At 37.0% G+C, this 72089-nt stretch overlaps 3 protein-coding genes across 7 annotated transcripts; 2 read left to right on the plus strand and 1 right to left on the minus strand.

The window, feature by feature from the left end:
• The first annotated feature begins 22837 nt into the window (after positions 1–22837).
• Positions 22838–36638, plus strand: LOC121414393. 2 transcript variants are annotated; one of them, XR_005969855.1, is made up of 3 exons: positions 22838–22986; positions 33190–33403; positions 34540–36638. XR_005969855.1 is itself a non-coding variant. In XM_041607556.1 (3 exons), the coding sequence occupies exons 1-3, from the start codon at positions 25396–25398 to the stop codon at positions 34721–34723; spliced, it is 405 nt and encodes a 134-aa protein (XP_041463490.1). In that variant the 5' UTR covers positions 25299–25395; the 3' UTR covers positions 34724–36638. The 2 variants fall into 2 exon arrangements, 1 of the variants encoding a protein (XP_041463490.1); XM_041607556.1 differs by lacking the exon at positions 22838–22986 and adding an exon at positions 25299–25402.
• A 403-nt stretch (positions 36639–37041) lies between these two features.
• Positions 37042–51697, minus strand: LOC121414404 (THAP domain-containing protein 5-like). Of its 4 annotated transcripts, none has more exons than XM_041607580.1 (6): positions 51493–51697; positions 44451–44656; positions 41555–41695; positions 40901–41235; positions 37935–38050; positions 37042–37254 (listed from the first exon to the last, which is right to left on the minus strand). In XM_041607580.1, the coding sequence occupies exons 2-5, from the start codon at positions 44607–44609 to the stop codon at positions 38047–38049; spliced, it is 639 nt and encodes a 212-aa protein (XP_041463514.1). In that variant the 5' UTR covers positions 44610–44656; positions 51493–51697; the 3' UTR covers positions 37042–37254; positions 37935–38046. The 4 variants fall into 4 exon arrangements, with proteins under 4 accessions (XP_041463514.1, XP_041463506.1, XP_041463523.1 ...); XM_041607572.1 differs by lacking the exon at positions 51493–51697 and adding an exon at positions 50090–50340; XM_041607589.1 differs by lacking the exon at positions 51493–51697 and adding an exon at positions 48207–48562.
• A 4767-nt stretch (positions 51698–56464) lies between these two features.
• Positions 56465–58879, plus strand: LOC121414430. Its single transcript, XM_041607609.1, has one exon. It carries the CDS (start codon positions 56625–56627, stop codon positions 57408–57410), a length of 786 nt encoding a protein of 261 aa, XP_041463543.1. The 5' UTR covers positions 56465–56624; the 3' UTR covers positions 57411–58879.
• The last annotated feature ends 13210 nt before the right edge of the window (positions 58880–72089 follow it).

The following is a 72089-nucleotide window of genomic DNA, read 5'->3' on the forward strand; positions in this document are numbered from 1 at the left end:
CCCCTGACACTGAAAATGATTTCAACAGATAGAGAAAAATCAGAAAAACAAAATACTGAAAATATGACATTTTAAAGATTTGCATCATTTCCGTGAAACAGTTCAGTTACGCATGTCTTCATGGATATTCAATGAGCAAACCTATGTATCATATCCCCTGTTGTTCTTTTGTATTATATAACATGGAATTATGTTTATTCAAAATTTTCCTTCGAGAATTAAACAGTTGGAATAGATATTCATCGATGCAACTCATTTAGTTTTTAATAAGGGACACGTTTCATTCACACATGAAATGATTATAATTTCATGTAATAAAAGAAAAGGAAAAGTGGGGATGTGACATCATTAGCCACCTCATGAATATTCATAACGACGTCCATATAACTGTTTTCACAATATTGCTAAACTTTAAAATTCAATATCTTTGATATTCCTAAATTGGATTTTGATAACAATTTCCAGCATTTTGCTTAGTTAGGTTAACTCTATTCATTTTGAAATATATATTCGGGCAGGAATAACCATTTAAGTAATTCTTTTCACAAAACACGGTTCAATGTAATTGTTCATTTTCTGTAGTAAGGGAGTGAAAAGATTATAAAAGTTGTGAGAATAGAATAGCGATATATTTCACCTCGTTGGCGATAGGAACGATTCGACTTTCCTATTTAGTGGAGTACTAATTCCATGAGTTCTGCCAAAATATTTTTTTTCAGCTTGATATAATATTTAATATGTGGTAACAATAGGGTTGCAAAGGGCTGGAAACTTCCTGGAAATTTTGGAAAATTTCCATGGAAAGTTTCCATCGCGAAAATTCACGGGAATTATGCAACCCTAGGTTACAATGACTAAAACTTTATCAAGGATTTTATCATTCAGAGAGAATTGGATTAAAGCATTTTTCGGAACAGCAGTCAAGCAAAGAAGGAAAAGAATTTTACTAGTTGGTTTTAATCCGTAGCGGCATGATTAAAGTGAATACACTAAACCTTAATCACTGTTATATTGGATTTAGCTAAACCCCTCTCCCAAACAAAAAAAAAATAAATTTATATGATTAAAATAAAGATTTCAATGAAGTGACTCGCTATTTTGATGTGCAATATTTACATCACATCATTCTTCGTATCTTTATGCATGACCGTACGCAGAATTTGTTTTCGGGGGGGGGGGGTAGGGGAGGGGGCAAGCAGCGTTATTTTTTTTAAGAAACTCAAAATCGAGGGAGCGAAGTGATAGATCTTGCAATGGGGCACTTTTGCATTTTCTGAAGTTATATTGAAGAATTTTGTGCACAAATTTGGTACATTTTTGCGAAAACTCAGTAAAATATGTAAATTTTTAAAATGTCAGGGGGGGCTGCTCCCTGCCTCTGCTGTGTAAAAATGACGATATTTATATCACTGAGACGTGGTGTCTTAATCAACTGATAAATTATCGAATACTCCATGGTGCTGAGGGAAAGGTGGGGGGGTTATAATTCACCCTGTAGTTCTACATCTACTGATGATGGGGGTGTGCACCCATTCTATACACCACCCCCCCCCCCCCTGTTCAGCGACCTTTGGCATATCAAACCAATCCTGTGTTTTATATTATTTCCGTCTACACCAGATGGGCTGTTCTAATTTCAAGCCTGAATATATCCCCCCCCTCACTCGGCCACCTTCCACATCTGGTTCCGTGCATTCTATATAGTGACAACGGGGTGAGAAGGGTGTAATTTGATGATTCGTGCGTTGTAAACGGGGGGGGGGTCAATATTTTTATCAACTCATTTCATCACCCTGTTCATTCCATAACTTCACTTGATCATAAACATGTATCTGTAGATGGGATAGGCGTGTAAACATTTCGGGAGGGGGGATTGGTTTCCTAACATCGAACACACCTTACCCCTATTCAATGCCCTTCTTTACGGTGGCATACGATGGGTCGGGTGATGTAAACTTGTGGGGGGGTACGTAAGTTAGCTACAAAAATACCGAACTCATATCATACCCATTCATTCACATCTAAATGTAAACTTGAGGCGGGAGGGAGGGGGGAGGGTCATAATTAGCTACCCCACCAAACCCATATTCCACCCATTTACCCATTCAGTCCCCATACTCACGGTAGCATATAGTTAAGGGATGGGCGATTTAAACGTGCGATTATTGAGAACATGACGCCTTGTAATACCAGAGGACATCGAATCATTGCACCATTAACCAAGCATGACTAAATACCCGGCGTATCAATCACAGCTTCAAAACACCAATATAACATCAAGACTGGTAGGAAGGTTGACTATGTCTCATCATGGACCCTACAATGGTCTCATATACCTCAGCCCAGTGGCGGATCCAGAGGGGGGGGGGCACGGACCGGATGTGCCCCCCCCCCTTGAGAGCCATTTTCAATTTTCGATGTAATTATGCCGTTCTTACAAAAGTGTGCCACCCCTTGAAAGGAGGTACAGCATAGTTTTGACTGGCAGAGATTGCAATTGACTTTGTTTATTTTACTATTACTATATTTTGTTATACATACATATATATATATATATAAATATATATTAATTACTGATAGGGCTACTCTGTTGAAACAAAACTAAATCAATAAATAATGAATAAATATATCAATGAATAAATATCTCTAAATGGAAATATGTCGTACATACAGAAATGAGGACTATTTTTTGCTTGTTAAATTTTTCTCGGTAAAATGTGCCCCCCCTTGGAAAATCCTTGATCTGCCCCTGCCTTTTCCAAGTGATATGAGAAACATCCCTCAGTCCCAAATTTTAGGAAATCATAGAATAATGATGCTGCTATGAATTATGATTAATCTGGTCAGTGGTAAAATGAGCCCGAAAATTTCGAGGGGCCCAGCATGGTGAATTGGGCAATTTTTTTAAAAAAGCCGTGAGCGAGCAAAGTTTTCGACATTTTAAATATGAAAATCAAATTTCAGTGATAGATTATGATATTAATTTCAAAATTATATATTTCCCCGTTTCCTTTTTTCTCGAACGTGGAACTTTTTTGGGGGGGGTTATGGACCCCAAGTACCCCCATCTATATACGCCAGTGAATAAGATGCATGTATATATTGCCAAAAAAACTAATTCATATATATGATTAAGTGAATAACGAAGATATGTATTTTATCCATACGTTTGTTAAAGATGACTGCAATTATCTAAGTCAGTCATGAGTAGAATTGATATGTATAAATTCAATGTATAAATAATGTAACTGATGTTAACTTATTGTTCCAATTACGAAAATGACTTTCTTTTGGGGGTGGCTTATTTCTATTAGCATGTGGATATTTTGTTACCTCCAATTATTATGTGATGTACTTTTTGTAGAGTGTACTTGAAGGTGAGAGTTTGTGATAAATTTGATTAAATTCAATATCCAATACCCACATGCATCATAATGATACCGCTGGAGTCTCTGTTATTTATTTATTATTGAATACTAAATGCAAAATCAGAAATTCTTCTATTTCCAGCTCTTTTTATGTTGCCACGGCTGTTAAAGGGGGAATGGCAAATATGATGGGAATAAAATGTTTACTCCCGTAAGCAACCACATGAGGTGAATATTGTATCTGGCAGGATTAATTCCTTGAACATGTTGAATGCATGACATGCATGACCGCTAAAGGCGACAGCTCGAACTAAAACCGGGGTTACAATGATAATAATTTATATTTTTTTATTCAAATGCTGTCAGTTTTACTTTCAAGTGATATTATTTCTATTACCACACTTATATTCTTTTAAGAATATGAAAGATGGGTTTTCCTTTTTACACTGTGCATTTTTTTTGGTCATACATTGAGTGAATTGTTCCTCCCTTAATTGGCGACGTGTGATCTTTAATTTTTTTATCATGTTTCTTACGTGTAATTAAACTTGTGCAAACTGTCGCCTTTTTTCAAGAAAGTTTTCTGCAGCCTGTTGCATAAAACTTTTTTTACCTGAGAAAAATCCGGTAAAAACTGAAAACTAAGGTTAGTCTGATTTCTGCCATTGACTTCAACACATGCAGGGCAAAAACTCGCGTAACAAATACCTGAGTTTTCTCAGGTAAAAAGTTTTATGCATCAGGACCCTGATGATTTTTTCAAATGAAAGTCTGCATCAGAAATCACAATCAAATATAAATTTCAGACCTAGATCAAGGCTGTCATAGATGCATTTCAATATCTTATGAGCTTTCACGATCTCTCATTATTATACCCCCCATAACTTGTTTGAAATTTGATGAATCAGAAACAATAGAAGAAGTGCGATATGAATCAAAGACATCTAAAGAATAAACCATAAAACTTTCGAACCAGCCGCCTCCAATATCTAAATCTTGTCTTTTTACGTGATTTTGCGTTAAGAAAAATCACAAAAGGTGTAACACCACCTGAAATGTTTTTTTCATTCTTATTTTCACCCATCCCTTTTCTTTATAATTCACACTACACTTGAATGCATGAATAAAGACAGTATTTGCAAATAATGGTCTTATTTGATTATATTCCAGCATGACGTCTTTATCTTACAGAATCATATTCCATGTCTTCCCAATCGAAAAACCACACGAGTGTTATTTTAGCATTGTCTGACAACTTACCGTTTGGTTTATACACAATGTCTCTATCCCATTGTTCTCACTTCGATCATGCCCAAATTGTTTTAAAATCAATGTTATTGCCTTGGCAACGGGCGAAAACATTATGATTATGATGACTATATTTACATAAAAGATTTGCGTCAAATGTTTCTTTACCTTTCAACGAATTGTCAATTAATATGTTTCGTTTTATTGTGCGATTTTGCCGAGAATGTGATACGCATGGCCGTGCGCAGCGGCGGGAGTTAGGAACAAAACTCAGTGAAATGTGAACCAGTAGCGCCTGTTCATAAAAAGTTATAATTATTGTTATTTTGAAATTATGGCAACGGGGCTCAAGAGCCAATCAAAATGAAGTTTTCCATGGCAGTTATAATAATGACAAAGTTACACTAGGTTTATTTTTTTATGAAAGGGGGCACCAGATCCTTTGGATTCAAATTGAAAATTGAAAATTTAAAACAAACACTCTAGTGATCTACTCGGTCGCTTCGCCCACTCGCTAATGTTTACAAACGTTTTACGTTTGGTACCCCCCCCCCTGCTGAAGAAAACTCGCGTATGACCATGAATATTATTCAAGATGGCAATTACTCAACCCAAGCTGTAAGGGTTTGAATCGAAACGTTCTTTCCAGGGGCTGATCCAGGATGGGGGGGCACATCAATTCAACAAGCAAAAAAAAGTTTCTCGCTTGTGTATGAACGACATATTCCTACCGAAAAATTTTGCTGCCACTCTCAATGGGGGGGGGGCACCCGTGTGTAAAAATGACATATTTACATTGGAAAATATACTATGACTCTCAAAAGGGGGGCACCAGCCGTATGTGCCCCCCCCCCCCCTTGGATGCGCCACTGGTTCTATTCTAAACAAACGGAAATAACGTTGCTTTACAATGATAAGAAATTAGTATTTTTTATGATAAGCGATCAAGATTGTCGACATTCTATTTTACTCTCTAGGTACAATGAACCTTCCCATTCATAGATGTTATCATGAGGACAAGTTCGCTCTTACCATTCGCCGTGAATGCAGGCTGTGGGTATATAGGGTGTGTATGATGGGGGGGGGGCGTGTTAAGATTTCTCTGAATTAAAATTAAAGTCTTATTCATTCATTCATTTCCAATAGAAATACAAAATTCACTAATATATTTACGTTTGAAAGTATACCAGAGAATTATCAGATAAAGAAACAGAAAAATAGATAAAGAAAGTGTTTAAACAAAGATTATTTTTTCCTGGACTCCTGCAATAATAGCGAAGATTTCTTTTAATCGACCTTTATAATAATGGCAGATTTAATTTCAAAATCTATTGCAAGATATTTGCAATAATATCGAAGTTTTAATGCTCTTTCCTATATTCACAGACAATTATCATATCTACGTGTTATCTGTATTGAATAACTTTCCTTCTATTTATTCCATTAAATATATATATATATATATATATATATATATATATGACTTTTTTGGGTAAGTGCCCCCATAACCAATGCCGCTACTCCATAGTGTATGCAGTGAGTCCACCAGCCCCGCACCCTCTATGACGTATGCCTGACTCAAAGTCACGTGTTTAAAGATGATGTCTATCTTATCTCTCCATCAAATAAATATAAATTCTCATCGACGAGTGTATCAAATTGACACCTGCCTCTGTCGTCATAGTCTCGTTTTTTGTTTTGTAGAAAAGGAGGGGAAAAATAAATGGCGAGGGGGGGGTCTAATGTACGAAATGCGAATATTTGTTTCTGAAGGGGGTTATTTGTAAGATGGACGACATTTCATATAGCAAAAACTTTTATAGAATCTCAACTGACTTTTAATTACTCATTTACTTATCGGAGTTTGAAAGGTGTATTCCCTAACTAAAAGGACGTAGATAAAATGATGATGGGAAATCCCCAATTCGATATTTTTTGTTTCATATTAACTCACAGTTGCAGAATTTTATTTAATTCATTCGTTTCATATCACAATTACTCCTGCAGTGTATGTTACCACTGTTGCGTATATTTGAGGAAAGGCAATGAGTCCAACTAGTGTCCCACGTTTTTCTTTATGATAATTTCTGTAAAATAATCATGAAAGGATATTGCTGAATAAGAAAATACAAAATTGCTATTTTGATATGCACTCTAAATTCCAAGGATTTAGAATAAATCCAGATCGGCTGTGAATAATGACCAGCCGAATATTAGATTAAGATTCAAACCATCAGAATTCAAACTTAAACTTTAAAGCTAAAAGATTTTAATTTAAATCATCTGAGATTTAAAAGTTAATACTAAAAATAAACATAACATTTGGCTGGTCACCCATTCAAAGCCGATCTGGGTTTATTTTAAATCTTTGGAATTTAGATTGTAAGAAACACAGTGTTTGTAATGCGCCATTTATTCTAAGCTGAGACGCAGAGGGTTACAAATTTAAAAGGGTAAAGAATTATAACAACATCACCAACAACAAAAACATTGAAAGGCATCCTATTAATTTTTAAATAAATAATACTAATCTTCTTATCTACGTATTTGTGTTAAGTAGACATTGGAAATCGACAAAACTGATCTAAATAATGATAAATACGGCTCTCTGGTTCTTCTCGACTGAGCATTCATCTACCGAAGACCGTGTGAATTTCAAGCTCTTTTGACCTTGTCTCAACAATGGTTTGGTTTCTAATTGCTTAGTCCCACTCGTATGTGTTTCGACTGGAGACCCGTCCGTGAAAACACAATGCGGTCAACGGCACCTTAACAGATCTTCACGCATGGCAATCGAATCGGCTCCTCACAAGCAAAGCAAATACTCGCGCCGATCGCAGACGATTTGAGTTTGCTTAATTACTTTTGGAAAATTATCTCGCTATTTAAATCGCATTTGGTTGGATTACGGTAGATTATTCTGGTAAGTGATTAAATTGTGTTATTTTACGACAGTGTATATTCTTTCATAATTCTCTTTCATAGATTGTCTGATATGAAATAATGTTAAGAACTGAATATAGCATGGATCGATGGGTTATGCAACTTGTAAATGTTTTAAATAAATTTTTATGCTGCACTCTTGATATTCTTTTGATTTATCTAAATGCATGTAACATCACTGCGTAAAATGTCAAGATAGTAAACATATGAATTAATATTTATTTTGGGGGGTCAGTATGGGTATTAAGCGATATTCGCTCAATACTATTTTCAGAGAGTCTTTAATTTCGTCTTGAAGCAAGTCACCTGTCTTAGCCCCGTGCATTTGTATTTTATGCAGGTTTGTGAGATAGTTCTGGCTCCAAATTGGGAGTCAAGTTCATGTAAATTATGGTGAGGGAGAAGGGGTGGGATACCCTCTTGAATATTGTACATAGAATAGCAATTATTATAGTAATTAATTATGTAGCTTATTTGTTCTGATATCTACAGATATCTCATTTTGTTGGGAGACGGGAGGGGCGGGGATGGGGTGGATGATGGCCAGATGGTAGCCAAGGAGGTTGCAATAACATATGCCATGGAACCACTCGTACAGAGCTAAAGAATGAAAAAGTGCACTTCGGGGATACCATTATATCAAGTACAGTCACACCTATGAGACAGACTCCCAAACGATCAATACTATTTTTTTATTTTCAATTACATGCAATCGGTCGGTTTGGAGTCGGTTTCGTTGGTGTGACTACATGTATTGCATGACCGGGCTTATCAGGCCATTTCCGAGGGTGCCTTGTCCTTTACCAGTGCTTACAAAGTTATTTAGTTCAATTGTGATAAAAATGCCATTGCTGATGAATTATCTTTTAAATGATGTTAAAAACCCAATCCAAAGCGGTATAGTGTATCGATTAATGGTATCAAATGGTATCAAATTTGATGGTATCAAATCCGGAGTTCGATCCCCGGCCGCGGCTCCTATGCCCGTGAGCGAGGCATTTAATCTACAATACTCTTTTATCCTGCTTTCAAATAAATGGAAATGCTATTTGCATTATTGGTAACTAGGTGTCCACTTGTTTAAAAAAAAATAGGCCTAATTGTGACCGTGCGAAAAGGTGTTGAAATATATCTTGATCAGAATCTTATTTATTTTCATTTATCCAACGAATCGCTATACTGATTAGGAATACATAGACAAAATTGACTGTATTGACCTTATAACAGATGATAGTGATCTTGACTTGAATATTTTATGCATTTGCATTTATGTAGGAAAGTAACTATATGGAACGATTTATAGATTTGTTTCTTGTTTCTACACATATCGTTGGCGCCAATTTAAATTTTGGCATTTGCTATAATTATATGGTGTGTTATATCATGTGGAGGAGATGGTAGTTTTGTATACTGCCATCTCGTCCATTCATTACATGGTCTAACTTCATTTAGGCCTAATCTATCATAATTTCGTCTAACTATCATTGACTCTAATAATCATTTCACCCAATACCCATTTTATCTGATCACCCGTTCGTCGAAAGCCATTTTGTCTATAACTATAGGCCTATATATAATCAGATGTCAAAATCCATAATCATGTAAACAAAGTAAGTGTACAATACCAAGTGTCATGGGTTTTATCAATCAAGGGCGGCGACCAAGTGTGGGGCGGTGGCAGGGGGACTTGTCCCCTCGAATTTCAAATTTTGTACAGGAGCCTATGTCACATAGTTGTTTGCCCCCCCCCCCCCCCCGTCCTCCCCACTGGAGGGACCAACCTCACCAAATCGAGGCGCATGCATCCAATCATGTTATTCAGTTCTGCTTTAATTCTCTACGTTTAGCTTATGATATCAGTGTGTTTTCACACTGCGACGCAGAATCAACCCTAGCAAGCAGCAAGTGCATTAATTAACAATGCGAGTCAAATCACTATGAAAACCTGGAAGGTCTTTTGTCGAAAATTGGTGAATCGGAAGGGCACTTTCGTCCGATGTTTCAGAGTAGCTTACGAAAAATTGCAAAAATGTCGTTTGTCCAGAGTCACGGACGAAACGGCTGTATCGGTTCGCCGAACCTCGGCAAGGACTTCATTGTCACGAAGGGCTTTTGATAATAGATTCTTAACGTTCCATTAAGCGTCTGCGTAGCTATTGCAAGAACTTCGTTTTACACTTATTACCTAGCTCTAGAATGGTGTGAATATCACCTAGCTCTACAATGGTGTGAATATCACCTAGCTCTACAATTGTGTGAATATCACCTAGCTCTACAATGGTGTCAATATCACCTAGCTCTACAATGGTGTGAATATCACCTAGCTCTACAATGGTGTGAATATCACCTAGCTCTACAATGGTGTGAATATCACCTAGCTCTACAATGGTGTGAATATCACCTAGCTCTACAATGGTGTCAATATCACCTAGCTCTACAATGGTGTGAATATCACCTAGCTCTACAATGGTGTGAATATCACCTAGCTCTACAATGGTGTGAATATCACCTAGCTCTACAATGGTGTGAATATCACCTAGCTCTACAATGGTGTGAATATCACCTAGCTCTAGAATGGTGTGAATATCACCTAGCTCTACAATGGTGTGAATACTGCATTTTGCTCTGATTTAATCAGCCATTTTTATCTCATACCGGACATCCAGGGTACAGAGTAAAGCTCGTTGGCCTTTTTTTATGTTTCCTCGATTTTATCTTAGCCTACATAATTATAATGCTTGACTGGTCTACAATAAATTAAGGCACCGTGATGATTTATGTTCAAATTATGAATAGAATAATGAAAAACTCAATGTAAAAATGATACAAAGTCAATATTATTTTGATAATAAGGACATCCTGAGCGGAATGGGACTTTTCACTCACCGTTGCCAAGTTTATATTCTCCGTCTGGGTCTAGTCTGAGATCAAAATATTAAAGGACAAGTCCACCCCAACAAAAACTTGATTCGAATAAAAACAGAAAAATTTAACAAGCATAACACTGAAAATTTCATCAAAATCGGATGTAAAATAAGAAAGTTATGGCATTTTAAAGTTTCGCTTATTTTTAACAAAATAGTTATATGAACGAGCCAGTTACATCCAAATGAGAGAGTTGATGACATCATTCTCATTATGGTCATGTGAAATGAAGTTTCATTCCTCCCTGAACACGTGGAATTCCATTATTTTAACATTTTTTGCTTCAGGCAAGGAGGTCCTAATCGTCGAATTCGTAAAAATTGAAATATTGTATAATTCAAACAATAAAAAACAAAAGAAATAGTGAGTGAGTGACATCATCGACACTCTCTCATTTGGATGTAACTGGCTCGTTCATATAACTATTTTGTTGAAAATAAGCAAAACTTTGAAATGTCATAACTTTCTTATTTTACATCCGATTTTGATGAAATTTTCAGCATTGTGCTTGTCTGATTTTTCTCTATTGATTCAAATCAAAATTTTTCTGAGTTTGACTTGACCTTTAAGGGATAAATTTTCCCTAAAACGCTTATTTATATGACTTCATGCATACTTCATGGAAATAATGAATACATTCCCATCTTCATATAGTGGTTTGTATCATTGTATCAATCATTTGGGATGGGTGGAGCACATAGGCGAGGGGGACGGAGAAGACAGGTCCCCCCCCAAAAAATGAGTTTCTTCTCGGCTCCCCCCTAAATTTTAGGTGATAACCTTTTTTTTTTGGCTTGTAATTTTTTTCCTGCGTCCCCCCCCCCCTGAATTCTGGTGGACCCCCCTTAAAATATCTCTTGTCCCCCCCTAAAATTTTGGTTGATGAACTTTTTTTTTTTGCTTGTCAATTTTTTTTTACATGTGTCCATCACAAAATTTCAGGTAGACCCCCTCCCCTATTTTTTTTTTTGGCTTCCGCCGCCAATGGTGGGGCATAAACCCCGTTACATTAACGATTCTACTGTCAACCACTGTCGTACAGATGGAGTAGGTCCTTAGGGGATATGGGCCAAAAAATATTTCCACGATCAAAAAAATAAAAAAATAAGGAGAAATGGAATGAAACTGAAAAGGATGAAATATCATTCTATTTTCTGAATATTATGTAAAACTCTGTCAAAAACTTAGATTTTGTATTTGTATATGATAACCTCTTAATTCGGGTTTAACTACTTGGAATTTGATTTATTTAGTCAAGAGTTATTTCACCTTTGTTATTTAATTGATTTAGTTCCATTATAAATACAAAAAGTTTACCTATTAATGTCAGTTCCTGATGATGATCTGAAATAAAAGGTAGAAAATTTGAAACTCACGAATTTTGACTCTACTCGGAGTTTTCTTCCTGTCATTTTATTCAGTGATATGTGGCAACGATGGATGATAAACTAAAGGTCAAAATGTGTTTGCTCAGTCGCTTCGCTCGCTCGCAGCTTTTTAGAACATTTGTCCTATACACCATGTCTGACCACTCAATATTTGTTTGTTTATTGCGATAATGCTGTCAAGATATGGTAGTTAAGGTTCGGTATGGTTTTATTTAGCGTATAAAATTCAAAACAATACAAAATCCTTCAATTCCATTACTATTTTATGAAACCTAACTCTTGCATTTGTTTAGGCCAATCGTTGTCCAACTTACTTCAAACTTTCCTACTAAGAATGTGTTCTTGACTTTCTAGGGTGTGGAATAATAAAGATCTCTAATTTCAAACCCCCCCCCCATTTCCACCCTGTTTCATCATGCATTCACTGTTTGTTTTTTTAAGGCATCGTTTTTCAGACATTGGTGATGATCAGCGACAAGGTATTTTGGGGGAAAGTCCCATGTATCTGATGATCTGACCAACCGCCTGGTTTAACAATCAGAAGAAAATAATCTTTAATCTAAAACCAAACCCGCCCTTTTCGAAGATCCTCCTGTTTGCACTCACCTCTTTTCCCTACATATAGGCCTAACTATTTTCTTACTACTTCTTCCCCTTTTCGTGTTTGTTCAAGTACATCTCAGTTATTGAATTTCAAAGAGGCTTATATTGGATATATTTGATGAAGGTACCTTTGTTTTCTTTCAGTTGCAATTTGAACTCATTGTAAAACTAAGATTATGGTTCTTGGTGATTAAGGATGTTTCTTCTGAAAGAAAATTTTGGGAAAACACAGTCAAGTCTGCTGTGATGATTCACGTGAGTTTACATAAGGATACAACATGATCTATATCTACAGTATGATGCTGGATAGACCAATTTCTTATAGGTGCCTATCTTTTAATGTATTCTTAAGTACATTTAACAATGCTTTTAAATACTTAACTGTGTGATCTCATTTTGATTTTGATTTTAACATGTTGTCTACACTGTAAAACTGTGGTGTTGATTCGGTGTACAGAGAAGACCACATTTTATTCAGGTGTGAAGTGTGATACTACACTGTAAAAAATATTGGGTAAAGTTTTAACCAGCACGAGGGTAATTATGTGTCCAACCTATTTTGGGCAGTATTTTACCCATTGCGGGAAGCATATTGTCCAATAAGGTTAAAAAAATAAGCAGCAATTGCCTTAGAATGGGTACAAATTTTCAGCACACTGGATAAATATAAATGCCCCAAAGAAATGCCCAATGTTGGTTGGACACATAATTACCCTCATAGAGCATATCAAATATTTTTAAAGTGTAGTTCAACACCTATAGTTGTTATTACAATACCTTTGGTGTAAATCTGACCATCATTTGTGTTATTTACAACACCTCAGGATGTAGTCCTCTAGGAACACTAACAGGTGTAAGTTTTAACACTCCAAATTTAAGGTGTACATGATTCGATAATCTTATACTGGAGTATATGAGCAATTATCATAATGCCATCGATGATCTAAGAAAGTTTGAATATTTGGGGTGTCTCTCTGCTTTTACACAGTCAAATATTTAGTTTCTTATACCATGTATACAGAAATTCGCGAAGACTTTTCAACTTTTGCACCCTTTTATTCATTGTCTATGCGCGTGACTTGACAAAAAATATATGATTCATTATAAAAGCACTTCTTCTTTTTAGATGAAAATGTATTGGTTTTTCGTGTTTAAGTGGGCATTTTCTGTGTTGAAACTGAATCAGAAATGCCTTTGAAATGCGATCCATTATAGTCGGCAGTCTACTTGAATTTGAAGTTCACGTCAGGATCTTGCATTTGATGGTCGGCCTTATTTGGGTAATTGTAAAAGAATTATTTTAGTTCCCTTTCAGATCTGTTCACTTTGGGGGATTCGTGATTTGTTTGGGGTCCTACTGGGAAATGGCACTTGACCACTGTGAATATAGCAGTTTTGAAGGACTTGTGAACGCCATGAAAGTCTGTTTGGAAACGTTTCATTTGTAATATCTTTCATTGAAAGGTCAGTCGATTAAAGGGGGAGACCACTCAGACTTCATGCATGTTGGTCTTGAAAATACAGGAATGATAAAGATGTTGGTTTAACGGAAATCCAGTCACATGCGAGCAGCCCCCTCCCTGTATGGATGATGTTCTATTCCCACTTCTTTTCCATTTTTGCTGTGCAGCTGTTAAAATTGAATTGATACACCCTATACGACACATGTCTGTAATATCACCAGTTCACGTTCCTACAGAGGTGTTATAAGAACAAACTTATCTCCGAGATTGCCCTATTTTTTGTGATTATTCATTTTTCATGTTTGACTCTCCGTCACAGAATATTGCATTCGATTAGTTATGAAATCAACAAGGTGTTTAAATCAAATATGAACAGGATGGAGAATAAGTGTGGTAGTTATTTCCCCCAATGAATACCAACAATAAAAAATGATATTATATTTTCAGATATCGTATAAACTTTCGTAAAGAGGATCGCACATTTGGGAGGTGTCGTGACCAAGTGGTCTAAAGCGCCTGACTATACATTGGAAGTCCGGGGTTCGATTCCAGGCCGCGCTACCTATGCCCGTGAGGTAAGGCATTTAATCGTCAATGCTCTTTTATCCTGCATTAATGATTAAAATAAATAGAAATGCTCTACTGTCTACGTATTCTTGGGAGGAGCAGTAGAGGGCGAACTTTAGATATGATCCGTCATTCTCCACATGTGTGTGTGTATTAAAGTTTTGTCAGACGTGTATCAATCAGATATGATTATTTACGTCTGGACCGACCTTTAACGTCACCATCCGAAAGACGTGACCAGCGCTCGAACCTCGAACCTCTGCATCAATTTGTAACTTCCCCACAGCTTGGATTACAGGCGCACGCCACAACGCCCACATGTATATAGTCATGATAGTCTTGCACTTTTCGTCCTATTAGTCCAGGATAGAAGAGGCGTAACCTTGTTTTTTTATATATACAATATTTTTTGATGGTTTCTTGTCAATTCGAGGGTGCTGATTACGAATCTGAATGATGCCACTCGTGTAACCTTGAGCATTTTCCGCAAATTGGCAAAATCCAATATGGCCGCCAAAATATGCAAATTACCCATTAAAATCCTAAAATTGTCCGCACATTAGCTACGAAATGCATGAAATTGTGTGGCAGGAGTGAGATACTCCCTGAAAAAAACAATTTTTGACAAAATATTTATTTTCCTTATATTTAAAATGGCCGCCATAGTCCATTGTATACTATATTATGTACGATATGAATATGGAAAACTAGCTTTCACAAAAGTGAGCACTAAACCGCAAAGAAATCGCAATGTATGAACGAAGTGATATGTGCAAATCATTATTACTAAAGAGATATACCATTTATTATATCATAAATGGGAATATTTCTGTATTTTGATATCTAAAATGGCCGCCACTGGCCCAAACAGTATTACGTACAATGGCAATGGGGGCCAAAAAATTCACAAGAGTGATCACTAAAATGCATATTATTAAGATTAAACGAGTGGAATACTGACTAAAAACCTAATTGTTAACGAAATATATTATCAATATGCCATGTATGTGATGAATGTTGTATTTAGATATTCAAAATGGCTGCCAAAGGCCCTAAAAGCATTATGCACAATGAGAAAGAGGGGCAAAAAATCACAAGAGTGATCACTAAAATGCATATATATGTGATAAATTCATGGGATACTGTTTAAAAACGTATTTTCTAACGAAATACATCATTCAGGTTTAAAGTTTGTGTTAAATACTGTATTTTTACTTTCAAAATGGCCGCCAGAGACATTAACAGTCTTATGCACAATGCAAAGTGGGAAACCAACATTCACAAGAGTGAGCACCATAAATGCAGATATTAGTGATCTATGAGTAAAATATTGTCTGAAAGCATGATTTCTATTAAGAGATATCATTTATTCTGCCAGTTAGGTGATAAATACTGTTATTGGAAAATCAAAATGGCCGCTACAGGCCCTTAAGATATTATGCACAATGTGAATGGGAACAAATTATTTCATCAGAATTTGGCTTTGCTTGGCCAAATGGTGATGTATGAGTGAAATATCGTCTGAAAACATGATTTATGACAAAATATATCATCTCTTATGTAATATATGTGATAAATACTGTATTTCAACATACAAAATGGCTGCCATATGCCCTTTTTGTGAACATTATTTTTCTACACTAAAATTGTATATTATACGATAAGGGCTTATGTTGGCCATTTTCAATTTAAAAATGCAGTGTTTATCACCTTAAATATACAACATTATGATATAACTCGTTAGAAACCATGGTGTTAGACAATATTTCACCCTTGCATCAGAATTCACAATAATAGGCAATATTTAGAGTCAAACAAAGCCAAATTCTGTCAAAATTATATGTCTAATGTTACAATGTACATAATACTTTTAGGACCTATTGCAGCCATTTTGGATTTCAAAGTACAGCATTCATAACCTCCACATTTTATTTTATTTAGTTAGAAATCATGTTTAAGACAATATTTTTGCTCGTATATCACAGTCATATGCATTTTCATGATTCTCACTCTTGTGAAAATTAATTTCTCCATTCGCATTGTACATGATAAATATAGGGATTATGGCGGCCATTTTGAATGTCAAAATACAACATTCATCACATAAATTACATAAGATATCACATATTTTGTCATAAATCATGTTTTCAGACAATATTTCACTCATACATCCCCAATTGGCCAAGCAAAGCCAAATTATGCTGAAATAATTTGTTCCCATTCACATTGTGTATAATATCGTAGGGCCTGTAGCGGCCATTTTGACTTTCCAATAACAGTATTTATCACCTATCTGGCATAATAAATGATATCTCTTAATAGAAATTATGCTTTCAGACAATATTTTACTCATAGATCACTAATATCTGCATTTATGGTGCTCACTCTTGTGAATATTGGTTTCCCACTTTGCATTGTGCATAAGACTGTTAATGTCTCTGGCGGCCATTTTGAAAGTAAAAATACAGTATTTAACACAAACTTTAAACCTGAATGATGTATTTCGTTAGAAAATACGTTTTTAAACAGTATCCAATGAATTTATCACATATAACATGCATTTTAGTGATCACTCTTGTGATTTCTTTGCCCCACTTTCTCATTGTGGATAATGCTTTTAGGGCCTTTGGCAGCCATTTTGAATATCTAAATACAACATTCATCACATACATGGCATATTAATAATATATTTCGTTAACAATTATGTTTGAGTCACTATTCCACTCGTTTAATCTTAATAATATGCATTTTAGTGATCACTCTTGTGAATTTTTTGGCCCCCATTGCCATTGTACGCAATACTGTTTGGGCCAGTGGCGGCCATTTTAGACATCAAAATGCAGAAATGTTCCCATTTATGACATAATAAATGATATATCTCGTTGGTAATGATGATTTGCATAATATTACTTCGTTCATATATCGCGATTTTTTGCGGTTTAGTGCTCATTTTTTGTAAAAATTAGTTTTCCCTATTCATATTGTACATAATAGAGTATACAATGGACTATGGCGGCCATTTTGAATATCAGGAAAATAAATATTTTGTCAAAAATTATTTTTTCAGAGTGTATTTTACTCCTGCCACACGCTTCCATGCATTTCATAGCCAATGTGCGGACAATTTTAGGATTTTTATGGGTAATTTGCATACTTTGGCGGCCATATTGGATTTTGCCAATATGCGGAAAATGCTCAAGGTTACACGAGTGGCATCATCCAGATTCGTAATCAGCACCCTCGAATTGACAAGAAACCATAAAAAAATATTGTATATATAAAAAAACAAGGTTTGGTCAAGTTTCTATGGGGCCTATCCTGGACTATATCATCCCTTTACATAGATCGAAAGCATGCGTGTTAACAATGGTGGTTTTAAGAAAGTGCCGTGGTGTAGCGGTTCTGACTATCACCTTGTATGTGTTCAAATTCCACCACAGCCTCGCGTCCTTTTCAAGGCGTCAATCTACACTTTGCCACTGTCCACCCAGGTAGGGTACCCAATAGGATACGAAAGCCTACTAGACGATAGTATGTCTATCGATTGAGTTTGACAATTCATGTTGGAATGCTTTATTACCATTATTTTTATTCTTTATTTGTAGTTTGTGGGGGTAGGGGGTTAAGTGTAGCTAAGGGTCTGGCTTTAAGTTGTGTGTATGTTTTTTTATTAATATAACTTCCTCATTAATCAGTTTGATTGAAGAGTTTTATATACAGATTATAAGTTTATTTCCGTAATTTAGATTTTTGCTGTTGTACCGGACTCTGTTCAGTATTTATCCCTTCGTGATTATAAGTTGTTAAAGAAATGTGAGCAGATTAATTCTAAGTTTACATTTGAAATTCATATATATTCCTTTTCTCACAATGTTAAAATGTTTATGTGTAAACTTGAAACAATTAAGTTTTAATGATGTCATGTTATATATATATATATATATTTTTTACACGTGATATTAGGAAGAAATAAATATGATTTAAAACACAAAAAATGTTGGAATGCTTCCTAGGGAGTGGAGACAATGCATACATTAATTTTTATGCGGTTCAGCCAGGATCGATCCAACGACCGGAGTATGAAATCTAATATGCGTATTTTTGTTATTACCATTAACACATAAACCGTCCATGTTTAGATATGAATATAGGCCTACGCATCAAACCATGGAGCTACTACGGATCACATTGAATAATTTCAAAACTATCGAAGCGACCTTTGAAGTATTAACTGTCTTATCTGAAACCAAAAACGTGTCGGCCCTCGCTCGCAAGATCTTCTGAAGATAACATCATCCATCGACGTACAGAGTATGAGTATCATTCGCAGTTAGTGGCATATCGTGTTCCCCCGTGTTTTGTAGGTGTAGGGGTTGAGGTGTGCACATACATTCCATATCACACATACACACACACACACTAACACGGTCTTGTAATTTGACAACTGGGGACACATTCATGACATGTGCGTCCGGTCTCATACACCCAAAGTTTTTTAATATTGAACCCGATCACCGGACTCATTTTTGGACACATCGTGAGCATAGTCCGCTAACCGAGGACGTTTTTTTATATACCCCCGGTATAATACACAAAATATCAGTTTAATTGACTGAGTGGGATCGTTTGATGAAATCATGCGTTTACTGTAATTATGTAACGGTTTGAAGAGACGAGAAATTATTGATCAGCATGGTTTAATCGAGACCGGGGACGTCCCCGGTTGATCGGTAAAAAGGAAGACAGTGTCTCCCAAATAAGACCATTGGAATACACAAACACACACACCCAGGGAATGGATTTTTCCACGTGTGTTCTTATGTGACTATGCTTAATGCTAAAGGCCTTCTCTGTCTTATACGTCACGACAGATGTGACGTAATCGATTCCAAGAGGGGTGTGACGAAAATTCATCACTCCTTTTTTGCATTAAGATAGAGAGTTTGGTTGGCCAAAATCTGCCCAAACGCAAGTTTTTCACACTGCTAAGATTTTGGTCAGTCAGAGCTTCCCATAAAAACTTTGGTCGGCAAAGCACCTGTCGCAACCTCGAACGAACGCGTGATCTTGCCTTGAATTCGGGCCGGCCGGCATTCTCTTCAAAGTCGGGCTAGTTTTGGGGTGAAAATGAACCACCTCAGTCTTTTGCTATGTTGGCGGGCCCAAAAGATCTCTCTTTGTTGACCAAAACTTTTTAACTAGCCAAAAGGATCTTGGTGGAGAAAGGGATATCTGTCTTTTCTCAGTCTTTGACTATGTAGATGAGAATGAACTGCATCTGCAAATCATCCTTTGGTATACACACTGTCGTATGTTACACCTCTTTGCCGCACCGTGTACATGGTGTACCTAATATTCTGATACTTATCTCAATTCATTGGCAATTGTCAGGACAAACAGAGGCGTTATCGGAAATCACCAATCCGGCAATCGGCAAACAGATTTCCCCTCATTTTCATGACGCAGCCTATATTGGATAAGAGCCGATGAAGGAAGAAAAGACCTACCAACTCCAAATTAACCCACGAAAAGTGCACATAGTAAAAAAAACTTTTTTTAAGTATATATCATCACTTTTCTTTTGCCAACAAGTGCAGTGTGTCTTTACGGATAGTTGACGCATCTTTAAAGTAGAATTGTTTAATTCCAAGAATGTAATGTGATACAAAAGCGCATCGTCGTTTACCGAGTATGAATAGCGCATAATACCTCCGTCACATTTGCTCTACGGCTACCGTACGGCGAGTCGAAAACAGCCGTTTTATTGTCTCACCTGCAAAGCAGAGTGAGACTATAGGCGCCGCTTTTCCGGCGTCGGCGGCGGCGGCGGCGGCGGCGGCGGCGGCGGCGTCAACATCAAATCTTAACCTGAGGTTAAGTTTTTGAAATGACATCATAACTTAGATAGTATATGGACCTAGTTCATGAAACTTGGCCATAAGGTTAATCAAGTATTACTGAACATCCTATTAGAGTTTCATGTCACATGACCAAGGTCAAAGGTCATTTAGGGTCAATGGACTTAGACCATGTTGGAGGAATCAACATCAAAATCTTAACCTGAGGTTAAGTTTTTGAAATGTCATCATAACTTAGAAAATATATGGACCTAGTTCATGAAACTTGGACATAAGGTTAATCAAGTATCACTGAACATCCTGCATTAGTTTCACGTCACATGACCAAGGTCAAAGGTCATTTAGGGTCAATGAACTTTGCCGAATTGGGGGTATCTGTTGAATTCCCATCATAACTTTGAAAGTTTATGGATCTGATTCATGAAACTTGGACATAATAGTAATCAAGCATCACTGAACATTTTGTGCAAGTTTCAGGTCTCATGATTAAGGTCAAAGGTCATTTAGGGTCAATGAACTTTGGCCGAATCGGGGGTATCTGTTGAATTACCATCATAACTTTGAAAGTTTATGGATCTGATTCATGAAACTTGTACATAAGAGTTATCAAGTACCACTGAACATCCTGTGCGAGTTTCAGGTCACATGATCAAAGTCAAAGGTCATGTAAGGTCAATGAACTTTGGCCATGTTGGGGTTTTTTGTTGAATAACCATCATATCTCTGTAAGTTTATTGGTCTAGTTCATAAAAAGTGGACATAAGAGTAACCATGTATCACTGAAGATCTTGTGCGAGTTAGAGTAGTTTTCAAAGTCAGCACTGCTGCTATATTGAACCGCGTGATGCAGGTGAGACGGCCAGAGGCATTCCACTTGTTTATTTTTTGGTGCCAGCTACATGTAGTGGGGTCTGAATAAAAATGAATAAAACGGCTGTTTTCGACTCGATGCACGGTCGCCGTAGAGCAAATGTGACCGAGGTATAAGCAATGCAATCATGGCGATGTCACATGTAAATCAAGTTGGAGAATCTCAATCTGCGCAGAATAGATTGCAGAAATAATCCAATGGCGTGGCATCATGTTTGGTGCCGGTAATTCATAATATGATTATGCCCAACGACCAAGATTGATTGCTTTGATGACAAGGTAATTTGAAAGACGGATTCACTTGGTCCCTGAGACATTATGCTCCTACCAATATTATTAAGCTCGAACTTCAAATCTGTGCCACAACCCTAATCCTAATCTTCATATCATTCTGAACCAAAAGTACAGTCAAGCCTACATGTAGCCCCCACCTAAAAGAGATATTGGTGTAGGGGCAGTCATTAGTTGTCGCAGGAGTTAATTGTCGGTTCTGCACTCTTGTTAAGCTAACGCAATTGAAACGATCGAATTGACGCATTGCCTAAGTTGTCTTTAGACTACTCATACAAACCTTAACAACGATTGTCAAGGTCAATTGCTTTCCTCTTGAACCTGTTACCCTCTCCGCCTTCCCAAGCACACATTGCCTCGTCATGTTTAAGGTGACGACTTCGCGTGTGAATTCATGAGGTTCAATCAACATACCATACGCCAATCTAAACACCACAGGATAATGGTAGCTCCAGAATCCCTCTAAAAGAAAAAAAAAATGGTATGAAAACTATGGGGCGCCAAGTGTCCGCCAGTATATTCTGTGCAATTCAAGCAATTCCGTACACAAAATGTGTTTTTATTCAGACGAAAATCTTTTCGTCATGACGCTGTTTTATTTCGTACACGAAATTTATTTTGTGTCACACAAAATTAATTTTGTCTCAACGAAAAAAATTTCGTCTAGACGAAATGTAATTGCGTCCACAAACTTTTTTTGGCGTGCCATACTCCGTCCAATTCACGCCATTCCGTACACAAAAGTTCTTTTGTTCATATGAAAATGATTTCGTCATGATGCAATTTTATTTCGTATACGAAATTATTCTTGTCACACAAAATAAATTTTCGTCGAGACAAAATGTAATTTCGTCCACAAAATTTATTTCGTACACACGAAATGAATTTTGATCTAACGAAATGGCACCCCAAGTGTTCAAAGGAAAATTCTGTAGGAAAATTTGTGTTTCACTCCAACGAAATTCATTTCGTCATGATGCAGTGTGATTTCGTATACGAAATTTATTTTGTGTCACACTTATAATCAATTTCGTCGAGACGAAATAAAATTGCGTCCTCAAAATTCATTTCGTTGCGATGCGAATATCTATTCCGTCGATGAAATGATTTTGTGTCACATCACAAAAAATTCCGTCGACGAAATGATTTTGTGTCACATCACAAAAAATTCCGTCGACGAAATTATTTTGTGTCACATCACAAAAAATTCTGTCCATGTAAAATAATTCTGTCTCCTCTTTCTGGCAGGGTATATGAGATCGTCGCTGATTGGCTGCACCTTGCTCAAGCCGATCTTCGATCGATCGATCGATATCCGGCCGCGGGACGGTCACACTCACAGGTCGGCATGTTGGTGAACCTTTCCTGTTTAGCTTAGATTTCACGTTATCATGGTTATTCATGCCAACAAGAGCTGCAAACAACTTCTCTAATTAGTAGAATGTGGACGGACATTGCATTCGTAAGTTCAGCTATGTTTGAATTACGTTGAAAACAAAATGGGAAATCGTAGTGGTTGCCATACCTGCTACTTTCATTTGCAAGAAGCTGTGTACTGTAAAAATTATAGTCCCATGTATTCAAGTTTGTGTACTGTAGTCAGACAAAGGGGGGGATTGGTCTTTTCTGCACACCTAAAATGGTGAGGAATTATACAGGCTGAAGATATTTTGGCCTAGAACTTAGCAAATAATGTAAAATTCATGGCCAAATCGTGGTTTTGGAAACCACTCATAGATTTGTGTACGCGCATTTGTGTACAAAGTGAATGGAGGTGGAAATAGGGAACCGTGCGTGCGACTGAATAAAGCGCTGCTGTATGAAGTGAACGGTGGTTACCTGTATCACGATAATGCCAAATTCATACAGAGCAAAATGCTGAAAATTTCATTGAAATCAGATGACAAATATATTTTTTTTTAATTTGAAATAACAAATTTATTCAACAGTTTGGGCATGTTGGGCGGGCTTGGCCGCAACTTGGCGCAAGTTTACCCAGCCTCACTAACCTCATACCCCGGGGCCGGGGCACTTGAACAAAAAAGTGGTGGGGGTGTGCCGCAGGAGAGACAAAAACGGGGGCCTTGGGCTTGGAGCGGGAGTATTGTAAAAAGGAGGGTCCTCGGAACGGGGTTTGGAACTAAAATTTTGTGAAATGGGGGTCCTTGGAAGTTGGAACGGATCGATCGCCAGCGTGTGAGTACGTGCGTATGCATCCCTATGGAACGGGCATCCGTGATGCAGCTAGCGCAGCCTCCGCCGGGTGCGCTCGCTCAGAGACGATGGTCGGACAGCGCTCTGTGGCCGCTTTTCACCAAAATTGCAGCAGATCAATGCGACCGGAATGGCGTAACGAAAAATATGCGAAGCTTTGGAGCGAATTTCTTCTTTTTTCTAGATAAGAACAAAATGCTTTGCCTTGGAGCAGCTTTCTTTGTTTTTTTCTCAATAAGACAAAAATGCTATGCCTTGGCTTGGAACGGAAATTTGGGTGTAAAAATGGGGGTCCCCTCCGCGGCACATACCCACTATGCATTATATACTGAGTGCCCCCCCCCCCCCGGGCCTCGTACTAGTGTGAGTGCCCTAGCCTAGGCTACTCCACTTACACGTATTGCGATGTTTCAGTCTTGATTCAGGCCCTCTTCAAATTCAGCTCCTCTGTAATTATGCTCTCGCAGACAAAGTCCGGAGGGGGCATTAAGCGTTCCATCTGTCCATTGATTTGCCTGCCTCCCCCCCCCCACCCCCACTTGGTTTCAGTGCAATAAATTGAAATATATTTGATTGTTTTTTTTTTAAATTTAGGTGTGTTGGTAGATGACACTCTAGGCACCGTGCCTATTAATTCCTGTGTTAAAAAAGTGAGTGCACGCGAATTAAAAGTTGGACTTAAATTACTAGATTTTAACATGGAACTCCATTAAGAAAACTATTTTTAATTAGTCCCTAGATACTACTTCTTTTCTTGGGGTATTGAAGCCTATTCGTCCAGAACTTGCTCAACTTTTGCGACTAGCCTTGTCGCCATAGGGTTGTACACATCCTCGTTTAATACTGATTGTCACGTGACACGGCAATGTGTGTGTGTGTGTGTCGTTAGGCTGTTTGGCCTGTATTCAAGGCGTTCTATCCGTTATGATTTTATATTGAAGCAGAATACATCAGGTATAGGCCCATGTCAAGTCAAATCGATACAGGGATCGAGGAGGGGGAGGGGTAGAGCAAAAAATTCCCAGTCACATGGTATGAAAATGATATTTTTTAATGATTGTTCATGCATTAGGGCAAACCCCTGTGTGGCAGGAGCATGATGAGTAAAAAAAATGAAATAGTAGAAAGAAAGAGGCCGAAACATATGGCACGTGGGAATAAAGTTGCTTTATATGTTCCAAGCGAATGAAGCAAGCGAGAAAAAACCTTTCGTGCAAATCTAAATTTGAGACAGATATCTTACCTTACACTTTTCCTAATTTTGGTTTCTTTAATTCCCTTCATTTTTTTATATCTTGGTTGTACGTAGAACATTCGGGGGGCATGCACTGGGCATAACCCTGGCTTGTGTACCCCAGTGCTAAATCAGCAGGTGGGTTTTGATATCTCTGGATCTTTAGCAATTTTAAAACTTTTTATAGAATGGATGAGAAAATCCCTGCAATCTGATTGGTTGAGAGCAATGCAAAAATTTTACTGGGCTGCATGAACGATATCCCGATAATCAAAACGCAACGATATCCACTGTAAACAAGCAATCGCCCGAAAAGGTCATTGTGATGTCATCGCGCATGTACTGTTACCGGGACTGTTACCGTCACTTGTTTACGTCAAAATTTGAATTTCGATCAAAGCAGAATGAATCAAAGGATGCAAAATGATCTGTAAGTACAAATACGGTACCGTAATTGTCATTGGGATTAAAACTGCCCACATACTCGTTAGTTGAGAAGTCCAGACATACATGTACGATCTAACGTTAGATCTATACTGCCCTGGGCTGGCTGTGCACAGCGAAATATCCACTGCAGGCCCAGGCAGGCGCTGGCCCCCGGCGCGGCCCGCATACACACACACAGCTACATGTATTGGAGGTCGGAGGCTGCCTCAACTGCTCAAGATATAGTCAATGCAAAGCTGTATCTGGCATTTTGGGTATAACAATATCTTTGTGGCAACATTATCCAGTTAAGCCCATATTTATGTTGTCCAGGGTTATCAAAGTGTCTGCGCTCTGCATTAGATTTTGGAATTTTCATGCATCGATCTGGTAAATAAATCATGCGTCCAGTAAATAAATCATGCGTCCGGTAAAAAAAATCATGTGTCCGGTAAATTAAATTTACCGGACGCATGAAATTATCATGCATCCAGTAAATCATTAATTTTTGTGGTTTATTAAAAAAAAAATTCCATTCTATAAAACAGATGATGCATGGGTTTCTTTCGTGGGTCAGTGGAACTGTGTGCATGTGGTTACCTTGTACACAGAGTTCCTACTGACCCACTCTAACGCATCATTTGTATATAGATGGCTACTATTTTTTATTAAATCGCGAGTGTAGACCTAAATGTAATTATAGAAAAACATTTCGTTAAGGTTTTTATTTTTTTGACCCCCCCCCCATAAAAGAAGGAAAAACAATTATAAATGAAGTTATAATATACACCCCTTTAATGATTTCGCTTTTTCTTCTCTCTTTTCCCCTCTTTTTTTTGGGGGGGACCTTTTCGTTTATTTCCCAGTCTTCCCTTTCTCCCCCCCCCTCTCTCTTTCTTTCTTTCCTTTTCTCTTATCTGGATTTTTTTTCCGGTGAAATCCACTAGGGATCAAGGGCCAGCCTGCATGCCCCTGCAGCGGTTTACGCCTCTGCCGTGGTATACGCATGATCTTAACCCTAAAAAGACTGAATCAGCCCCCCCCTCGACATTTTTCGTGATAAATCCGCCGCGCAAATCTTTTTGACCGCGTTGCTCGCTGACTTTTTACTTTCAAGTCTCGCACAACTTTTGAGACCAAAATTGTGACCCCCGGGTACACAGTTTCGAAATTACGCAACATTTCGTTCGTGCATGCAGACCCAAAATTACTCAAAAACGTGAATTTGTGTACAAATCCAATACAAATAGTGTTTTTAGCCAAAATTCATAAATGTATTATTATTTTTCCTTTTACTGCTTAAGATCAATTTATTTTATCTTTTTCATGGTCAAAATAAAGTCCCTGACAATTTCCATTGAAAAAACAATGAAAAACAAAGTCGAAAAACAATGAAATACATAAGAAATTTAGAAAACAATAGAATACATAAGAAAATAAACATGATGTTGAAATTTTTTAAAAATAAATTTGATCAGATGCCTATCTAGAGTAGGTGAAACAAAAATTAGCATTTCAGGGGCATTATTTTATTAATTAGAGCAAACTAATGATTTTACGCAAAAATTAGCATAATTAATGAAACATGAGATTTTTTGCATAATTTGATGTGATAATTTGGTAGATTATGCCATGGGTAATGTGTGCCAATTTTCGTCGCGATCGCGCAATCGACGTCCGAGATCATAAGGGGGCGCTGAATCAGCCCCCCTCCCCAGTCTTCTTAGGCATCGAAATAGCCCAGTCTATTTAAGGGTTAATCATGATTAAAACTAGAGGTAAATCCAAGATTTTCCAAAGTAGGGGGGGGGGGTGGGGTGAATTTTCTCAAGTACAATTAGACAACTCCCAAAAAAGGTTCTCACTTAAAAAAAACCGGTCATTTTGTCTCACGTAAAGTGATGGTCACTAAAAATGAAAGTCATTTCGTTCGCGTGATATTCGGCAAGCTCCCCCCAAAAAAATAAATAAGAAAAGGGAAAGTCATTTTGTCCATGTTATATTTGGCAACCCCCCCCCCAAAAAAAAATTAAAATTAAAAAAAAGGTTTTAACTGTAATAATGATCGAAGGTAATTTTGTCTTGCGTAAAATTTGACAAATGAAAAATAAGATTGTCACTAAAAAAATGAATGTAATTTTGACCCACATAAAATTTGGCAAGCCCCCCCCCAAAAAAAATGAAAAGGTTTTAACAAGCAAAAAAAAGGCTAAAAAGAGAAAGAAGAGACAAGAATATGAACGAAATATATCCCCATTACAAATAATGCTGTGATCATCATGAGGGAGGGGTCGCATAACTAATATAATTCCAAAATATTTACTATAAATCTCAATAGGGGGATCGTGTAGAAATGCTCACCAACAGTGAGCATTAATATAATCCATTTTAATTTCAACTAATTTTATAAAGTATTAAATGTCTTCCCACCAAATGAAAGTCATATCGCATAACTCCAATTTGTATTAAGGCGTACATTTACCAAAGTCTTGGGTTTGAAATCAGATTCAGAACAGCATTGTCCAACCGGCAACCCATATTTTGGGTAATGTCGCCTATGAGGTCCAAACATTAACATTAATCATTGGTACTAGGAGTGTGTGTGTGTATTTTGAGTTTTTGACAGACGTATATCAATCAGGTTTGATTATTTACGTCTGGGACCGACCTTTAATGTCACAATCCGAAAGACGTGATCAGGGCTCGAACCTCTGCATCAATGTGTAACTTCCCCACAGCTTGGAGTGGGTGACACCATAGTAATAATAATAATAATATTCCACATATTTATATAGCGCTTAATGCATCGGAACGACGTCTCTAAGAGACTAAGCGCTTTCCAGACTCAGTATTACCACGGTCATCAGAACCTTGTATGCCTGCGTACAATGTATGCACCTTCTCCACTCCCTGGGGAGCACTCCAACAAGAGTTCCAAGACTCAATTGCTAGGCATACTACATTATACATAGGCTTTCACATCCTACCAGGTACCCATTTAACACCTGGTGGAGAGTGGCAAAGTGGATTAACGCCTTGCCAAAGGACGCTAGTCCATGGCGGGATTCGAACACACGACCCTCTGATAGTACAGGCCAAGTTTGAATTTGGAGTCGGCAGGTCAAAACACATTAAATATGCAATTTAGTTTCCGCATGATAATGTCTTTTTTATGAGTTATGAAATATTCTACTTATTTGAACAAATTTGGGTGTGTAGGTAGATGATACCAATACAGGCTAAGTTCGAATTCGGAATATGCTGGTCAAAGATCACAGCTCATTAAATATGCGAGTTGGATTCCTCACGATATCTTATCAAAAGTCATCAGATTTTTTAAAATTTGGGTGTGTTGGTAGATGATGATGCACAGCATTTATATAGTGCCATATATCTGTTAAAGACATTCCAAGGCGTATTAGAGGAGCCAGCCAATCTGGGTCGCCTACAAGGGTGCGCACACAGAACTGTGACCCGCAGGTATCTCCTCCCAATTACTGGTTGGGGGTATCCGGGTGGACCACTACACTGGGTCATTAAATATGCGAGTTGGTTTCTTATAAAATAACATCAATATGAAATAATCACGTAGGCCTTATATAAAAGTGCAAAGGCAAGCAATTTTTTTTCTTACTTTTTTTGGAACTTTTATATATGTATTTAGGATGTATTTTGTCCTGAAAATTTAACATTCTAGGCACCGTTTGTGATCCTGAACAAGATGTGTGTGTTCTAGATAATTACTGAGAATGCCAAGCACGAACATAATTTTTAATAAGTGTTCTAGCATGATCCTGTTAAGGACTGTTTAACCATGAGGATGGTACATATTTCAATAATGGGAATGCGAAGCACGAGCTGAAAATTGTTGACATTCCGACCTAAAAAAAATGGTCATTTGTTCTATGCACTAGATCATAAAATGATAGGTACGTAACTAAATAATTGATGCGAGTGCAAATTGGGAATTTGAGTGTGGCAAACTGATTCTGTTTGGTTCTGCTTGCGTAGACTGGGGCCCGTTTCTCAACACCGTTAAGTCTTCTAACTTCTTAACTAAATTGGAAATAGTTAGCTACCTGTTAGCGAACTGTTTCACGAATCCCTCTTTGCCAAGATCGGGGACAACTTGACCAAATAGTTATGACATCTCCAAACCTGTCATAACTTACTTCTTTCTTAAGGATCAAGTCCACCTCAGAAAAAATGTTGATTGGAATCAATGGAGAAAGACCAGACAAGCACAATGCTGAAAATTTCATCAAAATCGGATGTAAAATAATAAATTAATGACATTTCAAAGTTTCGCTTATTTTGAACAAAATAGTTATATTAACGAGCCAGTTACATTCAAATGAGAGAGTCGATGATGTCACTCACTATTTCTTTTGTTTTTTTATTGTTTGAATTATACAATATTTCATTTTTTACAAATTTGACAATTAGGACCTCCTTGCCTGAAGCACAAAATGTTAAAATAATGTAATTCCACGTGTTCAGGGAGGAATGACACTTCATTTCACATGACAATGACGAGAAAATAAAAATAATTCATATTTCATATAATAGATTACAAAAGAAATAGTGAGTGATGTCATCAGTTTCTCATTTGCATATCGACCGAGATGTGCATAACTGTTTTGTGAAATGAAGCGAAACTTTAGAATGCCATAACTTTCTTATTTTACATGCAATTTTGATGAAATTTTCAGTGTTATGGTTGTTGAATTTTTCTCTTTTTATTCAAATAAAGTTTTTGTTGGAGTGGACTTGTCCTTTATGTAGTGATATCATGTGGATAGACTGTGACATTCAAATGAGCCTCGAAATTTGAAAATTTTATTACGTAATAATTTAAAGAAAAATGAATTATATAGCAAACAAGTGGGATAAATCATTTAATAGTAATTGTAATGCACAGAAATTATAACAAGTGTTAATTTAAGGTAGTAAAATAATTGAATTGACAAAGATTCTACCACTTCAGGTCATCCATAATTGGACTCGTTTTCAGACCCTTATCAAAATTTTAATAAATTCTTCCTCTAATATACGCATAGCATTCATAAAATTGTGCGTTTAGGTATCTAAAGAGTTTAACAATCCATGATAATATATTTTTTGATGATGTTTGGAATCCTGAAAATCTGTTTGATTATCATCATATTAAAGGCAAAAAGAAGCTGCTGAAAACTGCTTATCTAAAAAAAAAAAGAGCCAATGGAGTAAATTAGAGAGTCAAAAGGGGGCCTAAGCTTTCGATCCTAGCAGAATCTTCGTCGGAGGCAAAATGACAAACATAAAGTGGAACAACCATGATATAGACCACAAACATCCAACAGCAACACTAGAAACCATCATGTTAGGAAGAAAGCCTTATGGTTTACTTACGTAAACTATTCAAATTTTATATCTTGGGATAAATATCTCAATGTCCACTTACATGTGATTTTTTTTATCATGATATGAATTAGTGTTAATTTCATTTCCTCAGAAATTTAATGCCCATGTCTGCATGTTTAAGTACTTTTTAAGCATATTTTGCCTCTATTTTTTGCAACTTTTGGAAAATTTGCTATTTTGTGACTAAGGCTACGTCTGGTATGTACTTTCCACCAATAGTATCAATATGATATTAATGGATTCTAGTTAATCCTTTTGGGTAATTTTGGAACTAATTCTGTGTTTGGTAGATAAATAGGACTAACTTGTCCAGGTGTTGAGAAACGGGCCCCTGCTGATGAGTAGGCCTAGAGTTTTTATGCCCCTGCAGATGAAGCCCGGAGGGGGCATTAAGTGTTGCCCCTGTCAGCCCCCCCCCCCCTTGGTTTCCGCGCAATAACTTGAAAAACATTCAATGGATTTTAAAAAATTTGGTGTGTAGGTAGATGTCACCAAAATACAGGCTAAGTTCACAGCTCATTATGCAAGTTGGTTCAAAATTTATTTTTTTGATTATATTTATATGCGTATTGATTTCTGCATGATATTAAGTTCAATCATATTGAATAGATTTCTGATCGCGTTAACTGGGGCCCGGGTTGGCACGTTTTAACCAGTGTGTTTTAAAACACATTTTTTTTACTTGTGTGTTATAAATAAATCCTCTTTCTCTTCCCCCTTTACTCTTTCTTGATTGCTTTGTCATGTTCCTCTTCTCCCTGTTCAATCTTGCACAGCAATCAATATTAAGAATATCATTTTAACAAACAAATCTATGTGATTAGCTCACTTTTATCTACAATAAATTCGTAAACATGGCAGGGCCACACAACATTCAAGACTATTTTTGGAATGCATGCATGGTTACGCAGTTATGATATACACAAGTGCATATTATCAGATTCCGAATTGCTTAAAAACTTGATTTCATGTACAACTCAATGTGAGTCATTGCCAAAATTTGTATCTGTATCATTATTTTCAGAAATTGCTGAAAATTTCTATTAGTAATAAATTTGAAAATCTGTACATAAGAAAAATGAAAAAGTAAAAAAAAAAAACATTACCAGTAACCTACATAGACTGGGCTATTTCATTTCCTAAGAAGACTGGGGGGGGGGGGGCTTTATGATCTGGGCAGTCAATCATGGGATCACAGCGATGATTGGCAAACGCATTACCCATGGTATATTCTAAAAAACTATAATCAAATTTTGCCTAAATCTCATTGCTAATTTATGCGTAAAATCAAAAGTTTGCTCTAATTAACTAAATAATGCCCCTGAAATGATCACTTTTGGTTCACAGACTCAATATATTTCAACATCACACTTATTTTCTTATGTGTTTATTGTTGTTTCAATGGAAATAGTCGGGGACCATATTTGACCGTAAAAAAGTTGAAATTAATTGATTTTAATCAGTAAAAGGAAATATAATGGCACATTTATGAATTATGGCTAAAAACACTATTTCCATAGATTTGTACGCAAATTCACATTTTTCCAGCAACTTTTGGTCTGCATGCACTTCCAAAATGTTGTGTAATTTCGAAAACACATACCAGGGGGTCGCAATTTTGGTCTCAAAAGTTGCGCGAGACTCGAAAAAGTGAGTGAGTGATGCTGTAAGTCTGTGAGTGATGCGGTAAAAAAAATTGCGCAGTGGATTTATTGCAAAATATGACAAGGGGGTAAATCAGCCCCCAGTCTCATAAGGGTTAAAAACATTATATAGGCCTACTGATTGTTTTTAATATACATTTGATCAGAATTCCTGAATTAAAAAAATAAGTAGTTCAAGGGCTATATTTATAGGTTTGAATTGAATTTGTATTTTATGCCCTAAAATTGGTATAATTGATTCAAATGAAATAAAGCATATTGATTTACCCGAAATGAAATTAAGCTTTGAAACCCAATGTATATCAATTTTTCCATTGTGCAAATTCTCCTCGCCCCCCCCCCCCCCCTCGATTGACAAGACTCAGGATACCTAGGGACAACACGTATATAATCATGTATTAGGAATGAAATGTCATATTACTTATAAAGTGTTTTTTTTTTGTAGGCATTCAATTTCCATGATTTAGTAATTTGGGGGGAAATATCAACTTTTCTGTTCAAAATTCATAAACAAAATTGTGGTAATCTCTTATTAAAACATCAAGAACTGAAATCTTATTTTATTTAGTGTATAGTTTAATTGATTTACAGAAAATTGCATCATAAAACAATAAAAAAACATTTTGTACTACAATTCTGCGGGGGCATCTGTTTCCTTTGGACACGTCAAACTTTCTTAATTATGTGTAATTGATTCTATGACATGTGTTTACATTTGCTGCAGATTCCCATTCAGCCATTGGACTGAACCGGTACCAAGACCGGAACTGTAACACAGTAAGGATGGTCAATATGAAGCGAGCTTCATTGAATTCCTCCAAGAGCTCTGTACTCTGTTCTGATCATTTTGAAGATGCTTGCTTTGACCTGGGCAGACGATACGTCTTAAACAGGATGCTGTCCCAACCATATTTGATTTCCCGCCTCGTCTTCAGAAGGTACAGTGGATCTATATCATACATGCGTTCTAAAGAAATATATATTCTGTTTTATCTACCTTTGTTTTGATAGAACATTGCTTTAATTATTCAATTTCAGTAGCAAAATAGAGATGAAAATTATCCTAATCAGGAGGATAACCATGGACCGGGGCCTATACTGTGTATTTACAGTAAACTACTAAATAAATATATTTTTTAAAATTTGGTTTAACTCATAATCCTGGGCTACTTTGAGATTGCATAGCCCAGGGAGGGGGAGGTGGGCTTTTTTGGTCCCCCTCTTCAGATCTTGCCTCTGATCAAAACGAAAACCAATGCACACATCAACATCAATGTAATCTGCAAGCATGGAACTAAAGGTTACAGAATTCATTAAAATTTATTGTTAATAAATTAGTAATGCTAATTTATGCGTAATAGAGAATTCTTTGTTTTAAAGGTTAATCTCTAAAGAATTCCCGAAATTCTATGATTTCTAACAAAGTTGCTCAAAAATAAATGGTAAATGACATTTCTAATCTTATGTATTTTATTGTTTCTATAATTCCATATGTATTTCTTTGTTTTGGGGCCTTATGTATTTTATAGTTTTTTTAATGGGATCTGTTCATGGCACTATTCTGATTATAAAAAGCAAAGATTTGATTATTTTCAACCAATAAGTGCAAGAATAATGATAAATTTGTCAATTATGACTGAAAATAGAATTTCCATTGGATTAAATGTGTATACAAAATAATATTTTTGAGCAATTTTTGGTCCGACATAAACTCATAAAATGTTGCGTAACTGAATATCCGGGTATCTCAAAAGCTCTGCAGAATTGACCAAAAAGTAATCATGGTACCTCATTTCTCATTGTGGACTTATCATGAAAAATGTGGATGGGGAGGGGAGTTTATTAAGCCCCCCCCCCCCCGGGGCTAGATAGGGTTTATATATCATGTATATTTTTAAAAAAATTATCTTGTTGCAAGTCACTGCAAAAGGTTTGATTTCTAAACGAATATTGTTCTTCATGGATAATCGAATATTTGATTGAAAAATTATCTTTGAATAGTTATCTTTTCATTCTTGTATCTGTTTTGTTCAATATTGTTTTTCTTATTTTTTTATTAATTCGTCTCCTACAGAATTCACCCAAACCAAGGTATTTCCCAAAAGACTTTTCGATTCAGCAAACAACCTCCCAGATACTGCAAAGACACCAGTGCCAAAGTCTTCAGCACCTTAATTTCTCGAAGACCACTCCTACTGAATACCAGAAAGTCCAAGAGGGGTAAAGTGGAAGTCAACAACAATAATGGACTGTATTAAAACTTGGAGAAGAGGCTGAAAACCACACAGAAGTCCTACCTTATACATTACTTGCTTTTAAGTTTGGACAAACATTGATTTGCACAACTTTACAACAAAAAATTACGCTGTGTGGATTCTGATTATTTAAAATAGCTCAATGAAAACGTTTATCACTGGGCATGTAACAAAAATGAATTCATTGAATTTGAAGATGTCTTACAGTATATTCATTCTGATTTGAATGTCAGAAGAGAAAAAAGTTTGTGAAAAGTAGGAATGACGGCAAGCTGACAGAAGAATAGAATACATGTAGGATAGAACAAGGCCACAGTTATAAATGAGCTGTTGGATAGAGACAAAAAGATGAATTAAGAATGGGGGTGATAGAGAAATAGAGACAGGAATTGGGGAGCCTGTGATGAATGCCTGAGAAAGTAAAAATTACCATATTTTATTTTTTTAAGGATTTGAACAGTCAGGAAGAATGTGGTCTTTTTTCTGTTGTTATTTCTCAAAATACTGGTATGTTTTGTGTACAGAAAGGGGTATAATCCTTTGCAATAATCACTCTCACAGAAAATATTAACTAATCAAAAGAAAAGTCAAATATTTCACTGATTTACAATTGTTCGGTCACTCTCATATCTAAAGTTACCCCCCCATCATTTCAAGGTATTGGAGAGAGAGGTTGGGCAGGACATGGCTGTCAGCAGAAAAAAAATGCAGGGTGGGGCAAAACAATTTTGGGATATGTGCGAGGGAGCGAATGCGACAGAGCAGAATTTTGTGGGGGGGGGGATATATGCGAGAGAGCAAAATGACAGAAGGAAAATGCAGGGGCCAAGAGATTTGAGGAATATGTAAGAGGGAGCGAAGTGACCAAGCAGAAGAAATGTAGAGGACAACAAATTGTTGGGTATGTGAGGGAGCAAAGCAACCAATTAAAAAAGGAGGTTAGTCAAAACGTTCTTGAATATGAGTAAGGAAGCAACTTGTTCACTTCCGAGCAGTAGGACTCGTTTTAAAATAGCTTAGGAAATATGTGTTTCCTAAGCATGGTAAACACATATTGTAGGCCTATAGTACAATTTAGGTGCTCTAAGAGTTAAATTCTGAATGAGCTGCATTTGCTGGTAAATCATGCGCAGAGGATCTTTGTCTTTTATCCATTTCTACACTTTTCTTTAGATTTCAGTTTTAAGGCGGGAAGGATCCCACCCTCCTGTGGATGCTAATATTTTGACTGACCCTGGGTAAATAGAATAATTACAAAAACAAAAATGATGTTTTAATATGAGATTTTTTAATGCCCCTTGAAAGTCCACCATCTTTCTCACTCTCTCCATCTTTGTTTTTATTCATTTTAACTTTCCAATTCTTTCTCTCTTGATATCTATAAAGTTCAGGTTCACCCTTTTAACTTGCACTATTCCAAGCCCCCAACCAATTGGCATCCACAGGAATGGGGGAGTGGGGCTTCCCCCTAGAAAATAAAGTCAAACAAAAGAAAAATGTGGAAAATAGAAATGGATAAAGACAAATAATCCTCTACGCATGTCTTACCTACCAATAGTTCATTCACAATTTAATACCTAAATTCTACTGAGTTTACCATACTTAGAAAATGCATATTTCCTATGCCATTTTTAAACAAGTCCCTATCGCTGGGAGTGAACGTGTTGCTCACCAGCACGAATTCGAAAATATTTTGATTGACCTGGGGCCCGTTTCATAAAACATTTGCCGCAGCGGCAACTCCCATTTTCTGCGGCAAATCTCAAAACAGCGGCAAATGACAATTTCTGCGGCAATATTTGATGCAGCTATTTGAGCTGCGTCAAATATTTGCCGCAGATACTTTCAGGGGCAAATGACAATTTCTGCGACAATATTTGATCTATTTGAGTTGCGTCAAATATTGCAGCAGAAACGGCTTTTTCATCAAAATATCAAAAATTTGGAGGGCCTAACAACCATATTGCTAAAGTTTTTGATGATATTGAATTGATAAATTGCTTTTTGTCATTCTAAATAGAAAATACAGGTATTTTCACTCATTGACAAATAAAAGTAGATATTTATTGAATCACTAAATTTATTGAATTGAATTTACTGAATTTATTAAAGTCAAATTTATTTCATTAAATAGATACATAGGAACATCCATTGTGTTCCTGCAAATTTACACTTTAAAAAAGTATTTCTTTATCCTGTAAAAGAATGAATAATTGTCTCAGTTTGTCAAAGATGTTGCGTCATTGGCTTTTGAGTTTCAATTAGATTCATTTCATTATTCATAAGTGTTTTTTTGCTGCTGTTGGTTTTTTTCTGATGTGTTTGTTGAAACTCCAGCTGAAGCTGTGGTTGCTGTTAACGTTCCCGGAGTGTTTGTTGGACACCTTGATGTTGTTGAGGTTGCCAGTGTGGTTTTTGCATCTCCTGCAGAAATTGTTGATGCTGCTGTAGTTGTTGCTGTTGGTCAATGTAGTGTTACATCTCCTGTGTGTTTGCTGCTGTTTTTGCTCCTACTGTGCATGTGATTGAAGTACCTGAAATAGTAATTAATTTATAATGCATATGAGCAAGATACTAAACTTATTCCTAATTTCAATTTCATTGTTAACCCTTAATAGAGTGGGGGGGGGGTGGAGGCACCTCTTGGTACTTTGCAAGATTTATCCAAATGGACAAGATCCTCAGGCACTCCCGGGATGACCTACCAGAATAGCCTCACAGTAAGGTGTATTAACAGGATTTTGTACTCATAACATTCAGTTGATTTTGCATGAACTCAATTCATCAAATGAATGTAAAGGGTCTACCAGTAAAAAAAATTCTGTGAGCTTTTTCGGGTAATCTTTCTGAGTCCTTTTACTCCTTTAATGAAATATTAATAATAAAATACATGATGAAGTGAGTTTGACAGTTATTTGACATGTTGCATCTTATGTGCTAGTGGTGGGGTCAATCATTATAGAAATGCAGAATATACATGTACATGTACCAATTTGGCAAGAGAAAGCAAGTCACATTATCGACCAATGATTGATATTGGTTTGTTACTTTTGCAGCTGAAAAAAAAATCATCAACACCTCAAACTAAGAGTTTAATTCTAAAATTTGGATTCCTGACAAAGAGCAAATCAAGAAGACAAAAATCATTCAAATTGTTATTATGACTTACTTTCTATGCCAAAATGAATCAGAATTATAAATAAGTTTAACTTACGTTTAAATCACATTTCTAGGCTCTTTATCTGGCTCTTCAAACCCTTCAGTTGTTGATTCTGGCATGACTTTCTGATACTATTTTGTGTCCTTCTGGAACTGTGGACAAAACCTCACCTGAAGGAATAAATTAAAATTTTCAAAAAATGTTTGGCACTATAATTTTTTTTCTCACATGAATACATTACATGTATATCAAAAGAAAAGAAAAGGAAACTTCATTTGACTATTAGGTTTTTGTCAGGGGGGGGGGGGGTAAAGGGGTCAAGATGGGTCAATATGATGAACAAAAATGCAATAGTAAGTAATACATAAGGATCAATCTCTGGTTGAAAAACGTCACTTCATGCAATTATTCCTCATAATTCATCTTGCACACACATATACACATAGTGAGGATGGGTGAGAGAGAGCGAGCATCGTCATCGTACATGCAAAAAGTATTAAATCCATCACTGATGTATAGATGGGGGCCATGCCCCCCAGTCAGACTGCAGGTCCCAAGAGAGTGGCTTCTTTCATCCAAATGATATTCATGACTTGAGATGTTTTGTATATTTAATGAGCTTGACGCGGACCATAACACCTTTTCATTCGGTCATTGCTGCTCTAACTGTGCATCGAATTTCATGAATTTGGTACCATTGTAAAGAAGAAGAATCATTCTTTCATGTCATATGTTTGGATTTATTCAAAGATTTTGTAATATAGGTTCAAAGTTTGATCTAAAATATGCTATAAAATAAATATTTTCACCTGACAAAAGTTGCTATTTTCACACTTTATTTGTGTTTGAGCCCAAATGATTTTTATATCATGATAAAGCTGAATATGTATGCTTTGAAACGATATAGGTTTCAAAATAAGAATTGGTTTAATCGGGTCAAGATCACACTTTTCATTTGCCAAGTACATAAAGCAGTTTGAAAACAAGAATACTGCATTCTGATTGGTCAAATGGACCACCCAGTGGCAAATTCCAACGGTTCCAGTGCCATGGTTCGTAGGAAGGTCACACTTCCCATGTGGTAATCTCCTCAAATACCCTGTGCCTGTTGTTCTGTGAACCTTATCCAGCCAATCAGAACTCTGGATTTCATGCAAGTACAAAATTACAGAAATCTCGTATTGTACCTTAGTGGGAAAAGTGTGATCTTGACCCGATTAAAAGGTGCCGCATATCAAGAGTGGCATTGTGAGAAAGAAAAGAAGTTCAGCTTTATGGTGATATGGATATCATTGAGGCTCAAAATAAAAAGTTTGCACAATGTGCAAAAGAAAATGGAAGAAGAAAATTAAGTTTTGAGGCACACTTTCAGGCCAGAAATTTACTTATTTAACAAAATATTGTATACAAAATAAATGACCAATATGAAAGAGTAACTTTTACTCTATCTGATAGTGCAATAATATTTAATTTAACTTGAGGTTAAAAAGTAATGCCAGTAGTTGCAGTAAACACTGATTTCATGAGAAAGTCTGGCTTAATTGTCAGTATATCATCGAGGATCTAGATTTGGTAAAGTTACATAAACTGAACTTTGTGAAATCTTGAAATCTACGCTGAAAAATGTTCACACTGAAGATCACCAACACAGATAGGCACACGTGGGACAGTGTATTATTATTGCTGGAATATGAGCTTATTTCTCAGCAATTACACAATTTCTTCCAGAATCCTTTGGCACATATTTTTTATTCATACAAACAGACACTTGGGTGGTCATTATATTAGATTCTGTAAAAAGTCATTTTGAGATCGTTACCAATACTGGAATTTCTCTTTAAAACAGGTAAATTCTTAGACTCGAGAAAGAAAATCTCACGAATCACAAGATTTTGCAAGGATTCAGCCACGAGATGATTTGGATGTATCTGGACTTTTTGCTCATTAGCATAGGGACCTGCGGTCTGACTGCCCCCCCCCCCCCCCAATGTTTAACGACCAAGAAAGAAAAGGAGAAAAAGAAAGAAAGCGAACGAGAAAGGGTGAAATAGAGAGTATTTACTGGATATTATTACGTCAAAATCTTTCCAAATTTTGATTTCTGTATTAAAAAGTTCTAAAATTTTGCACACTCCCTTCGCTCTCTTTGGAGAACTTTTGTTCCATTCGCCATATTTAGCCCTCTCAAAATATTTGGCTCATTACGCCACTGAATTCAATTGTAAGAATTTTATGTTTGCTTAATGTAGACTTAATCTAACCCTAATAAGACTGCCAGGGTATTTTGGAGGCAGGAAAGATGGGCGGAAGGGGAGTGGGGGCCCTCAAGATTGACCGTTAATTGCGCAATTGTGAAGAAATGCAAAATGCCTGCCACAGATGAAAAAATTGTATATTTGATCATTCTAAAATTATTTAGAATTATATATTTTACTAAATCATGCATGAAATTAGAATTTGGCTGGAAATCTATAAACACAGCCCTTGAAGTTTTTGTTCAGACACATAAAAATTAATTGATATCAAATACCTTTCATATGTATTTTTTTCCTTTCTTAAGTATTTCTTTGTTTTTTTTACTTTTTTTATATTGTTGACAAAATTTTCTGATCATAAGCACAATGAAATTAATTGATTTTAATCAGTAAAAATAAACATTAACCGGTATGATACAATTATGAATTCTGGCTAGAAACAGATTTTGCATTGGATTTGTCCATGAAATCACATTTTAGTGCAATTCTGACATGTGTAATTACACAATGCACAATGTTGCATAATTGCAGAACCGGGTACCCAGGTGTCACAAGTTTTTTTTTAAAAATCATAAACTTTTTTTAAAAAAGGCTTTATAATGACGCGGCACAATCTTTCACGTTGTGGATTTATCGTGAAAATTTTTGGGCTCCCACCGCCTTTTTAGGGTTAAATCAGATAGCACATCATGATGGGTTTTACTGATATTCATTCTGCAACCCATATTTCAAAGACTATCCATCATATCTGACATTGATTTTTACCTGTGGCAGTATGTTAGTCTCTGCATTTCTACAACTGTGGCCAAATATTCTACTACTAGTTCATTAGATGGGCCCATGGCATTTTTCTTATTGTAGGAGACTGGCAAGCCCTGGCTTTGAAGTTCCTGGTATATCCTTCTCCAGCTGCAATATCTGGTCAGTTGAGGACTTGGGGGCTTTGTGTCAGGAGTGGTCTTGGTAATGGCGGTGGCAATGGTGATGGCAGTGACAGAAGCAGACTTGGTGGTGGTGACTGCAATTGCAGCATTGTTGATGGTGGTATATGCCTCATCACGACCAACATTAGCTCCTGCTGCCATGCTGCTGGTCTCCATCTATTATGTTTTAAATAGAATAAAACATTAAAACAATTGATTATTAACACATCAACTTCAGAACACTAGCATATTGATAATAAAACTTGTAGATTAGCAGTCAAAGCATAAAATGAACTTCCACAGAAGACTACATGTACCTTCTAATAGAATTTCAGACCACCTTGAGGATGTTATGCTCAAAGCAAGGTTTTTATTTGACAACATTGGTCAGAGGGACATGGATTTAAATGTCAGAATACAACTGGTATCATTGGTTGATCAATCATACTGTACAATACCCCATTTAGATATATGTTGCTGTTATCTTCCACTTTACCCCTCTTAGATTTTTGGCATTGAGTAGTAGTCCCAGGGAAGGTGCTGAAGACTTTGGTACAGGTGTCTTTGCAGTATCTGGGAGGTTGCTTGCTGAATCTAAATGACTTTCTTTCGAGGGTTTCCCTGGTTTGTGTGCATTCTGTACGAGAAGAGTGAATAAAAAAAAAAACATTAAAAAAAGAAGAAAAATTGAATAAACCGAGATGCAAGAATGAAAAAAATGACTTTAAATTTGTCAAATTAATATTCAATAGTACATTTAGAATAATATTTGTTTAGAAATGAATCCTTTTCAATGGACTTGCAGCAAAATAAACATGTTTAAATATTCATGATGATTTATTAACCCTATCTGGCCCCAAAGGAGGAAGGGGGGGGGTCTTAAAGGGATGGTCCAGGCTGAAAATATTTATATCTTAATACATAGAGTAGAATCCACTGAGCAATATGCTGAAAATGTCATCAAAATCGGATAACAAATAATAAAGTTATTGAAGTTTAAAGTTTAGCAATATTTTGAGAAAATAGTCATATCATGAATATTCATTAGGTGGGATGATGTCACATCCCCACTTTCCGTTTGGTTCATAAAATTATTTCATACATGTGTAAATGATGTGTTTCCATTATGATGAAATAAGTTTCAGCAATTAATATCTAATGTACTAAATCAGTTGTCAATCCAATTTTTCTAGTTCTTGGAGGATAAAATTTAATAAACATAATTTCATATAATAAAATTCAAAAGAACAATTTGAGATGTGACATCATCAGCCCACCTAATGAATATTCATGACGACCGTTTTCACAAACTATTGTTATAAACTATCAAATTCAATAACTTGATTATTTGTCATCTGATTTTGATGAAATTTTCGGCATTTTGCTCAGTGACTTCTACTCTATTTATTAAGCTACATGTATAAATATTTTCAGCCTGGACCATCACTTTAATAAGCCCCCCTCCACATGTTTTGCAATAATTCCACAGTTAGAAACATGTCCTTTTTTTTTTTGTTGGTCAAGTCTCGCAGAAGTTTAGGGACCAAGTTTGCGGCATCCGGATACGCAGTAATGCAACAATGTATGAGTTCATGTCGGACCTAGAATTGCTCAAAAACATTATTTTTCTTACAAATCTAATCCAATGGAAATTCTATTTTAAATCATAAATGACAAATGCATCATTATTCTTGTACTTATTGGTTGAAAATTATAAAATCTTTGCTTTGTCTCAAAATATATCTATATTTTGATATTAATAGATGCTCTAAGATCTTATCTTTGAAATGGCATTTAAAAAATAAATTCATGCTTGAGCGAACATGGGACGTTTTATACTTTTAGACTTTTGGCTAATCAGCAGACTTATAATATATTCATTATCTTTGCCATAATTTTCGAAAAATGCTGTCAAATTTCACTAATAAATTTATTCATTTACCTGAATTACATTGGTTTTAATTTGAACTTCTTTTACCTTTGAATTTTGCTTCATAAGTAAGAAGAGACTTTCTTGTCAACCCAAGTGAGAAGATTTGCATTTTTAATTGGGAGAATTTGTAATCATTCAAATCCTTTTTATTATGTGAAACAAATTATGTTATGGTACCTTTGATAATAATTATGTGAAACAATTTATGTAATGGTACCTATAAAAGACATGAATCCTATTTTCAAGGGGTCATTGAATCCTTCACCAAGTTTAATTATGTGCTTGACAGGACAAACAAGAAAATATTCATGTCTTTCAATGGCAATGGTGTATTGAGTCAATTTTGAAGGAGCAAGATATGGCAGATCAGGTAAAATGCATTGAAAAGTTGTGAAGCGAGCAAGCAAAAATTTCCAGTTTTTACTAAAATATCCAATTTTGTGATTTTGACATAATATTCAGAATAATATCATATTTCACTTTCTATGTTTTCTGTTATTTTTCTTTCCACTTTTTTCCTTGGTCATAATTTTGTATTGGGAGGGGGGAGCACCCCGAGCCCCAACCCCTCAGTATGCCACTGTTCAAAGGCATCATAACCTTTGCAGAACACAATGAAAGGATTAAAAAAAAAACACGCTCTACCATAATTTGGTTTTAAAAAATGTTCTTGCCTAAGGAAGGAATATTCAAAACTAAAAGAGAACATATTAAAAAGGAACAACACCACAACTATCCAAATAAATAAGTAGATTTGGAAATGAATTTTGACTGCATACTTCGAAAATTATGGCAAAGATAATGAAAAGGTTAAGAGGAATTCTGCTGATAGCAAGAAGTCCGACCATCATATTATGCCATTTTGGCGCAAGCTTCCTTTTTTACCCCAGACAAAACAAAAATTTGTGTTTGCGTAAGCACGAACAAAACCAAATTATTTTAATAGCATTTGAAGGATAAGACTCCATAGCATGTATTGACACCAAAATATTGAGATCATAATTTGAAACAAAAATTTTATAGACTTTTCAAATCTATCCCATTTTTTCATACGCACTGTAGAACTTGGGAACTTATTTAGAGATTTACTTAACTGTACAGCAGAGAATTCTCTATTTATGCATAAAATAATTTATCAAAAATGAATTTTAATAAATTATGAAAAATCAGCAATACACCCTTAGCTTTGCAATTTCAAAGAAGCTCATGCTAATTATGTAGGGCTAAACCAAATTTTTAATTTGTTTGATCATTTAGTAAGCGTTAACTTAAAATACACAGTCCCCTGGTACACAGTATAGGCCGAGGTCCATGGTGACCCTAACGAATAGGATAATTTTCATTTCTCTTTGGCTACTGAGAATGGAATATTCAAAACATTGTTCTGTCAAACCAAAGGTAGATAGATAATACAGAGATTATATTTCTTTAAAACACGTATGATATAGATCTACTGTACCTTCTGATGACGAGGCGGCAAATTAAATGTGGTTGGGACAGCATCCTGTCTTAGACGAATCGTTTGCCCAGTCCTGTCAAAGCAAGCATCTTCAAAATGATCAGAACAGAGTACAGAGCTCTTGGAGGAATTCGATGAAGCTTGCTTCATATTGACCATCCATACTGTGTTACAGTACCAGTTCAGTCCAACGGCTGAATGGGAATCTGCAGCAAATGTAAACACATGTCATGAAATCAATTATATATAATTAAGAAAACTCTAGGCCTACTCAGCAGCGGCCCGTTTATCAACACCTGGACAAGTGAGTCATATTTATCTACCAACCACAGAGTTAGTTCCTATCTTTAGGATTTTTAACAAGAAATAATCCATTAATAACGTTATATTGAGACTATCGGTAGAAAGTACAAGAGATGTAGCCTTAATCACATAATAGCATAATTTTCAAAAAGTTAAATTATGATAAAACTTGCAATTATTGTGATAAATCAGGAAATACATCCAATCAAAAAATAGCAGAGCCAAAACTAGAACTAAAGCTTCGGTCTCTGTTAAAGGGGAATCCAACCCAAATAAAAACTTGTTCTTAGGGGAATAAGAAAAATCAGTCAAGTTGATAGGTGAAAGTTTGAACACTATCTGACAAATAATAAGAAAGTTATTTTTAAAGTTGTGAATATTGGTAATCCCTAGATCCACGAGACTGCAAATTGGCCACATATGTGATGTCACAGTGATGTAAGGCAAGGACTACTCTTCCATGTACTCCAATACATAAAATGGCTAATATGTCATTTTTTCAAATGTTTTACTTCAAATTTTTATTTTTCTTTCACATGAGGACATAAAACAATATACTACCAGGGTTATATTTAGATTACTGCCCCAGGGGAAGGGCAGTTAGGAGAAAAACACAAATCCCTGATAATTAAGTACATGGCCTATGGGAAAGTTGTCCTTGCCTCTTGTCATAATTTACTTACCCAGTTGCCACTTTGAAATCTACATAATCATAGGGATTTCAATTTTAAAGCAGCCATAACTTTCTTATTGCTGGTCCAATTTCTTTCAAACTTTCACCATTCTGTTTTATCTAATTTTCTCCTTTCCAACACTATATTTTATGACCAAGGCTGGATTCCCCTTAAGTGTAAAGGCATCTGGCCGAGCGTTGTTGGAGCGGTCGTGGAGCGGAGAGAAAAAAAAATCATCACCGCTCGCTACCGTTTACCATTTTCAAGTTCGATTTGTTTTTTTGTTTTCGATTTTTCCCCCATTTTGAGAGAAAAATTCTACCCTCTTTCCCTACCGCTCCAACAACGCTCGGCCGGTGTGACCATGCCTTTATGTTGGTTGTTCAGCTGAATTTCGTTGGCTTCACTCACCAAATACAGAAAAAGATATAAAAATACTCCTCGAGACAGAGGGCTGCCAGCTGTCTACTAAAGGCAAAACATGCATCAAACATAATTAAACCATGCAGACTTGGGGATTAAAATGCCGAGAAAAATGAAATCATCACTAATTCATTTTGAACATGACTAAAAAACAAGGCAAAAGCAATTTTTGTCTCGCCCACTTATGAAAATAACCAGAAATATTGTGATTTGCGAGGGCACGCAAGAATTATATCGAAACTTCATTGTGAAATTACTGGGATGGAATAACACTTGTCATACCAGCCTTGCACGTAAACTTTAATATTGACCTGAAAATGACCTTTGACCTTACCATGTGACATCCGACTGCAGCATAAGTCTGCAAGTTTGGTTGAAAAGTGACTTACGGTTGCGGAGTTAGGTGTCATAAGAGAGTCTTGCATGTAAACTTTAACCTGTAAATGACCTTTGACCTTTCCATGTGACCTCTGACTGCAGCATAACATGCAGGTCCCCCAAGTCCATATACCATCCAAGTTTGGTTGAAAAGTGACTTACGGTTGCGGAGTTAGGTGTCATAAGAGAGTCTTGCATGTAAACTTTAACCTGTAAATGACCTTTGACCTTTCCATGTGACCTCCGACTGCAGCATAACATGCACGTCCCCCAAGTCTATCCAACATCCAAGTTTGGTTGAAAAGTGACTTACGGTTGCGGAGTTAGTTTTCATAAGAGAGTCTTGATGTAAACTTTGACGTTGACCTGAAAATGACCTTTGAACTTATCATGTGACCTCCCACTTCAGCGTAACATGTGCAGGTCCCCCAAGTCCATCTACTGTCCATGTTAGGTTGAAAAGCGACTTACGGTTGTGGAGTTAGGTGTCATAAAAGTGTTGCATGTAAACTTTAACGTTGACCTGAAAATAACCTTCGACCTTACCATGTGACCTCTGACTGTAGCATAACATGCAGGTCCCCCAAGTCCATCGACCATCCATGTTTGATTGAAAAGTGACTTATGGTTGCGGAGTTAGGTGTCATAAGAGAGTCTTGCATGTAAACTTTAACCTGTAAATGATATTTTACCTTACCATGTGACCTCTGACTGCAGCATAACATGCACGTCCCCCAAGTCTATCCAACATCCAAGTTTGGTTGAAATGTGACTTACGGTTGCGGAGTTAGGTGTCATAAGAGTCTTGCATGTGAACTGTAACGTTGACCTGAAAATGACCTTTGACCTTACCATATGACCTCAGACTGCAGCATAACATGCAGGTCCCCCAAGTCCATCTACCATCCAAGTTTGGTTGAAAAGCGACTTACGGTTGTGGAGTTAGGTGTCATAAAAGTGTTGCATGTAAACTTTAACGTTGACCTGAAAATGACCTTTGACCTTACCATGTGACCTCTGACTGCAGCTCAACATGCAGGTCACCCAGGTCCATCTACCATCCATGTTTGGTTTAAAAGCGACTTACGGTTGTGGAGTTATGTGTCATTACAGGTTTGTGACGGACGGACAGACAACATTTGGATCCCTTAGTCTCGCCTTCACCTCTGGTGGGCAGGACAAATATGTCATACGGACGTTGAGATATGCCGCGAGAGCTTTTCTCGAAAGGGTGGGTTGAGGAGGAAAGTCAAACAAAACACACCTTTTCGGGACAACCGGGGGAACTTTCCATGAAAGGCTGCATGTGTTTAATATTTTTTCTGAACCAATCGTTTCTATGAAAATTAGTCTTGAAATAACAATATAACAGTAATATAGACACTAGACAGAGGTGCATAGATGCGGGGAGGCTTGGGATGCTCTCCCCCCCCCAAAAAAAAAAAGGAAAGAAAAATGAAATATAACATTTTCTGAATATTTTTATGTCAAGCTACAAAATGTGATTTTTTTTAATGAAAAGCTTGCTCGCTCACAACTTCTATTGAATTTTGCCTGATATGACACATCTGACTCCCTCAAAATCTTGGGCTCATTTTGTCTCTGATTATTAGGAGAAAAAGAGAGCTTGCAGTTTTTGTGATTCTGAATAAAATTTCATATTAATGAAGTAATTCAGGACACAAAATAATTACACAAAGCCATATGGAATTATGAGAAATAGTAAACAAATATATCAGGCTTTGAAAAAGTATAGTTGAATTATTTATTCGAGGTTGGTCTGACAATTACTTCCTGAGGGGCGAAGCCCCGAGGGAAATATAGTAGTTTTGCCAGTCCAACCGAGGATTAATAATTCCCACTATGCTTTCGAATGAAACGCCTGATATATTTGTTTTTTATCCAACTTTTTATAATTTATAACCAAAATCTATGTGATGAGCTTGCAAAGTCCGGTTACTTGAGTTGAATTACCTACTTTTCTCTGAGCCATCGTGCTCAGCAGAACGCAGATCAGTGCCTGTGCCGACACATCGCTGGACTTGCCCGGGAGAGAGAGCGCGCTGGCCGGTGTGCCTGAGAGTTTAGCTAGATCCAGTTTTGTGAAATAATGATGTCAGACCTCGATATACTAGTATCCAAAAATATATCGAGGTATGACGTCAGAGTTGAAATATATTCGGTCACATGATGCTACTTGAACCAATAGTACTATACATGATTTACTCTATGTAGGATATAATGTATTCTATTCTATAGGCGTAAGTATTTGCATAGAAGTGTGATGAAACAAATCAGTGGCGAAGTGAGCCAAAGTTTTGAAGGGGCTAGATATGAATAATTGGGCAGATCTTTTTTTGTGAGCGAGCAAAAAAAATAAAAATATTTAACTTTATAAATATCAAATGAAAGCATAATATTCAGAAAAAATATATTTCACCATTTTCTTTTCTACTTTCTTGTTCATAATTTATTTTTGTAGGAGAGGAGAGGGGGCAAGCGCCCGAAGACCCCCTCGCCTCATCTGTGCACTGAAGAAATTACTTTGAAACTGACTTTCCTTTGCAAGCTGCTGGATAATCTTTACCATGCAAGGACGGCTGCACTGCCGAGACTATTGAAAATAAATACATGAAAATGCGCAAAATTTGTGTTTTCCCTTCTTTCCTTCCGTTTTGTTTCACCTGCATAGGAGAGTAAAATTATATTATAGGCGCTGTTTTTCTGACGGTGGCGGCATCAACACCAAATCTTAACAAAAGGTTGTGTTTTTTAAATGAAAACTTAGAAACCTAGTTCATGAAATTTGGGCATAAGGTTAATCAAGTATTGCTAAACGTCCTGCCTGAGTTTCAGGTCACTCAGTTGTTGTGTGTCCGTACAGGTTGTGTGTCCACACGATCAATGTTAGAAAGTCATTTGAAAAAAGTTAGAAGCGAAGTTTCATCAAATTTTAGTACAAAATGTTGGGAAATATAAAGAACAAAATAGAAGATGATTACAAGTATTGAATTCATATTTTTAGTGTAATCCAAAGACAAAAAGGAAGGCTTCAAAAAGATTGTTTACATTCATAATTCCGAAGCTTCGTTATTCCGAAGGTTTGGATATTCCGGAGGTTCGTTAATCTGAAAGCGAAATAAGGTTCGTTGTTCCGAAGGTCGGACGATCCAAAAATTGAAATGACGTTCGTTGTTCCAAAGGTTCGTTAATCCGAAAAGGAATAATGAGAGTCATAATTCCGAAGGTTCGTTAGTCCGAAAAAAAATGAGGTTCGTTGTTCATTTAGTTTTTTCGGATTAACGAACCTCATTTCGTTTTCGGATTAACGAACCTCATTTCGTTTTCGGACTAACGAACCTTCGGAATTATCACTCATTATTCCTTTTCGGATTAACGAACCTTCGGAATTACGCCACAAATGTTCGGATTAACGAACCCTTTTTCGATTTAACGAACATTGTGGTTCAGGCAATAATGAATTCACGTGTTTTGGAATTACGAACCTTCTGAATTACGAAGTGTAACCAAAAGATAACATGTCCGGACACTGGACCCCCTCCTATATTAGTTTTGTTTTTAAAGATCGTGATGTTCCATGAGTTTTATATTTCCCCATAAAATCCCACCTTTGTCACTCGGAATATCAGATCGACTTAACGGACACGATGTTCAGCCAGATGGAGCGTATAGTAGTGGTGGTGAAGTGGAGCCGGCACAAACATCGCTCAAAGTAACTAAACTTGTACTAGTAATGAGTGGGGCTAGGACCTAGGCCAAACATACTTAGGCTACCACAACAGGCGATAGGCTTTCTTACCCCTCCAAAGATAACTTCTTAAATTGGAGATAAAATTTTACCTTCTAGGGTGACCTTTTCTTGGACTTGCCCTATACCCTGTACCATGAACCGTTTTGGCAGTGGATATCTAAGTCAGTGGGTCGCGCATGGGATCTCATTCTCACTTCTGGTGTCCATACCACATGATTTTTCTGTGCGCGGTGGCGCATCTTTGGGCCCGAGCCGAGATAGGCCTCGACTCTAACATTAGAGTCTACGGACAAGCCCAACTCATAGTCAAGGGTTCATTACATGCAGAAACAGATCTAGAGGGGGGGTTGCAACCCCCCCCCCCAAAAAAAAAAAAAATCTGGGGACCATTTTTTTTAAATCTTATCTTTTTTAAAAAACTTGTAATTTTATTTTATTCTATTTCTATGTCTTCATTTAATTTATTATTATTATTTATTTGGGGGGAGGGTTGGGCGAACAAATGTCACATAGTCCTTTTTGCCCCCCATCAGCTTTTTTGAGGACACGGGCCACCGCGGAAGTGACAATCTAGGCCAGGGTTGCCGATTCTCATCCCCAAACAAAAATCCCCCCATTAAAAAAAAAAAAAATGGGGGATTGCAACTTAATTTTACAAATTTTCATGGGGGTTAATTTGGCAACGACCTCTATATCAAAAATAGTGGTGTTTTAGATGCAAGGAAACGCCATTTTCACACACAGATTTTCAAAAATTTTCCCTACGTGGGAGGGGGGACACCCCCCCAAACACCCTCGCTTGCTCCGCTCGGTTGGACTCGGTCGCTACGCTCCCTCACATACCACCCCAACCCCCCCTTTATAAAAGCTGGATCCGCCCCTGACATGCCACAGCGCACAGAAAAACCAAGCCATTACTTAGAAGTGGTGTGTTTAATGCCTTATGGACGTGGACATCACTTGCAGAAGTGGGATCGCAGCAAGCCAGCATGTGCGACCCACTAACTCATTAACTGTCAATTCGAAATCCACTGCCAAACATGGTTCAATGGTTTAATTTACCAGTATTAATACTAACCTCGCAATGCGTGTGGGTGCCCAAGCTAAAGCTGTTTTTAATAATCTAAAAATAAAATCACGTCAATCACTGACTCAGACAGTCAATAATTATATAAAATTTGTCATCCAATGAAGTTTCCAATTTCAACATGCATTTTGCTCTGTGTCAGTCTGAGTATGAATTTTACACCATTAATCAAAATCTAGGCCTAAATATCAGCCTGTATAATTCATTACCATTTTAGGTGTGCACAAAAGACCAATCCCCCTGGCCTGGCATGGGCATGGTCGACTACAGTAGGACCCTACACAAACTTGAATACACGGGACTATAAATTGCACAGCTTCTTGCAAATGCAAGTTTGGCAACGACTAACGAATTCCCATTTTGTTTTCAACGTAATTTTGAAGTCGAAAACATAGCTAAACTTACGAATGCAATGTCCGTCCACATTCTACCAATTAGAGAAGTTGTTTGCAGCTCTCGTTGACATGAATAACGTGCAAGCTAAACAAGAAAGGTTCACCAACATGCCGACCTGTGAGTGTGACCGTCCCGCGCCCGGATATCGATCGAGCGAAGATATCGGCTTGAGCAAGGTGCAGCCAATCAGCGACGATCTCATATTCCCTGCCAGAAAGAGGAGACAGAATTATTTTACATGGACGGAATTTTTTGTGATGTGACACAAAATCATTTTGTCGACGGAATTTTTTGTGATGTGACACAAAATCATTTCGTTGACGGAATAAATATTTGCACCGCAACGAAATGAATTTCGAGGACACAATTTTATTTCGTCTCGAGGAAATTGATTATAAGTGTGACACAAAATAAATTTTGTATACGAAATCAAACTGCATCATGACGAAATGAATTTCGTTGGAGTGAAACACATATTTTCCTACAGAATTTTCCTTTGGACAATTGGGGTGCTATTTCGTTAGATCAAAATTCATTTCGTGTGTACGAAATAAATTTTGTGGACGAAATTACATTTCGTCTCGACGAAAATTTATTTTGTGTGACAAGAATAATTTTGTATACGAAATAAAACTGCGTCATGACGAAATCATTTTCATACGAACAAAAAAACTTTTGTGTACGGAATGACGTGAATTGGACGGAATTTACCATCGGACATTTGGTGCGCCATTTTGTATGGCACGCCAAATGAAGTTTGTGGACGCAATTACATTTTGTCTAAACGAAATTTATTTTGTGCATTTCGTCGAGACGAAAATGATTTTGTGTGACACAAAATAAATTTTGTGTACGAAATTAGAAAAGCGTCATGACAAAAAGATTTTCGTCTGAATAAAAACACATTTTGTGTACGGAATTGCTTGAATTGCACAGAATATACTGGCGTACACTTGGCACGCCATAGAAAACACGAGAAACCCGAAACGACGTTTTCGTAATATTCAATGTACGGAGGCCAATCGGTCGTTCTTTTGTCGATAAAAACCCTGAGATTTTCTTCTTTTTTCAAAGTGAGGGTATGAGGGAGAGAGAGAGGGAAAGATGGACAGAAGAAATTGGAAAGTAAAAACCCGTTGACTTTGTACAGTTATTTTTCTCTCCGCAGCAAGTATCCTCTTGATAACGATTGGAATGTGGATTGTATTCCATCAATATGTAATTTTAAAAAATGTTTTCAAAAGGGGCTCTGGGAATCTTGCTTGGATAAAAAAGAGGTAAATGAATATCATAATAATTAGCTGGACGGGCCTTAACCCTTTCATCACGTTCAGCAAAGAGAATTTTCGGAGGAGCTGGCAGCGCGAGCTCCGTCTGGGTGCATGGAGAAAAGAGTTTTCGCCTCCTGCGCGGAGCGCGAAAGCTCTGACGTTCTATCAAATCCGGTAAGGCAAATGTAGACCTCTCTGTAGTACTTTTATTATTTGGGGTTTTTGGGGGAGGTTGACCTCACCGCCCCTTCTTTTCCTTTTCATGAAGTGTTTTTCCCCCTTTGCATGAAGTGTGTTACATCCTCGAATCTGTTCCTTAGCCTTAGCTATCACCGCTCCCCATGGTACTTCCCTCTCACACCTGTGATGGGAAGGGAACGTAAATGTCACGTCATGATAATACCCCATGAAAAAATATATTATCATGAATGCAAATATAACTTTCATGATTTTCCGTGGTTCTGAGACCAAGCCCTCTCTTTTCACAACTCCCCCCCCCCTTTTTTTTTTACTCTTTTTTAGTTTTCGTGATCACTTGAAAAATCATCGGGAGGGGGGGTTCCCCTCGCCACCCCCGTGACGCGACCCTGTTAACATGTTAAGGGGGGATAGGTAACACCTACGAGCGTGTGGGAGTTCATTTTTACACCCCTCTCACTGATTTAGGATCCCTTGTAATCCCATAAGACCATTACACCAATGCATGGTTGACCGCTATTCTCGAGCCAGGTGCGCTATATACTGCTGAGGTTCCGTCTTCGATTGATCCTCATCAAAATAATAATGAAGATGAAAAAGGATAATCGTATTGGTAGTCAAAAAGGCTTACAGAATGAGATAGGAAATGAGAGGGTTTTTTTTTGGGGGGGGGGAGATGTGAAATTTTTAAATCTTCGTGAACGTTTAACGACAGCAATAAAAATGATACTGATAATACATAGATAATGATAAAAAATTATGATGATAACAATGATGATGATCATTAATAAATGATATTGATAATAATAATAATAATAAGGATAACAATAGTAAAATCAATAAAAATACACGTGATATAAGTAATGATAGGAAAAATATCAATACTACGACAACAGTGATGAAAAATCACAATTATATACTAATAGTAAAAATGATAAATACACTAATCGTAATAACAATACTACTACTAATAATAATAATTTAATTATAATAATAATAAGAAGAAGAAGACGAATATTAATGGTAATAATATTGATCATTTTTTTATATGTTAATCATAAATTATGATAGCAAGAATGATGATATCAATATACATTATTTAGAGAAGCTACAATTATTTCATAATAATCATTACATTAAAAGAATCATAGTCGTCCAGTCCTATTGATCGAAGAGAAATATTCAAATTCATTTATTTCACATCTCTCTTAAAAAAACAGGGTACATTAAAAGTGAGTTAATCTAATAGAGTAAAAACATCAATGACAGTTGTACAATTTAGGCAAAAAAGAAAAAGAAAAAAAAACAGAGTAATGAATGGGATGTGAGGGAGTAACAAAAAGCCATTGGCCTATATACGCTACTCCCTTTTTACATTCATTACTTATAATAAAACAAAACAATATCTTCCAATCAACCTTTAAGTATCACTTTATGTGTCACTTCCTTCTTAGGGCGATTCCATGCTAGAAAAATCAGCCATTTTCACAACATTTTTCAATCTGCTGTCCAAACGAACAAAAAAAAATCATTTTGCTTTGTGGTAATATTAAAGTACTAATGGGTAGACATGCAAAAAACTGACAACCAACAAAATTATGTTGTCCATATGATAGGTGAATTGAAGCTTAAAATAACAGTCAAAAATTGAATCATCTACTGGAATTTGTTGAAAATTGAAAGTATTAACTTACAATTCTCTGTCGTCGCGACGTTTCACCAACCGCTGTTGGCTTCATCAGGCGAATGAACGCCAACTCTGGCGCGAAGTCACTTGGAAAGACGTGATTGGCGTTCATTCGCCTGATGAAGCCAACAGCGGTTGGTGAAACGTCGCGACGACAGAGAATTGTAAGTTAATACTTTCAATTTTCAACAAATTCCAGTAGATGATTCAATTTTTGACTGTTATTTCAAGATTACTGGATGAATCATAATATTCATGAAGCTTAAAATGTTGCGTGTCATACGGGACATTTTTGCGTCCCGTACGACACACAACATTTTCACCTATAATTTACCCATAATCGTTTTTTTTGTGTGTGTTGTTTATTAGTTTTTGACATGACTACTCACTATAACTTTATCATAGATAAAAAAAAGAATATTTCATTGCTCAAGCATTGTTGTCAAAATGTCCCGTACGACACGTATGGAATCGCCCCTTGAAGGACACAATAATTCTGATTGATGTTTTTAGTAAATGGAAAGCATTCCATGTAAATTCCCCCTTTTTCTATCTCTCCGTCACTCAATTAAACAATCGTGAAGACAGGGAAACAAATTTGATTACATGTCATCAGCTGGATTGCTCAGAATGTGCATTATATTTTCTTTCTAGTGTAACATGTCTAACGTAACAAATAAAAAAAAATGTACACGTGTGCCCAGGCGGATTACGAGACATTGCGAACTATTTAGTGTCGAAACCTTTTCCAATTAGAGCCCCGTCTTACAAAGAGTTGCGATTGATCCGATCAATCGCAACTATGGAAAGCCAGCAAAGTCAATATATAAAATGCATGTTTGTTCATTTTTTTTAGAAAGGATGTATATTTATAAATTCATCGATTTCTTGACAAGTTGGTGTCTTTTCTTTTGTTTAAAGGATATTTTGCAAATTTCCTTTTGAAAAAAATATGACACTGGTGGATTTCCATAGAGATACGATTGATTGGTTGGATCAATCTTAACCTTTTGTAAGACGGGCCCCAGGAATGATATTAATGATCCAGAAACTACACATGTCTATAAAACTTTATTTCGACTTACAGGACATTTGGAGAGGATGAAAGCTGTCTTGACAGTAAACGTAGATGGCGCACACTATATTTTCTAACAAACGCAACACCGACTGTTATTTTGTGTACTTTGCCACGACAGTCGGTTGAACTCTGAAAAAAAAAGTATTTTGAGTGATTCAAACCAGGCTGCTCATTATTAATATTTCTTTATTTCTTATTCAGTTGTAAAGTGCTGATTATGAATGCAAAGACATCTGTTCATCTTTTCGGCCCGAGGCTTCGCTGGATGAAGATATAAAACTTCAAAATTGTCAGTGGATCTGTCAAGTCATTAATTTGAAGAAAAAAATGATTTTCTATAATTATCACTATCAATAATACCCCAACTGAAATGTATATCTAATATCTACAATATTTCCCTTATTCATTATACACTTAATTATAAGTCCAATAATGTTGTATATCATGTATATTGACCCAACCAAAATACGTGATATATCATGAAATAGAGGATAATGATATCGTATATAATACATAAGGGGGAACATGGTTGCTTTGTAATTTCTTAACATAATTGAAGAATTAGTGGTTTAGTCGCCGGACTTTTAAGTTGTTAAGTTTAGTGGTTAAGTCAGCGGACAGTGAACCATAATTACGGGGTTCGATGCCCGCCATGACAAAACTATATATATAAGTCTAACACAACTCGTCTGACAATCATTATTCTTTAAATGTTCTTCTCATTGTTTTCTTTCAAATATAGATGCTGAGAACAACACCAATGCTGTAGGGGTCAACTCAACATTTCTACTTTCCCTGTTTGGATAGATTATTACAAGCAGCAATATTGTCAAATTTATGATTTGAAATGAGCTTGTTGTAAACCAGATAACGATGGTCTGGTGTATGACTAGAACGACGAGTTGCTATGGCTGACGACGATGGCAGGAAGACCCCGACACCGCCTATTCCCATCCAGAGAGGGCACATCATTCCCGATGTCCGTATCGAGAACGTCGAACGGGACAACGACGGCGCCGGGTCGTCATACGGAGACGACATCCTCGCTCGCAGCCCGGAAAGCGTGGGAGCTGCCGCCGCATCTGACGATGACCTAAAACGGAATAGCGCCGCCGGTCGGTGGCTGCTCGTACGGTCGCACATACACAAAGAGCTCCCGAGCTATGACTCAGCCGCATCGGGGGAAAACAGTGGGACAAACAGTCCGTTGGACGGGCCCGGCGATCCGAAAGGGTTGATCAATCTCATTCAAAGTGGGCCGTCAGTGCAGAGTTACACGCGACTCAAGAGGCAGCTCAAACGCTGCGACCGTCAATGGATTTTACGATTCTTGGAGCTCCGTGGACTGGAATTACTGTACGTTTCCTTACAGCGGCTTTGTGCTAGCGCCGCCCCCGGCCGTCCGGGCCGACGTTCCTTGAGCATCGCCGATGCCTTCGCGCAGATAGAGTGCGTCGCCTGTTTTAAGGCAGTAATGGATTCCCAAGCCGGTTTGGATTATATAATTGAGGATACCGAATTCACAAGAAAGTTGGCAAATGGTGAGTCATACCTTACCTTTTTTTATCTTGTAAGTTCTTATCAACTAAGTATGTCTCTGTCATGTCTATCACTGCTCATTGTGCGTAAATCAACAGAACTTTGTAACTTAAATTATCTATTGCATGTTGATTATCAGAGAAGTCAGAAGTAAAGAAAAATGAAATAATTCTAACGAAATACCAATGTTTAGAGAGCCACATGCAATGTTGTATATATTATCAAATGCAAACTTGACTTTGCCAAAGCAAAGACATAAGTGTTGATAACGTATTGGCTAAATAAATGCCAAGTCTCAACGAAATTGATATCGACTAGGTCTTTAAAAGACCTGAGTGATTTTGATTATTTAAGCATAAGTAAAATTGATATATTTTTATTCATTCCTCGGCCATGTCTGCTTCTTGTAACTCAATGCTGCAAGTTTGAAATGATGTGTTGTATAGTAACACAGTCGGACATGTACTCTCTCCCATTCTTTATTCATACAAAAACAAAAAGTTTTTTTTTCGATCTGCCCGATTGAATAGCCTGAGGCACCGTAAACATGGAAGAAGCCATTCGCGAAGTTCATTGAACGGCGCGTGTCATCCTATTGTCTTCGCTCTCGCGCAAAATGAGTTTCGGCGCCTTCCCCTCCCTCCCCTTGCACGCACCAACTGAATACGTCCGCGCACCGAGGGGGGCAGTTTGCCTTTTCAAACGAACCCTCCCAAAACTTTTTTATTCAAACTTGAAAAGACAATTTTCACTCCCCCATCTTCGTGATCAATGGCCCCATTATTGAGAGATGTCACGATCCTGATTTGTGGCCCGTGACTTGTCAAAGTGGCTCGCATGAATAAAATTAAAAAAAAACTTGAAGCACAATTAAAAAGTTAGCGCTGTTGATTCACGATCCACGCTCCAGAGGTCGGGATTTTATATTGTAATTAAGAAGATGGCACGCGATAAAATATTGGGCAACAAGATGGTGCCAGCTTTGTAACTATACCAAACTCGTGTCTTCATGAATGATACTAAAGATGGGTAAACGGTCAACATCATGCCAGTTTTGCCCTCAGTAAATTGGCGCCTTTGAACTTGTTAAAACTGTTGCCAACCGAGTGCCTGCTTCATGAAAACTATTATTATAGTTACAATTATTGTAACTTTGTCATTATTATAACTACCATGGAAACCTTGACTTTGATTGGATGTTGAGTCCTGTTACCATGGTAGTTGTAAGTCCTTTATGGGTTTGGTATATGTTTCAAACATAGCTTGGAATCTGAAATGACTCAGAGATGTCATAGCTGCCGAGGCAGTATTCAGTTTCATGAAATCGTTATCATGCACTTGAAATCGCCAAAATGTTATTCAAATTGATACCAATGTACGATGGCATCTATTTTGTTTTTTGGATTTTTTAAAAATTGTATTACCTTCGGTTCATGGCTGATATTAACTACAAGTTATTGTAGTTTCTTTTTTAATCTCTTCTCTCGCGGTGTCATTGTAAGATCAGAAAGGGTTAACTTTTGTACTACTCGCCAATATTTCTTCTACGATTTCCCATTGTACGACTTTTGAGATTGAGCTTTGTGAGTTTGACTCGCCTCACTGGGGTTTCTCACATGTCTTGTATCGTAGTAATCACTCTGGAATAAAACGATTTGGGGTCTTCAAAAGATCAGAACATTTCAGATGGCTTCCTTTGTTGTTTGCCTGACTTCGTGGACAAGGTTTTGGGTGAAATATGAACTGATGACCCACTGCCGCGCGTAACTATGACACATGTATGATCGAAAAGGAGAAAAGTTCGGAAATAAGTGTCTAATGTTCTTCGTCATGTTCTTGGTGGGTTGTTATCTCTTCTGTGTGCATGCAATAAAAAAAGAGACATCTCAAAGGCACTCAATAATCATGATCATCAGAAGTTGTCTTGGAGTATTGTTAGAATTCATGGCTAAAATGACAGAAATTCAGTATGAACTCTACACTATATAGGTCCTGTATCCTGACAGTTTCATTCTAGAACAAGTTGCTATCGGTTGATTTTTTTTTCTATCTCAGGGCCAAGACCATCGAAGTCTTTGGCTGAGGATGTCCTGTCGTCCGGTCCCGACACCACTCACATTTGCCTCGGACCTTTGCGCTGTAATAAAGATAAAGTGTCCTATGGAAAAATTCAGCCTTGCCCTAAAAATGTTGAAATTCAAGGCCTGGGGAGATCGTCTTCAACATTTTAGGACAAGTTGACAGATCTGACAACTTTCCCTGAGTTTGATTGGCTGAGAAGCAAAGTTACCATGGTAACTGTCGGATAAAACGGGACTTGTCGGACGAAACGTCTGAAAAGTCCTTTCGTGCATGAAATGCTCCCCAGTTATCTCTGGAACTAGTTCCGTCTAACGGGGCTGTAAAAGTTAAACACCAAACATCCAAAATGGCTATAGATATAATGGCTATCTGAGTATCTGGGACTCGACACCATATTAGGGTGGGTCCATATTCATGATAATGGATACCAGCATGACCAAAGCTCCTCGCATGGTGTCTTCTAAAAAGCTACCTATCCAACAGCGCTGACCACGCTGGCCGTCAAACCTTATTCATCTCGAATTCTCTTGACTTCTGAAAATGCAACTGTAGGAATTCATTATAGCTTTTAATTGGGTACTTGACGTCAAATTGCGGTTAAGGAATATCATTGAGAAGCGTAGGCCTAATTACTAAATTTACTAGCAGTTGACATTTATTAGAGTAAGTCATGCTCTCTTGATCTTGTATTGCATCTTGTAGTTATTAGAAGATGCCATTGAGTGTATAGCGTGGAGATGATACGTTAAAATAATATTAATGGTATTCGAGTTGACTGATTGGAGTAGGTTTGGTTAGTTCTACTTCACTTTCTTCAGATTGTTATGAACCAGCAAATTTAATTAATTAAAAGGGAAAAGGTGGAGATGGTAGTTTTTACGACTTTCTGACCCCTTCCATCGTCATTCCAGTATATCATGTTTGTGCCCCAGTTTACGCTTTACCCTGAATTGTATCTGCAAAATACATGCAACCGCCAATCATGCTAATATGAACATGATAATCTTCATACCACCATATTTTTATCATGAATATCTTGTCTCGTGTTATTTGGCCCTTTTATTCATGTTTTTAACCGTTTTCATCAAACCAGACTTATTCATCAATCACAGAGACAGAGACTACTCTATCATTCTAAAAATGTCATCTATACAATCCTCAATTCTTTCAAAAATGCGTTTCAATTTCGCAATGACATTGGATTATGTTTTTCATTTTCATCGACAATCATGTGCTGATCTCAAGGACAGTCGATAAATGGCAGTGATGGAATCAATGATTGTCGGCAAATAGTAGTTAAACCATGCCGAACTATCAAAATGAATGGGGTGAAAATGCATGAAAGATCGGGGTGGGCTCGTAAATGGTTTGGGTTAAAAACGAAAATTAGTGCTGAAACCAGTCGGGTGTTTTGATGACGTCAGTTTAAGAGCTGAACACTGTGTTTCTTTGGTATATTCAATCCTATGCGGGTTCAAAGGCAAGTGGAATGTAGAAGGGCGAACACGATGCTCGGGTTGGGAGAAAACAGCTTTTATTACAATTTAATAAGTTTCATTGGTTTTCCGTGACCCGTGACAAAGGAGGCTATATTCTGATGGGGACCTCTGGCTTGCAGCCCTCTTTGTCGGGATAAGTTCTGAGCTCGTCGTCAGAATGAGAGAAACTCTGTCTGTTGTTGGAGGAAAAAGAAATAAAGAAGCCTTCCTCCCACTGTCAAACGTATTCTCACGTACATCACGTTGCAATTGTAATAGGAGTATGCACTATCTCTTGAGGTGCGTGCCATTTATGGTGACACCGTTTTGTGCCCTTGGGACTGCACATTTAAACGAACTATAATGTATAATAATGACAGAGCAGTAACGCTGTGATAAAAGTGGCATTTGTAATTTTTTTCAATCGCTACTATATTTTCTCCACGAAGTTTTACTGATCGTATGGGCCAGTGAGAAAGGAAACTGCTAAAGCAAAACAATGCTGGTCTGCTCTTTTACCCTTGTCAAGTTTGTAATTCTGTTTTATGCGTAGGCTATATTGTGAGTGTGTAGATCAGTGAATCTGCAGATTTTGAAATCTCACGCACAGTAACAAAAACTCATTACATTATTAAACACGAAGGCAGGGGCTAAAACTCATTTTGTTCGCAAACATGCGATAAAAATGTGATCATAACCTTTGATGTAAATTTCATGACATTATTTGTTTGGTGCCCCCTCATTCCCCCAACCCAGAAGTCAAATAATATGGGTATACAGAAGACGATTTTAAAAGACAATTTACCTTTCCCCTAAATACATGATTTATCTGGGTCTATAGAGAACATTGTCCAATGAAAGTCGAGAAATAATTGGTATCATAAGTAACTATTTTGTGATCAAATGTTGGATTTATATATTTTGAAGGGGCAAACACAGATGGATCATGATCATTTACTCGCGTGTAGGTATTTGCGCAAAATGTCCGCTTGCCATCATATTTGCAAATATCAATAAAACTTATATGACATCTCAATTCCCTAATGATTTGGGCGACAGACATGACAACGCAAGATGTAAACTGCGGGTACTTTGAGTTGAACATCAGTTCAAACAGACTGACACTATAAAGTTTACATAAGATGTAGGGGAAAGGCGAGTAATGTTTTACATCGATGAAACTCTTAAAATTAAAGGAAGGTTTCATGCATTTCAAAATTATTTAAATGATTGAATCAGTGACGGTATATACAATATGACTGTTTATGAAAGGTTGTGTCACTTTACATTCTCAATAGTGCCTTCTGTAAAGCTATGGCAAGCCTTGTATGTACAATGTACCTAACCCGAAATACATATGGAGTTCAAGTTTCAGTTCCATCCCGCCTCGCCAATTCCATCGAGTCCTCGTGATACGGTTTTAAGTCGTATAGATACCTTGGTTTCTGTGAACATGGTGAATGCTTACTTTGCTTTTCCCTCCCGTGAATTTTCTAATCATACAACTTTTCCCAACAATTCTTGAAATATTTTTCGCCATACCTTTTGAAAAATATGTCAGCAAGTTGACTAGTATACCATGAGGTTCGTGTCGTCTTTATGGTAATTTTAACATGATTAATGAAAAACAATTTGCAGTGATTTGGCCTGTATCATCAAAATAAACAAAAACTTCTCAAATTGATATCCAAAGTCTATAGTCTCATTGTAACGACCGAATCCATGCATAGTAACTATTTATGGTGTTGGTATAGTCGGGGAGGGGGGGGGGGCAATATTGCTTTGAGGTTGACATGATCATGATGATGCATGCGGGAGCTTATTATGATGGTCTCATATTTGAGGGCGGTGGGGGGACATTTTACCTCATTTTCATGTTTTCTTTTCTTTTATACCAAGTTGCCCTTTCTCGCGTTCCTTGACTCTTGACAAGATCATCTACACAGAGAGTGAGACAGGGGGGGGGGGGGGGGGTCACCATCACCTTACTACGTCACGATCTTCAATGAACATCATATAGCAAGTAGTAATTACTCGCAAAAAACCGTTTTCATTTCGCCATATTGGATGTATATTTTTAAGTTGGCGATGATCAAATTACGACAACTCTGACAAAGAAAGCTGTATATTTCTCTCTTCATCTGCGTAGAATCCCTTGCTCAGCAGGTTGTCGTTTCATATAGCATGTTACTTTGTTCTATCTTCTATTACAACAAAACACTGTGGTTTTATTTATATTTTCAGTAGAACATTCCAGTCGATATCAAAAAGAAAATTTCATTAGAAATAAGTTTAAAATTGACTGAGCTGAGATTTATTACGTTCCATCTTGACATTCAACTATTCATCATCATTTTCATTTTTTGTTTGCGTTTGTTTCAATATAGCGATCATAACATTACCTTTTAATATAAATATTATTACCCCTCAATATGACCCACCTCTGACCCTTGCTGACTTCAGGGTAATATTTTCAACTATCTACTGAGACTGCCTCTAACTATTTTCGGAGCCATTTATGAAGTACAGTATTTTACAATTGTGCCCATACCGAAATTAATTGCTTGGTTTCATACTCGGTATACTGGAAAGATAATTGCATATTTTCCGGAAGATATTTGGGATATTCCCTATAATTACAATCACACGATATTCAACGTGTTCAGTGTATAAATTTTAATACTGTATTGTCATGATTGTTGGTACCCCCCATCAGTAACAAGGGTGCCATTTTGCATTTCAAACTTCAACCAAATATATCTATATTTTATCAGTTTTTACTCTGGATGACTTTTGAAAATGTAGGATTATCAAAATCTTAATGTATGACGCGCAAGATAAACATCTCTCATACGATTGACATTAATTCCTTAACAGATTATAATGCACTCTGAATTAGAACATGAGGTCCTATTATGATTAAAACATGGAAAACTTGCAATATGTTTTCTTGGTTTCCTCATACATGTCATAGACTCCATGCACTTCGATGTATTTGCACAAACCCTTTTGGATCTGGTTAAGGTCACGGCATTACCCCTCCAGGTAGAAATCTTTCACCCCCATGTACTTCCGATCTTTGACAGGTGCCCCTCTATCACCCATGTCAAGTTCACCCCTCAATAAAGGACCAGTGACCCCTAAGAGGGTCTGAACAATGGAGGATTCGATGACTTCTACTTTTGGAAGGGTGCATTCGCCGCCCCTCTTTCGGCCTTTCGGCTTTTTGGGATTCTTTCTCACCAATGCGGCGTGTATCTATCTATACTATACTGTGCTTGTGCCATGGACCTATTCCATGGCTTTAGTGAAATTAATGTACTTTTCCATTCATGGATCGTGCCTCATTGTAGATCAAAATCAAATGTATTTTTAAAATAGTTTTCTGTGTTTGGAATAATTTCGTCCGCTAATTGTGTATGTCTAGGTAACCCCCTCCCTCTCCACCACCTCAGTTCCCCTCTCTATCCCTCCTTCCCCTCTTCCCCTCCCATCCGCCCTCTCTCCCTCCCCTCTCCCTGTGCCCCCCTCACTATTCCTCTCACCCCTCCCATGTCTCCCTCGTACCCCTCCGCATACATTCGTTATTCCGAAGGTTCGTAATTCCGACGGTTCTTTAGTCCGAAAAAGAAATGAGGTTCGTAATTCCGAAGGTTCGTAAATCCGAAAAAGAAATGAGGTTCGTAATTCTGAAAGTTCGTCAGTCCGAAAACTAAATGATTAACTAACCTTATTTCGTTTACGGACTAACGAACCTTCGGAACAACGAATCTTATTTCGTTTTCGGATTAACGAACCTTCGGAACAGCGAACCTTATTTCGTTTTCGGATTATCGAACCTTCGGAATAACAAACCTTCGGAATAGCGCCACAAATGTTCGGATTAACGAACCCTTTTACGTTTTCGGATTAACGAACATCGAGGTATAGGCAATTTACGTGTTTCGGAATTACGAACCTTCGGAATAAAGAATCTTCGGAATTACGAAGTGTAACCTCACCCCTCTCTCCCTCCTCTCGGTCCCCCTCTTATAATTTATATATTTCCCAATCACTTGGTAATCGTTAACATAATTTATTTCTAGTTAACTCGAGTCATATTCAGTGGTAAAAACGTAGCATCATAGCGGGTATAGATTTGGCAGGTATATAAGGATTAACTTTTGAGCTTTATATAGGTGGGTGATAGAAAGACTCGATGTTTGTTTGATCGATGCAAATGAGGACACGTATATCTTACGTAACTCCCAAATTGGACATATTCTGTAGGAATCCCCTAACTATGTACCATGACACACTGTATGTCAGTTGATAACTATTTCTTCGGGCTTTATGAAAATGGGTAAAAGGACCCGTTTGACGTTTCATAAAAAAAAGTTACGAGTGTAATTTTGTCATTTTGGCAACCACAGCGGTAATCTTAATTGTGATTGGCTTCTACACTTTGTTACCATGGCAGTTGTCATGATGGGATAGTTACAATTGGTTGTAACTCGACTTGACACCGGCCCCTGGTCGACAGAAAATCTAAAATTGTCAAATTTAAGCAAGTGACATTTTAGACGTTGTTTTCTGTTTAAAACAGGATGATGTGACTCTTCATATATTTGAATATTACTCTATTTGACTCTTAATATTTTTTTTACTCTTAATTCATTTGATTTTTTTAGATTCGTTCGGATAGTTTCACAATGTCATTGTTAGAATGTTTGCCATAAAGATTTAGCATGCGATTGTACAACACATTAAACCAGATTGGATGCCAAGGTAAGCAAATTAAATAGGTGTCAAAGTTAATATGTAAGGTGAATGACAGTCCTATATCTGTAATGATTAGCCATCTTCTATAAAGAATAGAAGGGTGTCATAGTCAAATTTGTCTTCATTTTCTCGTTGCTCTGGAACATTGTAAAACTGTCTGTATAACATTTTACCTGGCATGCCTGGTGTGTGTTTCATACAGCTGTTCGTAACTTAAGAGCGACTTTAAGATCGACTGGCGAACCTTTCTTATACGCGCTAAATATTCACAAATGAACATTTAATGCCATGGTCACATTTGCTCTACGGCGGCCGTACGGCGAGTCGAAAACAGCCGTTTTATTCATTTTTAATAAAACCACCTATGTGTAGCTAGTACAAACAAATGTTAAAACGGCTGTTTTCGACTCGCCGTACGGCCGCCGTAGAACAAATGTGACCAAGGTATTAATGGTGAAGATCCTTCACCACAATAAAAGATCACTCATAATTTACGAAAAGCTTGATGAAACAGCCCCTCACACACTCCATCACGCAAAACTTTGAGTACATATCGTGCATCACAATAAAGGTCATGAGTCTTTTGAGTAGTTACCAGTCTTGCCTAACTTTGAGTAAGATTGTAACTTATTTAGAATACCTCTAAAGATCACATTTGATTTTTATTAGTTCCATTTTCTGATATGAGTCCTTTCTTCTATGCTGCCTCTTGGTTAATTTATTGTTTAATGTAGGTCAAAACTTAAGGTAGACGATTGATATCATGTGATTGATAACATTGATAAAAATGGTACCATATCTGGACTTGTTGGTTAAGGAAGTAAATATTTGAAAAAACCCTTACGTACTCATGACCTGAACGTTACTTTATTTGGCACAAATTAATTGTTCGATTCTTTCGCACATGTATATATACCTGGATATATTTTCATGATTTATTTTATTTTCTATTAGGCCTTTTCGATAACGTACATCTAGGGCAATTAAAATGCAGACTTAAGAACATTTTGGAGGGATGGCATTTTGAAAATTTTGAGTGTTAAACAACGCAGAAAGACGTTTATTCATATTTGGCATGTTTGGGAAAATGGTACCTTCTGTACGGGGATGAAACAGACAGATGATTGCTTTTTTATGATGATGGGTATGCTGACGATGACGATATTGATCAGGATGGTAAGGATGATGATGATGACGAGGAGGGGAGATGGTGGAGGAAGATGAATGTGAGGATGGTGATCTTCCGCCCCGTCCTCCTCTCATTATTAACAATATTATCATAATCGTCACCATCACCATCATCATCATCATCGTCGTCGTCTTCATTGTCATCATTAACGACGAGTCGACGACGACAACGATGATGATGATGATGATGAAGATGATGACGATGGCATAGTTCTCTACCGCCTTTTAGATACATTTTTATTTCTCCGGGAACAACCGGTTAGAAGAACGATCTTAGACGTATAAAATATTCTTGGTTGAACGCCGGTCTCCCTGCACGCCCGCACGATTTCTCAAGTGGGGATATCTTAATAAAATTCTCTTACCTCTTGGCATGATTGGTGTGCCACTCAAGAGAAATGAAAGACCCCATTCTGTTCAATCTGACATTTATTGAAACAAGGATCTTTCCTTGGTAAGCTCTGAAGATGACGAAGCCTCATTGTTTGGAGTGTCATTTCTTTATTTGTCAATGGCCTGGGGACTCGTTAGAACGTTAAGCATCCAACAAATCTATTAATAGAAACGTCTTTTGCTTTGATTTTTTTGTCAAGACGTTTGCGTGGTAGTTTGAGTAGTGTTTCGGTGACAAATGTACAAGCACAAACATAACATTAAAACATTTTCCCCATAGACCTGCCAGAAAAAAAATGTTTATTGAAGTTTTATGACATATTCATGTAGAAATTACCGAAATGTAATGGAATGCAAATTAGCAAACGACACGTAACATTCATAAAACGCCGAATATATTTTTTCAAACTCACAGCATACAATTACACCGGCTTTTGCACGGCTGGCCTTATCACGGAAGCCTTCAAGGAGGTCCTTTCTAAATGGTTCTCATTCACTACACCTGTGTAGAGAGTGGCAAATATAGATAAACACCTTGCCAAAGAATGCCAGTAACGAGGTATTGTTTTAATTATATGGTCATAAACACTCACGATTATGAAAATACCGACCTTTTTTCCGTTTTCAAGAGTACCAGATATGTTCATATGGACGTTTGAAAGCATAATGCAGTTTTCGAAGTTACAGAGTATTCACGGCACATAAACCAACCGCAGGGAGCGAGCTGCATACATTGTGCTGAGCCCAAGGAACGGGCTAACGCTTACATGTGAAATACATTATAGCTGATGTCCCTTTATTGTCTCCCAGATCACAACTTCTTTAAGAATTGTGGTCTAAGAACATCCAAGGTTTTCAGTCCTTTATTTTTTGGTGGGGGTCGTCGCAAACAATGGGGTGACAAGAAGCAGTCAAGCCGGCTAAATATCCCGGGGATACCGCTTTCAACGGGAGAAGGACCATACTCGCCCCCAAATGGGGTTAGAAATCGGACTTTCATTTCTCTCACATGGAGTTTCCCCGGTTGCCACAACAAAGGAACACATAAATGTTTACCGCCCTTTTTTCAGGGGAGCCCATTGACCTTTAAGCTCCAAACAGAACAAAACTCGATAAAACACACAACGATGTGTATATTATATAGGGCATGTGTACACATGCAATTTTTGGCTCTTTATTTCTGAAGTTTTGACATGTAGTTGCAATGTGGTTATAAACACCATCGCTTTTTATTTTAATTCACCAAAGACGTGTTTTGTCGCAAACCATTATTTTACGTTGATGCGTTTGAGCAAGATATTTAAATGTAGCCTACAATCATGAAGCGAAGAACCATGTTAAGATTTAATCATTTTTCTCATATTGTATGCAATAGTGAAAATGCTATACTAGCCACATGAAATATCATTCAACAACGCTAGATTACCAGTTTGAATGTCACTTCGACAAATCATGTCTTAAGGTTCTCCAACCTCAACTATTGATATGTCAAATTCCAATTCGAAGTATATTTCTTTTTTTTTGCGGATACCAATATGTAACGACGAAGATACATGTAATTTATGTAAAATTAGGGTGGTTTGATTTTTGTTCAATTTCCCGGCATACTTTAAAGAAAATATAAGTTGCTATCTGTTCAATGGGAAAGATAGACAGGAATAACCGTCGTTTCTGGGGATTTATTCAACAATTTCTGTCATTTTACTACAATCCCCATTCATATGTATTGGTGAGTGAGGCAACGCAGTTCAGCGGAACAACCAAAATACAGAGACTGAAGCTTTTGGTCTATGGGAAAGATACCAATCCATGTTCCTGAACCGTGCTTTTCAAACACTTTTCTTGTTCTAAAAACACTTCTTACACCTTTCATGCATTTAGCACGCCTTGAAGAGCTTCACATAGAACATGTCTTTGTCTATGTTGCAGAATACGGGACCCTTCAAACCAGTTTCCTTTTATACCCCATCAAACATGTTAGTATATAAACACTAGAAAATGTGACATTCTTTTGGTGAAACGGCAGAAATCAAGAGTGAAATTTCAAGTGTTGTTTCTTGCACGTGAAGAGTTTGTCTCCCAATATGTCAGGTGTTTTGAAATGGAAAGGCGCGTTCTCTCTTTTCTCCCCTCCTTCCTGCTGGTGGTTGGTATACATACTGAAATCTATTGTAGAGGAGGCCCTTTTGTTGCATGCCCTCTTAGAGGCTGAGATTTGAAAAGGGATTACTAATCTGAGGATTAACCTAAGGGGATGTTCCCAAGGCACTTTCTCAACTAAAGAAACGAAGAAGAAACAAAAGACCTAGCCTCCTGTCGCTACATCGTCGAATGCAACTCTTAGCTGATACTCTGTAAAACTCCTCTATTCATCCTCACAATCTGTACATTGTGTTGCTTGTATTATGTCGTCATGGACATAGGCCTATATCTCTTTATCTTAAGCTTTAAAGGTTTCGGTAGTTGACTGTATATAGGGACAAGGTATTCATGGTCACCCATCCGAGCGTTCACGCTCGCTTTCCCCGATGAGAATAATTCGGCGTCATTTCGTCACCCTTTCGTCACAATCGCAAACTTTCCCTTATGGCTTCTGTGTCGTGCTGCACTCAACATCCTTGCCTCTAACATTACAGAATTATGCTGGGTACCCACTCATTTCACTGTTTTTTTTATCATTCGTGTCTCATATTTTCTTTTTCATATGAGTCCACCCGTCTATTCATCGTGTTTATTTGAAAGAATTAACTAAACTTAAATTCGTCCTTCCCTTTATTGTATTCATATTTTCATTCAAACAAGCATCCTGAGTTTATGTACATATTCATAAATTTTAAAGAGGTGCTCACTCCTAAATTTTGTATCTATTTACTAAGGGGTGGAACCATTATTACTCTAAGAAGGATATTATTTCGAGAATTAAATACGTCCATGAAGCACAGAAGGTTTACACTTTACGCACGTTCCAAAACCTATCAGAGCTAAAAGTTGAAAAAAATACGTACCGAAACTATCGCAGTTTATTTATCTAAACTCAAATTCTTAAATGGTTTATGTTCAAGATGGAGGGGGTCTTTTTAAATCTATTTCACCCCAAATACAGTGTTTGGTCTCCTTCATTTTAACATTTTATCTGGTTGAGTGATCTCTACGATAAATTATCACTTGTTTTTTTAATCTTTCTGTCATTATCTCACACATAGAAACTTGCTAATCTTATGAGAAAAGGAAGTTGATGTGCTCATGTATCAAGAGGAACTATAAATGAAATAGAATGTAACACGTCCTTATGTATTCAATAATCTTTTATAAATGATATGGAACATTTAACCTAGCTGATATCAGTTTAGGGACCAATCATAAATATCTAAAATAAACCTTTGTGTCGCCAGTGGCTTGCAGGGTAGTTCAAGTACAAACCTTTCACATTTTCTACTTATTGTACCTTTCAGCGTTAAAGAATTGATCACTTAAACAATGGCAAATTACACAGTGATGTATTTATCACCATCATCGTTATAAGAAATGAATTAAAATGATGCGATATGGTTTGTAGAATAATGCAAATTATGAATTGCTAGGGCGTTCAAGATGCCACGACATGCCCTTCCTTCTTCTTATATGTTCCATTAACTGACTGTCCTTTGGTTATTTCATGTTGGTGTGTTTTCATCGAGGGAAATTAAAAAAAACTCCAAGAAAAAGAAAAGGGGAAAATATCCATAAAATCATGCCAATACACCAAACTTCGGTCGTATTCTGGCAAAAAATGAGTACAATTTCTGTTCGAAATCAACCAGCATGAATAGAAAAGAATACCGCATTATGAAATAAACGGAAAGGGTTTCACAGTCCTTCCCCAAATCGTCACCGTTTTTCAGAGGATCTTTTTAATAGAGTTGAATTGTGGTTGGTGGGACCCCCGAGGCGAGTTGATTGTCATCCAGGGTGCATTTGACCGCGCATCTTCCCATCTACCATGCTGGGCCCATACCCCATGACCGAAAGACTCACGACACAGTCACATCAACATAACCGGCGCCAAACCGACCAATGGTATCTCATTGAAAATAACGTAATAACTTTGATCGGTCTGGAGTCGGTTTCATTGAAGTGGCCGAAGCATTATGACAGGTTTAGTTTGAATGAGCACCGACTTTAATTTGCTTTTTTCGTGTGGAGAGAAACTCACACAGGCATCATGGTTATCATGGTTATGTGACGTTAAAAGCAAAAATAATGCAAATCTTTAAAAAGTCATTACTATGTTATGATTCTTTGTCCGATTTCGATGAAATTTTCAGAGTTTGTCTGATTTTTCTTTATCTGTTCAAATCATATCAGCCTGGAGAATCCCTTTACCATTGGTTTGACATTGGCATCTCTGAGCTGTTAAATGCCATGCCATGCATGTGTTTTGAGATATCGTAAAAAACTACCCTACCCGAGAATCATTAAAGTGAAAATGTACAACTGATCACACACATCAAAAAACTGATTACGTGATGAAACTACACGCATATATATACCACGCCATCATCTTTGAAAAAAATATTAGGAATGGGAAAAGTAATATTTTTGTCATAAATATGCTTAAAGATCAAGTTCACCCCAGAAATTATTGATTTGAATAAATAGAGAAAAATATAACTAGCAGAACGCTGAAAATTTCATCAAAATCGGATGCAAGATAAGAGAGTTATCATGGTTATGACATTTTAAAGTTTTGATTATTTTCAACAAAACAGTGATATGCACAACTCAGTGACATGCAAATGAGACAGTCCATGATATTTCTCACTCACTATTTCTTTTTTTTTATTGTTTGGATCATTATACAATATTTCACTTTTTTTATAGACTTGATAAGGACCGACTTGACTGAACCATATTGTAAACATTGCTAATTACACATGTTCAGGAAGGAATTA

Source organism: Lytechinus variegatus, chromosome 1 (assembly GCF_018143015.1).
Source record: "Lytechinus variegatus isolate NC3 chromosome 1, Lvar_3.0, whole genome shotgun sequence".
Classification (NCBI taxonomy): Eukaryota; Metazoa; Echinodermata; class Echinoidea; order Temnopleuroida; family Toxopneustidae; genus Lytechinus; species Lytechinus variegatus.

Coding starts and splice junctions, on each gene's coding strand:
- LOC121414430 (XM_041607609.1), top strand. CDS start 56,625: ATGGCTGACGACGATGGCAGGAAGACCCCGACACCGCCTATTCCCATC.
- LOC121414404 (XM_041607572.1), bottom strand. CDS start 50,135: ATGGTACAGGGTATAGGGCAAGTCCAAGAAAAGGTCACCCTAGAAG. Junction 44,657..50,089: donor AGAAAAGGTCACCCTAGAAG/GTAAAATTTTAT, acceptor CATTTGCTGCAG/ATTCCCATTCAGCCGTTGGA. Junction 41,696..44,450: donor TGCCGCCTCGTCATCAGAAG/GTACAGTAGATC, acceptor CTTCTCGTACAG/AATGCACACAAACCAGGGAA.
- LOC121414393 (XM_041607556.1), top strand. Junction 33,404..34,539: donor TCCCGCCTCGTCTTCAGAAG/GTACAGTGGATC, acceptor CGTCTCCTACAG/AATTCACCCAAACCAAGGTA.